The following is a 72,089-nucleotide window of genomic DNA, read 5'->3' on the forward strand; positions in this document are numbered from 1 at the left end:
GACTTCAAAGAAGTAAAGATTTTGTATTAGTTTCTTCAATGTTTCTTTCTTTTTTACCTCAATTTTGCAAAGTATATTGGAACAACTAAAGTGTTTGCCTTTAACAGACACTCACCTGTGCATACTGCTTTGTATTAGCTGCATTGTATTAGCTGAGAAAATATTGTCTTCTTGAAAGAACAGTACCAGTTTGAAAGTATTCATTCATACCTGCAAACTGAAAACCTGTGGAATGAGTAAGTATATGTATGTGTGTATCCACCACAAAAACCATGTAACCTTATATATAAATATTTTTAAAAGCCTTTCTTTTTAAATTTCATGTGGGAAATTAAAAATGGAACCCAGAGAACTTTCAGCTTTTAGGTTTTGTATAGATATAGGCACAATGTCATTATGTGCTGAAATATTTTTCCCAGTTGTATTTTTCTACTTTTATCATATTAGTAAGTCTATTTGCCTAGGTACATTTAGAAGAATTCAAATTGTCTATAAGCATATAGAAGAGAAGACACAACATTTTTAAAAATGTGGGAAAGACCATATATATCTAATTTAAGCACTTGGATCTGTGCTTTTAAATCACAGGTAAATTGCTAAGTCCAGTACAGTAAATGAAAAGAAAAAGGAGTGTTTGAAGGTCTCCAGGGAGAATTTCTGAGCCTTAACTTAGAATGTCTTCAAAGGTTAAATGTGGTCTTTGTGGTGCTTTGATTCTGTGTGTGTATGTGTGAGTGTTTTAACTCTAGTAGAGGTAAGGTCAATTTACTTCTATTCATACTGACTGTGGTCAAGCAGTTCTCTTGATAAAAGTGAAACTTAACTGTAGTCCACTCGTTAGTATGAGAAAGAATATCAACAGGGGGCCACTTGTGCTGGAGTTTCCCTTCATGACAGTGGGACTGGGTTTTGGCATTTATTGTGTGATTTTGACTTCCACATATTTTCAGAAAAAAAGCCATAAGAACGATAAATTAAACGTGATAGTCTTAACAATCACAGCATCATCTGATTGCTACCAGGCTATCAGGATTTGCAAAATAAGATTTCAGTTCTTTTTGACATAAACAGAAAAAAATCTGTCGAATGAAAGATATGAGAAAAAACGGTGATAAATATTTAGATAAGTATTTTGAAAATAATTCCAGGAGAAGGAAAGAATAATGCTTGCTTATGGTCAAATAACAAAACCTTTTATTCTCAGGATGTGAAAAGCAAGGGTTGAAGCCAAACCAAATACTAAAAATGCATGTGTTGACTGTCATCCTTGAAATCCATTTGTCTGATATCCCTTCACTTGCTGTGCTAGAGACAAGATTGCATTATTTGGAAAGAAAAAAAAAAAACTAACAACAGCAATGAAAAACATCACACAAACTTCCACTGACCTTTAGGGATCAGTCTGAGTTTTGACTTTTTCAGGAAGCAGTCTGTATTCTGAGAAACTGAAAAATTAAACAAATGTCCATTCAATGGAATGTAAATTTTTCAATATGGCACAAGTGCCTCATGGAGGGATAATATGACTTTGGAAAGTAAATTTCCTGCTGTTTATATGCCTGCTGAATTGGGAAGAAATGTTTTCCATGAGACTGTTTCTAACAGGCAGGGTACATGTAACAGCCATGTGCCAGTCAGATGAAATTCAGAAGTTAATTAAATCAGTTTTCAAGTGTTCATGATAAGAATGGCAGGGCTCCTATAATAGAAATAGGTTATAGGACAAGCCTTTGAAAAGTGGCCTTCTCTTTTATTGCACCAATTCCTTAGTGTGTAGAAGTCATTTAATCTTTCTTTTTTTTTTTTCTTTCTTGGTAGAATTGCTCTTATTCAATTAGCTACAAAATCAGATGCACTAATAAAGCTGGGTACAAAATCTGTAGAGGACACTAATCTTGGATACTATGATACACTTCATTATATTCTACTGTTTTATTTCCCTTGCAAAGGCAAAAAAGTGTTTCAGATCATTAGATAACTGCAATAATTTAGAATTAAATAGAAAGATAAACAGTCATGGAAAATCTTTTCAAGTGACCTGCTCAATCAAAGAACTTGTACTTATTAAAGATAAGAGACACAACAGCAAATGTGCCAGAAATCCCATTCTTTAAATTTTTGTACTTTAAAAACTTTTTATTGGTGAATACTTTTATATTAGTGGCTGCAAAACAGAAAAAAAACCACCTCACTTCCTGCTCACACAAGATGAGAGTGGGAAATTTTTACCTGTTATTTTGGTATGCATGAGCTGTAGGAATTTTGGTGGGAGTACTGAAGAATAGCAGTGCTACTTTCTCAGTCAAGCAATGTGTATGTTGTGTCTATACTGTATCCTTCAGGGTCTTTTGGGGTGGATAATTGTCTAGGGAAGCCCTGGAAGGAAAATATTTCTGGATTGTAGCAGCTTGATCAGAAGAAGAGCATAATTAATTTTCTGTTTCACAGAGGTAAAAAGGAACCCTAAATGCCCTAAAAGATTGAAAACAGTGTAAATGCTACCTATCCTATCCTGTTATCTAACTTTCTCCTGTCCCTCCTGGCATTTTCTGCACCTGTATTTTTGCTTACATGTGAACAGAAAATGGAAAATTTAAAAGCAATCCACCAGTTTATTAGGGAGAAAATTTAATTATAAATATCTCAAATAAAGCAAGAATTGTACCCAAGGAAAAAAAAAAATTACCATTATTATTAAATACTTTATAATTACTTTCACTATTTTATTACTGACTGTATTTTATCTGTCTTAAAATCTCCCAGTGTGTTCAGCTGGTATCAGAGACAAATCCCCATGGAAAAAGGATGTTTTCCAGATGTTTCAAAAATAGCTAATAATGTGACAATGAGAAGAAAATTTAAAATGCAACAGCTTTAAAGCCAAGAGGTAGATGCAGGATGCTAATTTTAATAGCACTGTATATAGAAAGCAGAGAAAAGGGGGGGAGGCACATGATAGCAGAAGAAAACCTCTTCTTGCTACTTGACATATCATTCACTTTTCCTTCAGGGAGTGAGAAGTCAAATGAAAATGTAGCTATGAGAATTTTGCTTTCAATATTTCTTATTTAATTACATGAAGATACATGATTTTTTGAAATTTAAGGTATCTCAGTTATGCTGACTCAGACAGAGTTTTTAGGAGTACTCAATGAAACCTTAATTGACTTTTGTTTGAAGTAAAGGATAAAACTCCTATCAAATTTGAAAGAAGCTGAGCTAGGTCAAGGGTGAATAATTAAAATAATTTGCTTATTTTTATAATATTTTGTAGGACCTACAAAAATCTTCAAAAAGTACTTAAGATTGATTATAATTCAAATATTTTTTCATTTTTTGAGAGAAACCATGTAGTGGCTGCATGGCACAGTTGTACTTGCTTAAAATAAGCATCTCGATGTATATTTCTTCTAGGCTATTGATATAAATCAGAGTTTAAATCAAATAGATTTTTATATAATGGCATAGCTCTTAATTTCTTAAGCCCAGAACATAGATTCTCTTAAGATCAGCACTGACCCTCGGTCAGTAATAAGACATTTTGTGTCTGACAGCCTCACAACCTTGCTGTCCTGTAACTGATTGAGCACAGTGACCACCATGGTCAGCTTCAATGTCAATGTCTCCTGGTAGTTAAGGTGAGTTAAGGAAACCTACAAAAAGTAATTAGAAAATGTCAAGGGTAAGTGTCCCTGACACACACATAGTCTAATTCTCCTGCTGTGAAAGATATTGTTGTAGAATCCAATGAGTAGCCTCATTAATGCTACTAATTATCTCCTGCTGTTTTGAAATGTGCATTAATTTTTTTTAAAGTTTGTTTAGCTAGGAATGTGTCAAAAGTCACCAGCAGCATAACAAGGTCTCTAAGTACATAAAAGAAGCCTATGATAACATGAAGTCACAATCAGACCATTATGCTCTTCCGTTCCCATTTAAATCCAGGTAAAATTCCACCTAAACCAGCAGTAGGGTGTTTATACTTTTATTTTTTCATGTGTACCAAAGACATGGAATCCAAGCAAAGCAAAATTTTCAATTATTTGAGATCTGTCTGTTTTAGTTAAGATGTTGATGGCTCAGATGAAAAAAAGGCAAACAAGCCTAGAACAAGAAAAGGTACAGATATTATGAATCTGATTGTTTAGCATTGATCTCAATTAAACTGAAAAATATTTTAAAAAAGATTCAAAGTGTGCTCAAGGATCTATGCTTTTGTTCCCAGAAAACTGATAAAAACAGGAGCAAGAAGGTTTTCAGTGATTCTCAAATGTTCAATGACTGTTGATGGTTTTGATACCTTTACTTATTATACAGCTTATTTTTAGAATGAGAGTTTATATTTATATATGTAAAAAGTAGATTTATTGTCATTTGTCATTATCAAAGACATATGGAGGGTACAGTCACCAGAGTTACTATATGCTGAGATACAGCAAATATATGGAGAGCAAAATCACAAATGCTACAAAACAAAGTGAAAAATATTTTTGCTTTCATTTGAATGCACAGTGACTCCTTGTGAAAGGAGCCAGTGTGGTTTGGCAGAGAAAGACATGGCTTGCAGGATGCTCTGCAGAGGTTGGTGGGGTCTGATTTTTTTTTCATGGCAGAGAAATGCATGGTTCTGCTCACAGGAGTATTTCTTTGGGGAGTTTAAATTTATGTATGTGTGGGGCATGGTATGTCCAAGCTTTCCTAAAGATGGAGTTTTGCCTATGTCTTAGGCTGTGGAGTTGAGGAAAGGTACAAGTTGAAAGTCTGGCAGATTATATAATGTTATTTAGAACAGTACCCTGACTGTCTAACAGAGTGTATGCAAGCGTAGCTTTGAGAAATTAGGGGCCTTGTCCAAAATCAGTGCAGTCTGTGTCTGACATATGAGTTACATATGTACACAGGCAGGAGATTAATTACATTTTCTCTTACCAATCAGTATTTTCCTAGTTGCCATGTTTCAATTTATGTCCAAAATTTGAAATAGAAATGCTGTTTTTTCATATTCTAAATATTTTCTAAGTTATGGAGGCAAAGAAGCATGTTTCAAAAGGCTTTGTCTATGTGTAACAAGAATGAGCACTAAACTTTCTCCCTTCTTGGTGAATGTCCCTTTCCAGGTGAATTCCAAATGTCACTGTTATGTCAACAAGTTCTACCAAGAAGATCAGGGATTTAGCATAAGACCAAAGTTTTACCCATCTTCTGTTCATTATATAGACCACTATATATATTTTTCCAAGGCATTACATGGGTTTCAAGCTTTCTGCCAAATCTACTCTTCATGATGCATGGGAGAGCTTGAAATACAACAGAAATTTATGTGACTTTTACAAAATATTCTCACAGCCTCCAACAGTTTACTATTAAGGACCATCTTGCACCAGAGAAAAGTATAAGAAAAGTATTTTTCTGGGACCACAAAGAGAGAGAAGAGGATGACAAGAATTAGCAATTATGTCTGAAGCAGCCTTGATGTTCATTTACTTTGATAGTGAACGAAGTGTACCAGTTATACTCTGTATATGAAAGTATAAATCACCCAAAGAACTTGAGTGGTGAGCATATTTGTAGCAGCAGCTGTTTTTCTGTATTAAATATTGTAGCTGTAATGGTTATTAGACATAGATATCCCCACATCATAATCTATCATGTATGATTTTTCATTAATAAAATTAAGAACATCTATTTCCTAATTTCTTATATTGAGATAGCAATTATTGCTTTTTAAAAATAGGAAATGGAAAATGCCATTACATTCTGTAACAGTTTGAAAGGATGAAAATAAAATGATCCTCTCTTTACTCTGTATAGTGTACTGTCATGCTTTATAAATCAGTCGAATTTTAATATAGATGTGTATTTTAAACATGATGCAAATTCATTTTCAAGTTTCTTTAGGCTATACTGGAATGTAAGATACAGTTGAATTGAGGTTTTCTTAGATGTGGGCCTACTTCAAAGAGCCCACACTGCACTGCTGTTTTAAACAAAAATTGAATCTGACAATTGCCTGAAACATTCAGAGACATTCCGGCAGGAGACACAGAATTTGAAAAAATACCTTACTCTCTGCCAAAGCCCAAAGAGAGATGAGTGAGTGTAGTCTGAATGACGAATTGACATGAAAAATTGAGCCTACTGATTAGGACAAGATACTTATTAACTTTGCCCTTCTTTGGTGCATTTTGTTTTGATACCACCTGTATGAAGTATGCATGACCAAGGGAAAAGTAATGTCCCTCTCCAAATTCTTATTCCCACTTACTAGATTAGAATATTGATGTAATATCTTCATCTCACCATTATGATAATGAAATGTGTAGATTTCTGGTGTTCTTTTGTGTCTTTTAGTGACATGTCCTATAGACCTATTAGGTATTGCGTTTGGCCAAAATTATAATAAAATAGTTAGACAAAATAATTTCTTGAAACTTCAAGCTGTTAATGAGACTAGTGAAATTAACTATGAACTGTGTCCAGTAAACTTTTTAGAACTACACCTGGCAGTTTACTCACATGCCAAATACAAAACTTCTACAAAGTACTGATGAATGGTCATTTAAAATTGTGACATTCTTTTTTCCTTTATTTTTTTTCCCTCAGTCTTTTGGAATGGAAGATTGAAAAGTACTTATCTGACATAACTTTTCTTCTTCCCTAATTAACATATGAAGAAGTGTACTTAAGATAGAGATTCAGCTACTCTGAGGCACCATGTTTTACAGTCCCACTGACAAAAGCTTCACATATTGAGGGTTCTTGCTATTTAAGTCTTAGTTCTATTGGACTGAAATAAAAGAAATAACTAAGAGATTCTGATATGATCCTTTATTAATAGTTTACATTTGTATTATTAATTATCTCCATATTTAAAACTATTTGTAATCCTTCTCTGTTTTGTCCTAACCTTTTCTTCCTGATTCCTACTAGTTTTCTTCTTTATCCTGTACTAAGTAGTTGGTCAGAACTAAAATTTCCTGAATTTAAATTGAAAAATGATCCTAAGTCAGTAATGTAACATTCATCCTGAAATAAGTAGTCAGCTCAGGTATTGTGGTCTTAAGGACCCACAAGCAGGTGGCATTAATCTCAAGGTTTCTTTTAATATGAAACTACAGAAAATGCCAACTAACGGTAGCAGACAGATGGCTATTGTTGAATTCTGCCATCATTAATGCTAGCTTTTTATTTTTTTGTGTTCTAAATCTTGAACTTATGCATCTAGTAATCCCATGTAACTATGACTTCTCAAAGTTTTAAGTTTAATTTTTCAGCTTTCATTTCCTCTCTGTACTGCATCTTATGTTAGGTTTACATAAAGAGAGAACCTTTTAAGTCCATTGTTTCTCACTATCAGAGCTATACTGTCCTGAAGAAACTGCTAACAACTGGGAACTCTGCCATAATGAGAAAGTTGATGCTAGGATATGTCAGATTACCAGACAGACATATGTTGGTGATGTTGTTGAATTCTACATAAGCTGTTTTCTTGTCCAGTTTTTCACTGGTATGCTGCTTTTATATTTTTATATGCAATTTAAATATACTCTACGTTCTCATATAGGGCAATACCTTTAATTCAAATTATCTTGGTATATATTTTGGATTTATTAAAGCCAATCTATGCAACACTCTCTGCATGGAATTGAGTCAGGGATTTGAATTCTGCTCCTAATTTCAGCTGTTTGACTCAGCCAGGTTTCTAGATCTGACTTTTTCTTGTAATTATCATCCATCTTAACCAGCCTACTCAGGACTTTGCTCTTAGAATTTATCTGCAAAACCAAATTCTCTATCAACACAGATGTTATGATTCATTTCTTTGTTAAGATAAGGTAAATGAGAAGTAAAAAATATGAAGAATATTTGGAATAGGTGGAAATCTATCAATAGCCACTGGAAAAGCTCTAAACACTCAGAAAAACCTGGATTACTAATTCTTTCTATGCCACTGCTCACTATGTCTATTCTGACTAGTGACTTTCTTAAATTGTCCAAAAACCCTATTTTTTTCTCAAGATACATGTATTCTATTACAACAATTTTCCTTTTTCTCTCAATACTTTGAATCAGAGTAGGGAAAAAAATGTCATCCTGAAGCAAGATTATCACCAGAAACATAATTTCTATACCCCTTTTAAGCATTGCTCTGTGACTGTACTGGTTTTTTAGTCATCACGTAGGCCTGTCTCTCAGTTCCTCAAATATTTCTGAGTAAATTATCTCTTGAAAGCACAATGTTAAGACAATTCTAAAAGGTTAAAGCTGTTTCTACAAAAGTAGAGCATGCAGCTTTGGAGAGCAGCTTTTTCAGTTGTGTTTTACCATTAGAGTAGAGTAAAATTACTATGTGTTCCACAATGATTCCTGGTAGTGATTGAGTAGAGATCTTTTCTAGGAACTGGGTGCTAAAGAAATGCTGCAAATGCAGATGATGTAGATGGAAGAGTGACAAGTAGCCTTATAATTGGGTAACATCATGAATCAAAATGCATCTGTCACCAATTTTCTACGTGAAATTTTTGGACAGATCCAAAGCTGGCACTAATCACAGATTATTAATTATTTTTAAGGCATTAAAAAATGATGAGAGGAATTCAGGAACCCAAATGTGAGGATGGCAGGAGAATTAAATAAATTATTTTATATCTGTCTTATCAGTCAACCTGTCCTATAAGTCTCAAGGACAGAAAGATATCAAATGATATAATAAAATGAAATTGAAATTGAAGATGCAATGAAAAATTAATTTTGAGAACTTTAAATGAACTCTGTACTTTAGAACATCATGTGTGCCTGTAGATTAATAATGAATTTTTCACATGTTCACATCATAAAGTTTTTCTAAAAATAAAAAGTCTAAGTGGTGACTAGAATTTGCTGCTGTTGCATGTGCAGAGAAAACAGAAAAGGACTCTTGATGGATGTACATTTATACAAGGGAATGTACACTGTAATGACCTTCAAAGTATAATGTAATTTCTATATAAAAGATTTTTTTGGATGGATCTGTTAAAAATTATGTTATGCTAATAGATTCCTTTATGGGTATGACACAAGACTGTAGGATGATAGAAAGAATGCCAGGTGAACAGAATTAAAAAATGGGAAATTGGACAGTATGAAAATCAGGCAGTCAAAACTTTCAGTATTAGTTGAATTAGTTATACCTATCTCAGAGTGATGACAGTTTCTGTTCATAATTAGTGATGGTTTTATAGTGATGGTGCAACAAATATCCAGAGTGCATTCATTATCTTTGTAGAATTATGTGAAGTCATGAAACAAACAGGACAATCATAAAAAATTTCTGTGGGAATCCTAAGGATTTCTTTGTGAAATTTTATTTGAATGATTACTTTGTTCAAGGTCTTTCTAAATGTAGCAGGTTGTCTCTTTTCAACAATCTTTTCTGTAACTGACAGTAAGAGAGTTGAAGCATTTCTGATAAGAAAACTAATCAATAGCTCCTGAAAATATGTTATTATTCTAAAAAGGGTCAGTACAAAGATTGGGTGTACAAAATTGCTAAACATTTCAGTCTCACTGTCCATGATTTTTAGTAGTAAGCAATATGGTTACACTGTGCCTATTAGGAAAAGAAATAGTCTAAATTATCTAAAGGAAAGTTGTTCAAGTATTAAGAGTATTAAATATTAAGTAATGCCTACATTACTTTGGAAAAAGGCATGAGGTTAAATAAACACCATGATTTGAAAATATGTGCTGGCTAGGTGTTAGGGAATTTGCAAATGTTTTGGATAAAATTGAAAACTTAAAACAAATTTTATTTGGTTAATTCTGTAAGAAAGTGCATCCTTATACCTGGTGCTTTCTAGGACAGCAAAATTTTAGCTTTATATCTAGATCTATACAAAATAGTTTTGAAGATTTTAGGAAGTTTAATAAATCATAAGCCGTATTTTTATGCTGTTTCTGGTCTGTTTCAGTGAAGTCCATACATTTCTTAATAAGTTACTGGGCTTCTGTAACTTTGGGTGAAAAAAATGAGAATATAATTCACTTTAAAATTTCTTGAAACATATTCAGAATTGATAGGGGAGCCTCTTTCTGAGTCCTAGCATAGAAACCATGCTTGAACCTGAAGCTATGATTCATATTTTTTTCTGATGATCACTTGTAACCACTAAATATTGCTTGTAAAGCTAATGCATTATGAAAAAGCTCTCTTAATTAATTAATCTTGATGGAAATTGACAGTCTATAGTCCTTCAAGGAAATACTGAATGAAAAAAATAAAATAATACTGGAATATAGAGTTTGTAGACTGCTAGTGCACCAGGATCTCTACAAATGCAGATTTCAATCACTTGGGTAATTAAACATCAGACACCAGTCTCTCTCATAAAGAACTTATTTCTCAAGTACTGTAAATAAATACTTGAGCAAGCAGCTATTCCCAATTTCTAATTAGTCAGGCCTTTTGGCAGAGGCGCTTCAGCCAACGGCTGTTTAGATGTCATTTCTCCTTAGTGCATTTTGCTGCTCAGGGGCACTTTTGCTGTGGTCAGCATCTTGGCTTGCATGCAATCTTGATATTCTGAACCTTGAAGTCAGCTAAACTCAAATGATGTCAGGCCATCATATTCATTAGTTAGATCTTATAACCATGGTTTACAGCCATGATCCATTATTAAAGGCCTGTCCATGAAACCTACTCATTAATTAAAATTGTATGATCCAGAGTAAACACTAGTGCATTGAAATTTGATTTATCCAAATGTTTGTTGGATCCAGTGCTTGAAACAGATTAACCCTTTTGGTTTAATTATATTGGTCAGATGTTCAGGAAGTTTCCAGACAAAAGTAATGACACTAATATCTCACTGCTCAGTCTAGTGATATTTAAGTACAGTTCTTTCAAATATATGTGGCTATTTTGCTGTTTCCACTTCAAGCAGAAGAGTTGCTTGTTATACATAATAAGATGGAATCTAAATTTGGCTTACATTCTGAATTACTTTATTGCATTCAGTGCTGAGCAATGTCTCAGTTCTAAGGTCATCAGGCTAGATCTGAGTAGGTATGTGTAAAAAAGGTCCTATATGTGTCTGAAAAGATTTTTCTTTTTAAATACTGTGATCTGCAACTAAGAAGAATAAACAGAAGTAGGGTAAAAATTATACCAAGTAAAATAGAAAATCAAAAAGACTGAGCATGGGTTAACCAAAAGGCATGTGCAGGAACATTAGAATTGATTCACCACCTAAACTATCAAAATCTAACTTAGAACTTTCAGTTTCTTCCAGAAAGTATACTAGGGAGGAATTTTTGTCATGTCCCAGTAGACACTTTCTTGCTTCTTTCTTTGAAAGTAGTACTTCTCATTGATGTCTTGACTGCCACTATCCTCTCCTCCACAGAGCCCTCCATCCTTGCTGTTTGATGAGTGTACTTTCTTCTGTGAAATTGCATGTTTCATATAGTCTGTATTTTTTTTCCTGCAGAAGTCCTTCAAAATTACTGCTGGCTTACTTCTAAACTGTTGGAAATAATGGAAGTGATTATAAGTTCTAGTTTTAATTTAGTGTGAAAAGTGTTACTTTCATTTTGACATAGACATGTCCAATGCCTAGCATGCTCCATTTACTTCCAATATGACACGTGACTATGTGTGGTTTTGTGTCAGTGTCTATTTAGTAATTTATGAACAATTATGTTGGTTAACTTGTTTAATTAATTTTATAAGTTTCATTTAAGTTAAACAAATAATCACCTGATTATTTTAAAGTTAACTTTTAACAAAAGTTCAAAATTTTTCCCGGTAGAAATAAAATTTTACCTAAAAATAAGGGGTCTAAAATTAATCAGAAAATTTGAAAAATTTGGTGTCCTTTTTCCTCACCCTTCTCCACAGTCAGGTTCTGGCATCAAAGTACAAATACTAGACAAAATTAAAAATACAGAAGTTTATGTTCTAGAGAGCTGTTGCATAGTCCGTGTATTTAATAAATGGAGATAAGATATTTTAAAGCACTGTATCTCTCAACCCACTACACAAATTTCTCATCATGTGAACTGTTGACTCGAGATGTCTGTTGGTTTTGGTTTTTTGTTTGTGGGTTTTTTTTTTTTTCTGAGACAAATCAAATCCTTATGCTTTGATCATTCATTTATACTGCAAGCTTATCCTCCTTATATTAAATGTAATTTTATTGGGTTTTGTCTTCTTTGTCTGGTCTATGAATGCACGTATTTGTTTTTCATTGTGCACTTTTTTTGTCATATTTACAGAGCTTATATTTACGCTTGATCTGACTCCAGCTCAGGACAACTGATATTGATGGTTGTCAGTTCATGTTGATTTCACAGTGCAAATATCTTTAGACAAAAGAAATTACTACATAGAATAAGATTTGTGTTTGGGTTTTTTTTACTAAGAAAAGAATGGAGGTACCGGAACGTGCTTCTTATTAGAGAAAAATCAAATAGAATGGTGAAGATGATAAGTATTTTTGTGTTCAGGGCAGAGCTACATGAGACAGAGCTGCATTGATGATGATGCATGTGACTTTTACAGAATTTAGTGCATGCACTGCTACCACCAACCCATTGTGGTGGTAGGATATCCCACATTCCTTACCTGGGGGCTCAAAGCTTCAGCTCCCAGGACATCATCAATGCACCATGACAGATGAAGGTAGAGATGAAAGTGAATTTTAACTGGAACTAGAAAACACTGAAACACTGGACAGGGTTCTTTTCCCTCTAAAAGCCACAGGTTTGCATTCAAACAATGGTTATCACCTTTCTGGTAGCTGGCACCCAGATGGCACCCAGATCAGAGCCAAAATATGCCTTTAATTTGCCAGAGAACATACTGATTTTTAGACTCCCAGACACCTAACACACACTTGTGGAATCCATCTGGAACAAATGGCTGAAAGTTAGCTTTTGCACAACCTAAATTGTAGCTGCCAGATTCCCTTTTTTTAAAATCTAACTCATTAATTGATAGGAAGAAGTATTTTAATCATATTATAAAAAAAGAAGATAAGTACCATTCTGAAGTACAATTCTATAAGTCATTGTCTCTGGGGAGCAATTTAAATTTTAACTGCAGCAAAGTGTAAAGATCCTCTTTACTGACTTTCTCCTCTCTGGACTTCTGTGTGATCAAATAAAAGTAGCAGCAGTCCTTTCCAGGTAGCAATAAAACTTAAATGCTTAAAATTTAGGAAACAAGTTCAAGGACTAAAGTCTAGTAAGTACTATAAAGATGAAGAAGTTAACTGTTTTAGAGGTAGTATTGCAGTAAGACAAGTAGCTTGTAAAACTTCTAATGAAGAAAGTCAGCATGGATTAGGATGAAGACAGGAATGGGGTAAGAATATGATGGGACTCTGCAAATACTACTGCCTTGAAACATCTAAAAAATGAAAAGTGGTGGCTTTAGTCTCTGCTCCAGTGTTTTCAGTTCTCTCTCTTTTAAATATGAGTACCTTGTCCTGGGTTTGAAATCTTCCTCCTTCCAATCTAAATCTGCCTCCAAAGTCCAAGGGTTGAAGCAAGAATAAAGCAAGCATAACCAGAAGGCTGAAGTCTCAACTTTTAGTAAGATAGTAGAAATGTTAATTGTAAGAGCTTCAAAAATGGTTGTACATTAAAAATATTGTGAAATGTTGGTCTTGTTCTTTTATGAGAACTTTTGTGCTTACGTGGATCTTAAAGAAAATCTTATCCATTTTGTGACATATTTTCTCTGAAACCTACATCTCAGCCATGAATATGCATGCTTAATTACAAGTTCAAGAAAGGTTTCACATACCCAAAATAGTGTTCAAATACTCAGCAATATGGGTACAGCATAACAGTTTTGTGTGATGCAGACTTGAAAAACATGTTAAAAGCAGAGAAAAAAAAAAACCCAACTAAACAAAAAACACTCCTGATTTTTATATTCATAAAATCGGGATAATTTATATATTCCCCATATTTTTAATACATATTTTGCTCCTTACTCTATGAAATTAAATTAAACTTAAATGGAGTATCAATACCTTTATTGATTTTTTTCTAAACCCATAAAATAAATTGGAGGTAGAGGATGGGTGAAAAGTAGTGTAAGATCAGGGAGGGAGGAGAGGGGTCTGTAGATCAATCACGAGGAAAATCCCAGACTCCTCAACTTTTAACTTATGCTAAAAATTTTCTCAACTGCTCTTTATCTTTTCCTGATATCCATTTCCGTCTGTAATTATTAGGTCTTTAAAACACCTTTTCTTTGTATCTTAAAATGATTTGTAGCAACTTTGGGACAGTATAAACATATTTAGAGAATACATTTCTTAAAAGAAAATAAATATACATATATACTTACTTTGGAAAAAATGGAAATTATTTTTTCATATAATGTGCCATAAATATACCATTTGAAGTAGGCATTGAAAATGAAAGTACAACGTATTTTTGCTTTGCAATATTCCAATTTTCAATTAAAAATGCAGTATTTTTATTTGCCTTGTTATATAGTTGAAACTTGAGTTAGAAGGGTTCATAAAACTTCCACAGTACAATATTTCCCTGCATTTTCATAAAGAGGAGAATAATATCAAGTTATAGGTAATAATGTACTAAAAAAGTATTTTTAACACACTCCTGGGCTGCCTACATCTTCAAATATATTTTCTGTTATATTTTGTTGAGTTTAACTGGAATTTGAGATGGACTTACAAATGCTCAGGGATTTATTTTGTCCAAAGAATTTTCATAGACTAACATTGGCTTGGTTGAGTGTGTTGAAGGGAAAGTCGTGAGATGTCTTTCCTTTATACCTGGTCAACTGAGATAATCACTTGTAATTATGTTCTGGTTTGAAAGCAAAACCAGTAAGAGATCCCAAGTCAGAAATAAAATTTATTAGGAGAAGTGGAAAGGAAAACCAAAATACAAGCAATAATACAAAAGAAAAACCCCTGACAAAGTCTGAATACAACCTGACGTTCTGTTGGTCAGGGTGTTGGTAGCAGTTCAGTTGGATTGGTGACTGCAGTTCAAATGTGGTTCTGTTGGAGCAGTGATCCTGTAGAAAGGATGTAGTCATACTTTGCAGATCCAGGGGAAAAGACAGCCATTCCTCTGGGCATCTAGTGGAAAGACTGACTGCTCTGCCCCAAAACCCAGATTACATCTAGGTGGGCATGCTTAGCTCCTCTCCCCTGGGCAGAGCATCTCACAATGGGCTGAAATCATTCTGTGAGTCATGTGGTGGGTCCTTGATTGCCTATTAAACAGAAATGGCTCCTGAAGGGAGTTATCTTTGAGTCATGTGGTAAGGCATTGATGGGCCCATTAACAGGAGACAAGGAAGAGACAATGCCTCTCCTGGTTTCAGCAGTTCTTGAGGATGGGAGTAGAATACATCTTTATATTGTAACCCAGGACAAATTATAATGCTCAACCAAAAGCAAAAACAAGCTTCACTGACTCACCTAGGTAAATATGGCTACATATTATTGGTTCTTTTACGGCCTGATAGAAAAATAATCGCACTGTGGATATATCTCACTGTAAGTCAAAAATGTCATTTTTTTTTTCCTTTTTTGGTTTATATAATTTTGTGGGTCCAAGGTTTCAGGGAGATCACAAAGTTCCTTCTATCAGTTAGGATTCTGCTGGACTAGGAACGCCCATTTAAAAGATACTAATTGGTTGCACAGCATTTATTGTCCAGTTGCCATGTAGGCTCACTTCTCAAAACCACAGGACATTCATTTAGTTTTGGAGGCTTTGTCTAATCGAGTAATCAATACCTACTTTTGTATGAGGGCATCAGGCTTCGTTCTTTAACTGAATTATGTCCGGCTGATAAAAGAGGTTTTGAGCCTCTGTTTTTTTTAGATAATCAATTTGCCCAGCACGTAGGGTGGATACACAGAGCACCCCAAAGAAATATGTGAACATAATGGAGCACTGACAAAACTTCTCACTTATTTTCTATGTTTTGTACTTCAATATTTTGTACAAACTATTTTATTGCCGATCATGATTTCATATGATTGTAAATAATGGAGATGTAGTCCTGTGAATTTTTTTAATAAATATTTGCAATGTGAAGGTTAGGGATAGATTTGCTGTCCCTAGTAGTTAATAAGAGCTATGGTTGATATAAGTGAGCATTACATTACAGCCTGAGAAGTCCCCACTGATTAGTCAGGCTGTCACAGTTCAGGGAAGAGACCCAGATGCATTTAGGGGCTCCTCAGGGATGAAGTGAGAACTGAAAGCACATGACACATGGTTAGTAAAAAGTTTTAATTCTCTATATTGTGAATAGGAAAAAAAATGCAGAAAGGATAAAGGAAATTAAAGTATTGCCATCAACTTTTTGTCCAGAATATATCTGTTTTTTTTTATGAACTGGAGTATTTTGATTTTTAACTCATAGAAATACTATACAATGGAAAGTGTTATTAAATTCAAATAAAAATAAGGCAGTGTTTAAAGTATTTCAATAAAATTCCTGATTTTAATTAAAAAAATATTTTAGACTAATATTAACTGAAATGGGCTAAACTAATGTATTAGAATTTGAGTGAAAGTGGGTAGGAGACAATGAGACTATGCCTAATTTCTTTGAATAATTAATATACTTTATATAAATTGAAATACATTTCCTGATAAGTTACAAACAGAAAAAAAAAGCTAACTTATTCATTGTTTTGTATGTCTAGTAACCATTCAGCTGTTCAGTAAATAAACACAGTATGAACTTGCTGCTTTTGCAATATATTGGTAAATATTGTTTTTTAGTTATGTATATAATAAAATAAATTATGAACATCAAAATAACATGCTTACAAATATATTTTATTATGACTCACATACATAATTACTTAAATAAGTGAGGGATTTCTGAGATGTAATTTTTAAAATCGTAGTATTTAAATTATATGAATAGGCTGATAACCAAAAGAAATTAACAAGTGGATTCAGAATGTTTTGGTGGGAAGGGAGGCAAAGAACCTGCAACACAGAACCTCCAGATCTAGATTTTTGCAATTTGGAGCCAAAAGTTACATGGGATTTTCTCTGAGAATTTCAAAGCGCATTAGCAGCATTCATGATATAAAAAAGAAAAGCTTAATAAATGTTTATTACACAGAGTAAGCACAAGTGGGTAAAACTACAGACTGATTATTAATTAAGACGGTTTGCTAAATATGTCTTCTTAATTTAGTCAAGTGGGTTTCACTTTCAAAACATTTACTATGAGAAAAGGAAGATTGAAGTTCAGCATAAGTGGGGCCGTAATTCTGCAGGCAGTGAATGGCTGCTTGCAAGCTGAATAGAGCCGCAGATAACAGCTTCTGCAATTAGATCAGTGCGTGTCTCGAGTATCTAGAGCCATGCATTGCTCTGAAATTGTTATTAAAATGTCTTCTATTGAATTGCAGGTTATATGAAATCAATGGGTACTTAACTGTATGATAAGCTTTACCTGCAGAGTTTATTTCCTTTAAAAGCAGTGTGAGTGCTTTTTAAAAATAATTTATTTAAAATATATTTAAAATGCACAGATCTCATTACTCACTTACCAGGTTGTTTGAGTGAACCAGATCGACCAGATGGAAAAGAAGGGACCAAGGAAGTTAATACAGACAGGCTCTGAAATCAAAAGAGATTTGGAGAAGGGTGAAAGAAAACAGTAATTCATCTTTCCAAATTAAGAGACAGTGGTCATTCAATAATTTTAGAAAAATGTGGTTAAAGCAAGCACTTATTTTTTTGTGCTGTGTAATCTGGATTGCTTAGAGAGCAATGCAGGGTACAGATGAATGATCTAAGGGAGGACAGATTCATAATTGCTTGTAAAATATGACACCAAATATGAGAATTTGGAGAGAAAAGAGTGAGGGAAGGAAAACTCCAAGGAGATGGTCCAGCTAGACATATGTTATTATCTTTTCCTTCAGTCATCCATCCCTTGATAGTCATTGCAAGGGACCTATTATTTTCATGGATAGACCACAGCTGTAGACAAGCAGTGGTAATAGCAAATTCTGAGATATACATGAATGCCAAGAATGCTATCACTTTGGATAAATCTGGGTGTTACTTGGCATGCTGTGAAGTGATGGGCCTCTGAGCATGCAAAAAATATTACGATCTATGCAAGTAATTTAATTGCACATGGAGAATGTCTGGGATTACAAAATATCTCAGAAATGTTTACTCTTGCAACTACAACGAATGTTGACTATTCAGGTTGTAAAAAACCCACTCCTTAAATGATCTAATCATGCAAATTTTTCTAAAAAATCTTTCTGTGTCTTAATAGATTAGCAGGAGCCACCACCACTATGTTTTATGATAAATGCACCAAAGCAGAACTTACTGCGGTGTCTTCCCTGTTGGTAGTCAGTGTGTGCCAGGCACTATTCCAGTGCTCAGAGTATATGTGTAATTTCAATTGATTATTCCTTGGCAACTGCAGTGTGATGCTCATGTGGGGTGTTGCTGATGAGAACCATAACATATGTTTCATGGAAGAAGCAGGTTGTGTTCTGACACTTAACCAGAGAGATGCAAGTGAGCATATTTTATACTACAATTATAGAACACATGATTTTGATTTATTTTAGTACTGGACCTTTAACCAAAAGAGTTAAATATTAATGGTTTCATAAAATACATTCTGAAAAGCTGTGCAATTGATAATGCATACTTTAGGCTTTCAGTGCTAATTTTTTTACCCATACTATTTTATTTAAATAGTGGTTTTTTTATTTCTTCTTTAACTCCCTCAGCATTTCTACATTTTCTAAGCTGTAAAATCAGAACAAGATCTTTAGAAACATTCTTGGTGTGAAAAGGAAACAAAAAAAGATATACTCAGAAAGTTGCTTGCTTATTTTATCTCTTATGTTTCCAACAAGGAAAGGGAAAAGAGGTGGTCCCAATTTATTGCAGTTGAGGAAGTCTCACTGGGTTCATTCTTTTATTCTTTCAGTTTTTCAAATAAGACAATTTTTAAAATTTATTTATTTTTTTCCATGGAGAGTGAGAGCAGAAGTGGAAAGAACAGCAAACAGCAGTACTTGAACAGTGAAAGAATGAAGGAGCTAGTGACATATTCAGGATTTATGATTTATTCAGCCAGAACTTCTGAAGAGTTCAGATATTATTGGAGCATCAAATTTAATGGTTTCAAGAGCTTGGCTTTTTGAGTGCTGAGTCTCTGTGAAAAACATGGTCTTTGGAGGCATACTGGAGGTGCTAAGCTGTGAGTGTTTGTGAATGCATGGACAGTTACTGTGGTGCCCATGAAGAAACTAAGCTGTCTTGACAGTCCTGTCCCTGGTGTGAAAGGGCACACAACCTGGCTGGTGCTGGTGTCAGGAACTCTATGGAGAAGAGATAGTGGAAAAAAATTCCATGAGGCTTGGAAAATATATGCATTGCTACAATAAAAACTTTTGGTTTTGTGTTATTAATTAATGACTCCTTATAAAACTTAAGTTTTGTTTAGAATAAAAAAAAATAAGCAAATAATCTTTTCCAGAGAAAATGAGCAGTCTGTTCTTCTTGATTAGCAAAATAATATTAACATCCAGACACCCAGGAGCTGGTTTTGTTCAGCTCTTTGCAGGCAGAAAAAACCCTCAAAAAATAATAGTATAAAGTTGTCAAAACAAAAGAAAACTGAACAAACCCCCCCCCCCCCCCCCCTTGAATCAACAAGAGTTATTAGAAGTAGAGCAGAAACTGCTGACATTATTCCAGCCTCCCAACACTACAGCATGGTGCACCTTGTCCTGTGGTTTGTGGGTGGGACTCTCCTGTCAGTGTGGCAGGAAGGACAAGGGAAAGGTGTTTGTTTAGCATCTTACATAATTTTAAATAGAATATATAAATTAGGAAATGAAAGTGCCTTAGGAAAAATAGGTTCATAAAACAGATTTCGCTTCAAAAATTATTGTTCTGTAATGCATCTTGGTGGCAGTGCTTCACAGCCAGCTATGGATGAATGCCCAACATGAATCTAGCAAAGAACTTCTCTCTTTACCACCCTCATTTACAATGCCTTAAAACAGTGCTTTCAGCTCTTTGCAGAAATGGCTGCAGACTAAGGAATATATTCATCAGGAAGTTACATGATTTTCCTTTCAACCTGACAATCATTTTCTTAGAACATCTGTTTGGTTTTATTGTACTTCTGACATTTTTGGCTGACATTTTCTTGGTTTTCTGTAATTTAAATGTGAAAATTAGTTAGCAAGTGAAAAACTAAGTATAACAATTCTTATTGATTCAAAACATATAATATATTTTCTGTTTTTTATTTTCTACCAAGTGATTAGATTTTATAGATTTTGTGCAACCACATATTTAAACTCTGCTATAGTTTCTAAGAAAACTATTACAAAATTAAGGTTGAGAAATGTATTACACTTCTGCTTTGGATAAGTATTATTGCAGTAGAAGCTGTTGCCATAGTAGCTTAAGAGGTTAATATTGGAATGGAATAGTGGCATTCTTTTATTAGTCTAATTTTTATAGGTGAAAAAGTTGGAAAAGCTTTCAGATTTACAGAAATCTTCCTATGTGACTGAATTTATATTTATTCTAACAAATTATCTAATGTAATGTAGAAAAACAGTGTCTTTCTGGACAGATCCTGTCTATAGTCTACTAAGGTACATTAGTTATTTTCCTTTACATGCTGTTTCTTACCAAAGGACACCGAGCTGCTATGTATCTGTTATGGATTAATAAATGTTTAACAGGTAGATAAAGAAGGTAGGAGTACATGATAATTTTTAAATTGTAGGAATAAGAAAGTTACCAATTTTGACAGCCAAACTGTTGTTATTTTTCTCATGAAATGAAAAGGAATGAATGTTGACTTGACAAGAGTTTTAAATACTACAATATTATTTGGGATAATCAAATCTGATCCTAACTCTGGAGAGTTACATAAGGGTCTATCCAGAGTGACTGAGTGATTAAAATGAGAGATGAAATTAAATGACAGTAAAAGCAAAATAATGTATATGAAGGAAGCAAAATATTTAAATATTGAGAGATTCAGTGATTTTTTTTCAGGAAAATAATTTTTACTAACTGTAATCTCTGAAAATATCGTGTTAGTATTCAACAATAATTCAACATGTGCACTAGGATACTTTCAGGAAAACAACAACGAATAAACAGAAAATGTACTTGTATGTATTGCAATACAGATCAGGAAATACCAGAACCTCCTAGTAATAAAAAACAGCTCAAATTTCTGTCTAAATGTGGAGGTTTTTGTTGTTTTTCTGGGCATCCTCCATTCACTACTGCAAGAGATAGGCCAAATATTTCTTTATCCTAAAATGTTATCTCATTGTAGAATTTCTTACATTATTTCAAATTAATTATTTTAAAAAGAGATTATTAAAAAAAAAGTTGGACCAGATTCTTGCATGATAATGGACATGGTTCATCTCAAGCATGCAGAAGCAAGGTGATTTAGATCAGTTGAAAACTCTCATCCTCCACCTTTTTTTTACCTTGGAAATTCCAAACATTTGCCAGCTATTGTACCTTTATTTGCTCATTTTGAATTCTGGATTATGGATTTACTAAATTCACTCCTTTATTTCCCCCATGGTTATAGCTATTCTATTCTCAAATAAGGAAGAACTGTTTTCTTTGTAAACTTTCCAGTAAAGTCTTCTCAAATGTATCAAAGAAATATCTCAGACAAAAATTTCTTTAATTCACAGACACTGAGAATTAAAGTACTTAAGAAACTCCAAAAGACAGTTCTGACACTGCCAGTCCTATTTATATAGTTAGCCTGCTTGGAAAAGACACACTGAAATCAGGAGATTTTTCTGAAGAATTAATTTAGGAGTTACTATTACTCATCATGTTTTTGGGGCTTTTTTCCTCACTAAATCATAAGACGTATATGTCTGACTAATTCTTTGGGGAGAAGGACTGTTTTTAAAACTAAAATGGGGAGGTTAAGCCAAAAAACCCCAAGTTCTGACTTATGAGGTCATGGAGTGTGAAGACCAGGACACAACTTTGAAAAGGCACAGATGTGCATTTATTGCATATACTCTATTTAATAGGTCACTCAGAACTTCCTGAAGAATTCTGCTCTTCATACTATCACTTCTTTTCTGACAATAAGATTTGTTAAGATGTGCTTCCATATTATACCTGCTGCTTTGATAAGTGTTAATCTTTACAGAGATTTTCCTAAAGCATTTTGTGTGTTATCAGAAGACCAGAATTTTTTATGTAACCTGATCCATAATTCTGACTCAGTCTCATAGAAAGAAGTTTCTGCTGAAACTGATGAAGAACAAGATTTTCCAGCTTCAGTTTCCAGCTATATAGATAGCATTCAACATTCTTCTTCAGCATATCCTGCTCTTTTTCTCCTCTCCATGCTGTGTTAGGTCTTCTTTGTAATTATTGTTTCTACTGTGCTAGAGCTGCCCAACACCCTGAGTGATACAGCTGGGTAAGGCAATGTGGCAAATTGAGTGAAAGCTGAGATTTAAGCACGGCTAGATCTTGTTCCCACCTTGTCATGTTTTCCATGACTTGGTGGGATCCCCTGCCTCCTTTCATCCTTTATGTGTTTGGGAGGTACAGCTGCTGCATGACTCCTACAGCTGAATGATGATAATTTTCTATCTCTTCATGCTCTCATGCAATCATCACTTTAAAACCACTTGAAAATGCATGTGAGATGAAAGTGTGTTATATTTTCAGGAACATTTCACTGGATAAACTGATTCTTGGAGAATTTAAGTGACACAGGTTCACCAACAGACAGGAAATATCAAAGCTGGTGTTTTTAAACTTGAAAAATACATTAAAGATTCAGATAGCTAAAAGACAGTCACCAATATTTATAATGTTACAAGGTCTGTATGTTCTTTCTAAAGTTTTTGAAAATACTGGTCAAGGAATCTTACTTTTCTTTTTTTTATTTTTTTTTTTTTAATCCTGTCTTTCATGCACCTCTTATCTGTTTGTACTGGACCTTAACACCAATAACATCAAGAACATTGTTTCTGCAATGCTTATGCATCAATGAAACCCAGGAATCCAGGAATTTTAATAAATACTAACACAGGTCAGGGATTTCAAGCAGAACCTATCTTGAGGATTGGTGTGTGATATAATTCTTATTTTGACTTTGAATGAACAGTGTAATGGCACAGCACTGTTGCCATTGTCTTTTCCTAATCTGCAGCAGGCAAATGCTACCACAAGATACTATTTCGCTCATTAAAGGGCAATTATTCAAATCAGAAAATCTGTCTCTTGTGCTTTTAGAATGCCCCAGAGTGGAAATTCCTGATGAGAATTGTACAGATGCTCAATGAGAGGAAAATCAGAAACATACTCCATATTTTTGGAACTAGGCCAAACTATTTATGTTCTTCTGAACTGGGACTGAGATTACTGGTGCTGTTATACAAGTATTCACTCAGAGGGTGGTTTATATATAATATACAGCATAATTTCTAGGCTATTGCTGCCAACTGGGGAGTCTTCCAAAGAATTATATCTCAAATACTGAATTACATTTGAATAGGATGCATTTCCCTGTTATTTCCCAATACATCCATATTCCATCTTGCCTTTTTAATTAGTGAATATATTGACTGTATATGTATTATTATAATTGCCTCTGCCAGTCTGCATGCTTTTAATTGTGGATGAATTATTTCCATCATCTCTCCCTAATTGTAGAAGTCTGTGTTTATTGCAATTACTACTGACTGCTGGAAAATCCTGAGTCTCAGCCTCTGTCATATATATGGTTGTGATATTGTTTGTTAGATACACCCTATTCTTTTCACTTTATCTCAGCCTCACTGAGATTTTGATATTTTTCTTAATGTCTGTTGTGACAGTAACAAGCTTTAAGATTCCTGTGTTTTTCTCCTATAAAAATACAAATATCCCTGGATAAAGCATTTTTAATTGTCCAGTTATCTAGATTGGCTTCTGATATAGCATGAAGTACAGAGGACATTATCAGTAATGGAGCATTTGTCTCGTCATCTAACATCATCAAGCTGTAATATGTTTAATAATAATTAATATTTATGGTCATAAAATAAAACACAAGAAGTTTCAACTCAAGATAAGGAGGAATTTCTTTACATTGTGTATGGCAGAGCACTGGAATAGGCTGCCTAGGGAGGTCATGGAGTGTCCCTCTCCAGAGACAGTCAAAACCCACCTGGATGTGTTCTTGTGTCACCTGTTCCAGGTGACTGCTATGGCAGGCGAGGCGGGTTGGATGATCTCCAGAGGTCCCTTCCAGCCCCAAAAGATCTGTGATTCAGTGAAAGCTTATACAGCATTTTCTGAAAAAAATATAATATAATTAAGCACTCGTTTTATAAATGATCATGCTAGGAAGGTGGTGTTTTTATTAATTTTGAAAATTGAAAAACTAAGGAAAGCTCTGATTTGGCTAAATGTAAGTTCCACAGTTGAAAATGACAAACCAGTGCTCATCAGGGTTCTATTACTGATCTGTGCTACTATGTGTTACTCCTACTTTTCAGGTACAGCCTGATTGTATTTTTGAAACTGTTTTCTTCTTGGCTCTACATTTAAATTGCCAGAATGCATCAAAAAAAGGCTTATTACTGTTTTCATACTGAGGTGATATTGTTCAGAGCTAGAAACTGGCTGTGCATCTGGTTAAAATGTCAGCATTCTGATTATCTTCCTGTTATTTCCCGTTACTTTTGTAAACATCTTTCCTATGAGTTTTTCCAGTCTATGGGGTAAGTTCTCATATAGAATGAATAACACTTTCTCTTTTTTATAAAAAATAAATTTTAATACTTTAGCTCCTTTGTGCTACAAAACAAATCTAAGTATAACATAAAAGCTCATTTTCCTCCTCTGTCACCATCATTCATGGCAGTTAATGTGGCAATTGGAAAAAATTATTGCTTACATACAGATCCAAATTGTAGCAGGCAATGATGCAACCAGTACCTAATTTTTATTTTGCAACATAATGAGCTCTTTATTTTCTTGGTCTGGACAATTCAAGCAAAGCTATTCTATGTTTCATAGTGGCTCGTAATGTAAGACCTGTAACCTTTTTTAAAAGTTTTAGCTTCAAATGGATTGCAATTACTCATGTAATTGTGGAATTAAGTAAAAATTGGATGACATATCAGTCCTGTTTCACAACCTAGCCTTCTTGGGGGAAGTGAGAGAGAGAAACAATATCAAATGTGTAACCTGTTGTTTTATTGAACTTGAATTATTCCTTGAAAGCTGTAAAAGTTGAAGAAACAACCACAGTCAGAGAAACGACTTGGGAAAAGATAAGATTTAAAAAAATTGGTAAAGAAGGTGAAGATGAAGCTGGCAGGGTTTTATTCTGGTCTTGAAAATTGTGTCCTTAGTGGATAAACAATGCAAATAAAAAAAATGAAACAAAAATTTATTTGTTTTTCTGTATATATTTTTTTAGTTTTGAAAAAAAAAACAACCAACCAACACTCTTTACAATATTTTAAGAATATTTGCTTTAAAAATACAATTTTCACTAACAATCACAAAAAATAATCTTCTTATGTGAAATAAATATTTAAAAAGTGAATCATATTATTTTGATTTATGTGTTAACATATTTAAATATCTTTGAAAGTTACAGAAAGGAATATTTAAGATATTATGTGACTTTTTACTACAACTGAGGAACTTTGATAATTAGAAATGGAAACAAGTCCAACATCTTGAAAAAGTAGCTTTAATAAAGAATAGAAATACTAAATCATTTGAGAAAGCAGAATAGTGTTTGGCATTAAAAAAAAAAAAAATCAACAATGGTTTCATTTTCCAGGGGCTATTCAGCCATATGAAGAGATTGAATTTTCTGAGAGTGTTATGGCCAGCCTTTAAGTGCTTCAGAATTTAGGGTAATTTCTCTCAGGAATCTTTCTTAGCCTTCAGCCTTCCACAAGTGTGTAAATCCACATAAAATATATGATTGAAGTAGTCAGCCTTATATAGTTAGAGGTAAGCAGAAAAACTTACATTAATGCTAAGTAGTTTTCTAATACTTTAGCTATTTCTCAACAAACCTCAATTTTTGTTTCTGTGAGCCCAGTATCTTCAGGGAGATATCACAGATCTATTGAGTGCTCCTATTATTTCCACTTGTTGTGTATATTTGTGTGATAATGTTACACAGAAAGGACTAAAATGTATTGCATTCTAAATTAGCTCTATAAGGCTCATATTGTCTCTGATAATGGTGGGTTTTCTACTGTAACGGGCTTTTTGATTAAAAAAATGACAGATTTAATACCGTTTCTTCTTAAAGAAGATCTGTAATTCATAAAATGAGAGAATTTCTGAATCATGTTTTATGTGAGATCTTGACTTTTTGAGTTGATCCTTCTCAGTTCTCTTCTTAAGGATGGATTTAGACTGGCAGTTATTTCCATTTTTCTCTCATTCTCCCTTTGTGATCTTCAATGTTTTATGCCTTGCTAGGACTTGTGCATTTGGTGGAAAGTTTCTTAATTAATCCCAAATCCACTTTTTTTTCCTTAATATAACAGTCTTTACTTAGTCATTGAAAGGAATCACAAAATGAGTAAAATACTCCAAAGCATTTCAGTGCATTTTATAAAAAAGTACCAAGGTTTTCAGATAGAGATCTGCAGTGGCAGATCCCAGTTTGAAGGAGGAAGCCTCCAGAAGATATACAGATCCAAGTTCTACAGGAAACTAAATAAGGTAATTTGTGTAGGATGTGCTGCTAAAAAATGCACAAAAAAGGTGCTCTTTGACAAGTTCATACTTGGAAGGAAAACTACATATAGGCAGACTTTCAGGGCTCATCCACTGATTTCTTTGTACTCGCTGTCAAAATTTCATAGAATGTAGTTCGACTGATTTGTATTTTGCCCATGAAACTGTAGCTATGAATGAAAGTACACTCTGCTTCTCTTCGGTATCCAGTTCAACCTTAATTTTTTTCAAAGTGATTGGGAGAAGGATTACAGAACTTTTTGACGGCAAACTTTCCCCTCAACATCCAGGCCTATTTATGGATTTGAATGCATACTATGACAATATTGTTCCTTTGCTTCTCTTTGATGAGCTTTAATTTTTGTGTCCTGGCTCTTGCTTCATTGCACTTTACAAGTGTGGTGGCAAACGTGCAGCAAAGCTTCAGAGCATTAAATTTGCTGAAATTCTCTCTTGCAGGAGTTCCAGTTCAGGTTTTGGTGTAGGCTCAGTTTCACCCTAAAACCATACATCTTCAATTGAAAGAAGAATTGAGCTTTTTTTTTTCTTTTTCTTTCCATGTGCTGCAGTTGTTGTATCAGCAGACAAAAAGCATTCTTGTTGATCAAGATGAATGTAAGACCAGACAACAAGATTTTTGTGGGTTAAGGTCACAGTGTTTTCACCATCTTAGCAATTCTGTGCATAAGGAGCCACTTCAAAAAGATTTTATCATTATTTAGAAGTAAAGAAAACTCAAAGAGCTTCACATTGCCTATGAGGGTCTCTCATAGATGTCACCTTAGTTGTCACCATCCCAAAGGGCAGGTGAACCTTGCAATTAAAAGTCACATAGTTCTGAAATGATTTTCTGGAGATCTTCTCTCAATTGACTGTTTTCTCCTGGAGAGCTACTCAACACCCAGGTTCTAAGATATTCTGGAGTCTCTTGAGATGCCTGTCAAAACTTTGTAAAGCTTTTCTTTATTCTTTTTTTCTTTTTTTCCCCACTTTTAATAGAAAGAAGGAAGACAGCCTTAGACAAAGGGTAAAGGATAAAGAATTGTCAACAGGACAAGACTACTTTGCTCTTACACCTTCTAACAGTAGGTGTAGGTAGGAGCCAAGTAACTGTGCTTTGCTAATTCTTCCTGTGCTTTCTCAACTATATAGAAAGCAAGCTCCTTACTCACAGTTCATCTATGACTTTCTTGCCATCCTGATGCTTTGAGTTCTCATGAGTTTTTCTAAGTCTAGAATCACTTGCAGAAGTCCTATCTTCAAGTTATGAATATTCTCCTTTACACTCAGCTGTCTGCTGATTGTTAGTATCTATTTTCTTCTGAAAATATCCTATACTTTTGCAAATAAAGCAAATCCTTATATTTTCTGTGTGTATATATATAATATATATTAATCTGGCTGCAAGTAAAACTGAGGAGAGAAATGCTGAAGGAGGAAAAATGAAGTGCCTATAATACCTATCCTCAAATAATTTTCTTCTAGAAAAAGTAAAGAGGAACAGAATAGTTCTTGAGGGCTCCTTCTTAGTGTAAAATCACTGGGAAATGGAAACTGAAAAAAAAATTTTGCATTCTGATTGTTGTATACAGTACATAACACATGAATTTTCTCACATCTATATGTATAAAAGGGATAAAACCTTCTATATTTTTAGTACTCTGATCCAGCCCAAAACATTACTACATTATAGGCTGATCTTGTCTGATTAATAAACATTATTTCCTTAATTTACAGTCCAAGATGGTTAATTCATTCGTGGTTTATCTATGTTCTGTTACATTTATCTATGTTCTTGTTACATTAAGAATTTAAACTGCAACCTATTCTGTGGTCTGAATTTACCCAAAGATTTGTTAATCTGAATAAAAATGTTGTTTGCAGACAAACCTGGATTAATTAGGTCAGAATGAATACAGTTTGGTGGTGCCCTCATTGTTACTGGGATGAATTTAAGTAGCTGTTCTCCCTCATTGCGCTTTCTCTTTTTTTAGTTGATCAGACCACAGCTGTAGCAAATGTTTCTCCCTGTGTCAGACATCTCTCACAGCACAATCAATACATTTCATGTTGTGCTTAGATCAGACAATGTTCAGTTATTAGAGTGAAAAGGAGAAAGTATTCATGAATCTGAAATGCATTTTATGTCTAAGAGAAGACTGGTGAGGACCAAAACCTTTTGCCTCACATAGTTCCCTTTACTGTGTCTCCTGCTTCTTTCTGGTTTAGTCTTTCTGTGTTTGTTTTCCTGTTGATTTCTCTGCTGAATAGCTATTTGTCTTCTCAGTGTTTAAAAAAATTAAATCTGAGATCTTTTTTTGTGGTGTGTTCGTATCCACTGAAGTCAACACTGTAATGTTATAGTGGTGCTTAAGATGAATGTAAGCAAGCACAATTGATCTGTGTTCAGCTGTACAGTGGGTAAAAACCTCTAAAGAAGGCCATAACTGGATGCAGTTAAGTTAAAAAAAAAAAAGGCGTGGTGAGTTTTCATAAATTGTCTCTCTTGGAGGCACAGTAATGATAGACAAGATTCAAGGGGTCAGTCATCAGATCTGTGCTAGGAAGTTTAATGAGAATAAGAAAGTGGTTACCATTTGAAGCAGTGGGGTGGTCCCTGGCTCTGAGCTGACACTGCAATTGAAAAAGAGACCAACATTTATCTTGTAAAGCAAATGGGGGCTTTATTGCTCCTTCTCAGAGCAAGGGTTTAGCAGATAACCATGAAAAATAGTTCTCGTGAGAACTCTATCTTTATGCCTATAAATTCTAGAATACTTTAAATGAGCAAGTGAACTAAAAATGTACTAGTTTGAATGGAAAGGAGCTAAGTTTGAAATGGCAAATTTTTTAATGTTTAGTTCTATTTTCCTTTTTTGGCTTTCAACTGTGTGACAAATCACCCCACAGTTCCAACATGTAAATCCAATCTTCAGGTATTTTGTATTCTATTCAGAATGTAATACATTGTTAGGAGCATGCAAGGGATGACTGCATATTTATATTTGTCGTCTCTACTTCAATGAGTGTATGCATTCCCTATAACTGAGATGTAGGGTAGGCTGCTCTCTGCTATTTTGAGGGTGTAAACTGTGGAAATAGTTTCTTTCCAACCATAAAAAAGGTTACAAAACAAACAGGAAAATATGGAAGCTTGGAAGAAACTATTTTTAGAGAACGATGTTACTCACTGTATTCTCAAAAAGCCTTTCTTCCTCCAGAGGAGAAAAAAAAGTGTTGAGAGATAAAACCACAACACGAAGAGTATCTGAAATGAAATATAGAAAAGAGAACATAGACCTTAATATTGGGCTTCAAATTAGTCACCATGGAAGTCAGCATCAGTATATAAGGAGAATTTAAATTTGTGTTAGCAGAGCAAATCTTCTGTGACGGAGGACATAAAAATTCTGCTTGTGTTTTCTATAGATCTTTACTTTTTTTTTTTTCTGTGAACTCATGGCAGAAACAGACATTCAATAAAGAATTCAATCTTATATTTTAGCAGTTTAAATTGACAAAAGATAAATGAAACCAATTTATTATGTATTGGATTCATTGAGCATAGTTACAACCAGTGGTGAGAGTCGTCAACTAGACTTGAACTGCTATTTCATTGCATAGGAAAAAAGGGATCTAGGGGACCTTGGTCATACTCTTTACTCCCAGCTATTACTGCCATTCACAGTTATACTTTCAAAAAATAAACTATCAAATATTTTATATTATTTTGTTTACTTTTTTTTTAAATCTAGAACGGTATTCCTGTTCCTTACCATGTTTATGACTAGAAAACTTCTAAGATTCAGCTGGAATGCATTCAGGTTCACTTCAAAACAATCTGTTCCTATCCTTCTCTTAATGACTTTCCTTACTTTTCCTTCCTTGGTGTTGCAGAAAGCCACTTCTTACCTGTTAGAACTTGTTTAGATAGGCCATAATTATTCAAATTCCAACCATAATTTCCTCCCCTGCCTGTTTCCCTGGCAGGTTTAGGAGGTTCAATATTTTAACATTGCACAGGCATCAGTGACACAGATGTGTGACAAGTGATGCATTCATCCTTCTCTGTGTGTCTGACTGGAAAGCATAAGTAGATGTTGGCCTTCAACACAGTGCACTACCAGTGGCAAAGAAAGCATGTGAGACAGAGGGTCTTGCAGGCTGGAGACCCCCTGAGACTTGAAAGATCCCAAGTCCTGGGCCGTGAAAAGCACTTTGGAGCTCACCTGGAGCAGGAGAGCTCAATCTTTCATGTTTTGAGTGTCTTGTTGCTCCTTTGATATAGTATTTGTACTTGAAAAAATCACCTGAACATTTTGCAAAAGTAGTGAGAGTTGCATACAAACTGTATTATCATCTTAGTGTGAATTTATTGCATTGATTTTTTCGTATTAATAGTACATATGAAATAGTGCCCCCTGAATAACATCAAAAACAATACAATAGCTCAATGACTTAAAGAGCAACTGAGTACTTGTTTAAATGCTTAGTTTATGCTGAATAGTTCAATCTAATGTAAAAATCGCTTCCTTTTTTTTTTCTGCAGGGATTAAATTAAGTTCATTTTGTCTGTAAAGATCAATTGCTACGCTTTTATTCATTCTATTCCATACAAAAACTGTGTACCTATACTGCATGCACGCCTAAAAGACTGATGAATATATACTTTTAATAAAAGAAAGTTTGAAGTACATGCATTTGCTCAGAAGTCTGGACATGACCGTAGGAAGATGAAAGGGCATGGCAGAATCCACACAGTTTTATGAGCAACAAACTGTACAGAGAAGTGTACCTTGAAATACTGTTCTAAGTAACTTGTCACTGTCCTTTAATGTAGGTAAAAAAGAGCATCTCTAAAAAATAACTATGTCTTTTCTAAAATGACATCTTTTCTGTCTGACACTTTGACATGCTGGTGCAGTTATCCTTCCTTTACCCTTTAAGTGTCCTTAGCATAATTTAACCTTGAAAGTAGTATTGGCATAGCAACACTTTTAAAGAAAGCATCAAAGTTTCCAGTCTTTCTGCAGTTTAAAGGTTAATTATGCACACTGCCCATGCCTGCAAGCAGCCAGGCTTTGTACACTATTCTGGTGTAAAGCTGAAAAGTACAGTTGAAAGAGGATACACATTTTAAAATAAAACCTGTGAAGTCCCCCTTTTCCATTCAAACAGCCTGCACTGTCAGTTTAGCTAACCTTTGTTTGCCTGTCACTGTGTTCCCATGATTAAATGTGAGGATTATAATCATTAACCATGCTGGGGGTTCACTGTGGGTGGAATTTTGATGGGTGGATGACATTCTGTTTATACGACGAAGTCAAAATCAGACTTCATCTCTTCCAGCTCAACACCCGGAGGTCTCTAGGTTAGCTACCACAGCCTAGATGCAGTCCTGTCACCTGACTTTAATATTAAACACTGCATCCATGGCAGATTGGAAGGTATTTTACTATACTCTTTAATCTTTGTCTTTCCTTTTAACTGGAATAATCTAGTGGACATAGATGAACTTGATTTGACCTAGAGATGAAATGGTATTAAAAAAAAAAAAAGAATAATAATAAGGGGGGAGACAGAGAGCCAAAGAAGAAGCTCTTGTTTAATGTACAGAAAACCAGAAATTTTTTAGGTCTTCCATTATTTTTTTCCTTTTTTCTTTTTTTTTTTCCTTTAGGTTAGCAAATGTTTTACATTTTAATTTTCCTTTTGAGATCAGTCCTTACATTTTTTTCTTTAATAATCCTATTGGTGGCAAAAGAAAGGAATGAGGTTGGAAAGCTTTATTAGCATAAGAGATCTTCAAAGCATAAATCTGAAAATAACATTTCTGAAAATGCTGTTGTTATTTTAATTACAATTACACTTCATTAATGTTAGTTTACTTTCAAACATGTTGAGTATTCCTAATATTTGAATTAGCATCACACAGAAGGAACACTGAAATCCTTTCTACATAGTAATAAGAGAAAAAAAGCCATACTAATGACTTGTTAGATGTACCTGTTTATTATATGAAGTGACATCAATTGTGTGTTCACTTTTAAGTATTTTATTTTATCTCTGATGATGTAGCCAGTTAGCTGGTAGAGATTTCACAGAAAGTCATTAAAATTTAACTGCATGCAAGTGATCAGCAAACTCTCCTAAACTTTATGAGATCCACTAGCTTAGCCAATTAACATTATGGGAAAAAAAATTATGTAAAAAAGAAGTTTATTTATTGGGCAGTTCCTTGAATTTCTCATTAGCTTGGATCATCTTTTTCTAATTTCCTGTCAGGCTTCACTATCAGATAAACACATTTCTGAATGATATTTCACCTAGGTCTCAGTGGCTTTCACATGTGTGCTCCAATCTCAGTTTTCCTAGCTTCAGTGTGAAAATATTAAAGCAAATAGAATTTGGAAGGAAATTCTGGCAGGTATTACAGGTGTAGCTCAAATGTCAGGTGACTTTTTCTGGCTTTAACAAGTGAATCTTAGAGGGCTATAGGGCTTGTTCATCAGCATTTGAACCTCTGATGAACTCTGATCTTGCCTTTAGCCATGCAGACTCCTTCTCATCACCTTTAAACTCATGTTTAAACTTGGTCAGAAAGGGGCTGTGCAGAAATAGCTTCAACGATCCTTTCCTGCTGTTTTCCAAGAAATTTAGGCAATCTTATACTTCATAATATTATTTAACTGTCTCAGAGAAGTGAATAATCTTAGAAAACCTAAACTACAAATTTCAGTTTGTCCTTTCTCTAAGTTGATTTGAAATCTTTAATTCTAAATGCCTTCAGACATCTTTCACAGTTTCTCACACTTGAAATACTGTCTGTGTTGGTCAAGTCACTACCCTTACCTTGCATATTGAAGTGCATATTTAAATTGCACTTCTATCTCAACTTTTTAATAAAATAATTCAATGTATTATAAAAGTCACATCTTTTACAGATTTTTTTTGCCTTTTGGGGGGCATCTTAGAATATCCTCTATTTGCAGTCAAACCACTGTGGAAGGATTAATTCCATTGTGCAGTATCATTTCAAATATGAAGGCGTAATTGTGCTAAATGCAGAGAAATGGATCTCTCAAAAGGAACAGAGTACCTTTTTGTATGTGTGTGCTGTTAGATTCTAATATGGAGGACATGAGTAGCAAACACATATGAAGTTTTGTTTCCTAAAATCCCATGCTGTTCCCAGCACAGCAAGGTATCCCATTTTCTAATAAGTGCATATAATGTAGAATGAATACTGAAAACAGCAAAAAATGAAAATTAATCTGAAGATTTCATTAGGACGATTAAATATTTTTATGATGATGCATTACATTAAACCTGTGTGTTTGTGTAGAGAACTTCTAATATAAATGTCATCCAAAGGAAAAATAGAAGAAACCTGGTCAACATTTTCCATTCAATTAAAGGTAATGTTGTAATTATTTCTTCCATTAATTGGACATGATTCAAAATATAGTGATTTCTAATGTGTATAATGGTTGTAAAATGTTGACAGTTGGAGAATATCTCATTGACATAAAAAAGATTAAGGTAACAGTTTGGAGGCTGTTAAGCTATTAATGATAATGAGTATAAGAAATGTGTAACTAGCAAAGGTGGAATCCCATTTAGCAGTCTTCACAATGAGTTTCCATAAAGTAGATTGAAGGTAAAGAGGTTGCTCTGAATTTGACTGCATGAATTTAGTATCAAGGATAGATAAGTCTCAGTTGGTACTTAATTATTTAAAAGCTTCATATAAATAATTACTGTTGAAATTGAAAACATGTGCACATGGGACCAGAATATAAATATATTTAACATATCAGAACATATTTTTAATCCAGCAGTTCAGAGATAAGCTCTTTACCTTTTTCCGTTCTCCCCATCCCTTCTCCCTGAAGTCTTTTTAATGCATTGATGCTGAAATAAAATAAAAACTGTACTATGAACTTCATTCCATCATAGTATTTGGAGCCTGATCCTGCTTCAGTAGGATCAGATTCTACTGATCTCCTGTAACTGACATTAGATACAAAATCCTAAAGGAATTCCAGAACTCCTCTGTACTTCCAGACTGCTGAAAGATCAGATTATCAGTCAACATTGTGACTCCATATATCCATGTGACTTTCCTTTCCTGTTTATCTTGAAATCCAATAATTATTTTGACTCTTTGATCACCTGCACTGTTATAGCATAATGAAACTGCTACACAATATTGCAACATATAATGAAGCTGCCAAAATGTATGTAACTAATTATCCTGCCACTTGCACGCGCATTGAACTTATAGGAACTGCAACTGCAGCTCAAAGCTAATCTGTTTTATGGCTTAAAATAGATGCTTAATACAATGGGCCCGTTGAATAAAGTAAATTAAAATATTACCTAATAGCATTTTTCAGAGTAATATGACTTTTTTGCACTTGCTTGTCATAATAAATACTTGACCACATGGTAAGAGTTTATTTGGAACTTAACTTAAACCTTGGAATAAGAGGTATACACAAAGACTAGTTTTACTAGGGGAGTCAAAGAATTCCAGAACAAAATTGATTTTCAGCAAATTAAATTCAGTGTTTCTATCCAGCACAAGGGTTCATAATGTTAAAATTATTCAATCTGTTGCAGAAGAGCAAGCAAAGTCTCATAATTCAAATATATGGCTAAAGCCTTTCTCCTACACATAGACTTCAGTAAAAACTTTATATTGAATATATGAAAACTGGATTTCTAAACTCAGTATGGATTATTTAAGAATTATTAACTTGTGAAAACTTACATAATTCATCTGTTGCCCACACTATTTATGAAGAGAGAACACTAGTCTTCTTTGCTACCAGTATATATTTTTGTAAGAATAAGTTCTTAAAATAAAAAAGAAAAAAGTTCCTCCTGTGCAAGTCAAGAGATGAAATGAGTATTTTCCTTGTGGAGGTTTTCTTTGACCAGTCTCTTGACTCAACTGAGAAGCAATTTACTTATTTACTGGAAAAATCCACTACACTTGAAACTATATTAGAGAGACAAGACTAGTTTTCTTTGCTTGATGAGAAGCTTTGAACAAATTGGCTTCACTCTGGCTTTCAGTAATGCAGAATTTTCATGCTGCCAACAGGAGATTCCTGCCAAGCCAAGTAAGCAGCTGTTTGTTGGTAAGGTAGCCCTCATAGAACATAGACACAGCAAATGAATAGCAGGAAAAAATGTAAAGAGAGAATAGAAAAGCTTGCAGATGATATAGAACAATATAATGCAGTCAAGATAAAATAAATAAAAGCTAAGAATAAAAGATTAAATAAAGAGAAATAAACTCCAGAAGTTCTGTCAATTTCTCTATAATTTCATTTGCATTTATTGAATAGTGGATCTTTATTGTATTGATCCTTCTTTTTCTTGTGGAAGGGCTTATATCTCCATGCTTAATGCTGTTTCCATTTTCTTATTAAAAAAAGCTCGCTTCATTCTGGATTAAATTAAAAAAAAATAAAATTGGAGTCTCTTTTCACAGATACCATGGAAATGGTACCAAAGGGACAGCATGTAGGAATCTACTTCACTCAGTGCCATTAAGCTGTGGGGACTGTCACAGTGTGCATCAAATCTATATTCACTCTGGCTTTGAGCACATCCCACCTTCCCTGCCTCCACTGCTGTGGAGTCAGAACCTTCCGTCAGGTGAATGGGATACATTTGAATAGTGCAGCAACTTTTGATCCATCAGTATGAGCTGTTAACTCTACACTGGCCCCAGTCTTATCTTCTGTATAGGACTAAAAGCCTACCAGTCTCTTCTAGAAAGAGAAAACTTTTTTTCACCTCTTTCATTATTTTCATTATTTTGCACCATTTTAAGATAATTTACTCATACTTTTGAGCAGTGTTTAAGTTGAGGTGAACAGCCTGTGCAAGCTTTATAAGATGTGAATCCTACATAAACAGGCAATGACTAGAAATAAATTTCTGGTTTGCATGTAGGAAAAATACCAAAAATTTGGTCTACTCAAAGCTTCTTTTGAAACCTGAAGAGTTTACAAAACTGTGTACACCATAAATTATTATTCAGTACTCAAAATCTGAACTGATTTAAGCATAGGTTCTTCTTATACCAGATATGCATTGACAATGAAATTATGGAGGGAGCTGAAATGTCTGAATGCCTATGACTAGCTCAGTAAAAACATTGCCATAATGCATTGTGGTGAGTATGGCAGTCAATACACCTAAATCTGCAAATGTGTATAGAAACAAAGAATTACATATATTTTAGGTATTAAACCTCACTGTAGGTCTGTGGTGTTATCTGCATCTTCACTATAACAGTAGTGACTGCAATAGATCACAGATATATTCAAGATAGGTTTAAACTAGTTAACTTGACTACTAACATCAATTAGTCATGGCAGCCAAAGGAAATAAATTTTTTATCTTGGATGAGTCTTGCAGTGACTCAGTGCCTGCAGCCTTGGCATGCAATTCTCTCATTTCAGAGACTGAGCAGTCCTGGGCATCTTATACAAAAAACTTTTCCTAGAAGGGTTAAGAGGATTTTAGATGAAATGTACTGGGAGTGATAAAAACTAAGCAAATAACAAACAACTGATGTTTCTAAGGTGTATGGAGACACAGAAGGTGGGATATTTTTCATAAATTAATAAACTGGCTATTTATATTGGTTATAAATTAATAAAATTAATAATATTGGTTATAAATTAATAAATTGTTATAAATTAATAAATTCTTTATTTTTAAAATTACTCTGTTATTTATTCTTTTTCATGGTCCAACTGGAACAGTAGAGAAAGAGTAGCCAACAGATTCAAACACAGGAAATAAATCAAGGAATTCATTACCAAGTTCAATCAAGACCAATGGCTTAAAAGATGGAAAATTAAGTAGAAAGCTTAAGTGTTTCATGTTTCTTCAGAATAAGAGGAGATGTTCAGTAACATGAGGTCTTGGAACTCAGTATATCTTGGCCTCTGATTGTTGGCACGTGGTAGTAGATGTTGCTAGCCAGTGACCTTAATTAGCCAACACTTATACTTTTTATAAGTGAAATTAAAGGTGATTATATGTCATTGTGATATTTTTATAATGCAATATGTCCTTGAGAATAGTGATAGAGAAATGTGTGATACTCTTACCCTAAGGTATTCATCACTAAACTTCTTATTAAGTAGATCTTTTAAATTACATTCTACTGTGGAGTCAGTTGCAAACAGTAAATAGAGTAAAAGAAAGATTTTAAAGCTAAGGGAAAAAGAAACGTGCACGGCTCGAGAGAGAAGGAAAGGCTCAGGCAGACCAATAGGACCCTGAAACAAGAGAATCATCAGCACTGCTTTACACAACAGTCTAATTCAATGTGTCAGGCCATAATCAGCTCCGTTTCACAGTGCTTTGCTCCATAAAAGCAGATTTGTTTAACCACAGCCTCTATTTCAGCTTGACTGAGAATGGAGAATAACCAATGAAGCCAGGCATATCTCATGGGTTATGTTATGGGCATATAGTGAATCCATCATTTGCTGAAGAGGCAGAGAAAAAGTGACAGGCTCATTCATGCCTTAGAGTCATTTTTAGGCCTATTGCAAATTTTAATCTGTGCACTTTGGATGAACTTCCCCACTTCTTAATTTAGTACATGTAGCCATGTGATAAAGTCTGTCTGCCTCAGATAGGGCAGACTTACTTCTCTAGGACATCAGCCCCTCCAAGCAGTTTTCTTGTATGGATTCAGCCTGGCTGCCTTGAACTTTACACAGACACATAAGTCCCATTTACAGGATGACTCCAGAGTTAAGTGAATGCTGAAATCACATATGCCCAAAGGTTACTATAACACTATTCCAGCAATATTTTTAATTTAGCGTTAAAGTTAGTGTACATTTTAAAGATATATTTTCTTTAAAAAATACATACCTATACTTTACAACATGGTTCTTCTCTCCCCTGTCTCTATGTAATATAAAAGGTGTTAAAAAAATGAAAAGGAAAACAAAATTAAAAAAAAAACCCACAATTTTAAAAAGTGTTGCAAATCAGCAAATTCAAGGAAATTACTTATTTAGAAAGTGTATGCAGCTGTCAAATAAATGAAATTGTGATTAAAAATGGTGTCAGGTCAAATAAATGAGGTAAAAGCAACAGCTCAGATAAATGAGGTAAAAGCATTGGCTCATTTCTGCTAAAAGATTTCATGTTTGCCTCTCAGTGCCACGGATTGTGCTGCACTGTGCATTTGCTGTGCATGACAGATATGTTTGAAACACTGGAAGTACTGAGGCACAATGTGTATAAACGCTTGACCTAAACTTGACAGTCCCGATTAATAATATCAAATTTGGAAAATGGCAGCACTTACAGCACTCACGCACACCCCGACATTAGATTTTACTCTTTGCAAAAAACCTAAAATGGCATGTGAGTTAATTTCGTAATGCCCAAAGTGAACGAAGAACCATTCTTCTGAAATAGATTTGTTTTTAAAACATTTTCACATGAAATAGAGTAAATGCAGTGTCTTACATTCATTTTATTGACATCCCTGGGCTACAATATATTCAAGATGGCTGCACTTCTAGAAATATGCAATTTGATGGCTTGCGGGTTTATTGTGAGCCTTTGGAAAGAACAAATAACTCTGATGTTAAAATTCAAGAAGAAACAAAAATACTTACATTTTGCAGATGGTAGAACCTTGAAAATTGTGGGTGGCTTTGTTTTCCTCTGTGTTTTTGTGGCCATATTTGAAGTGAACAGCTTGCCAAATGTTAGGTCTACATCACTTCACTTTCTTCCCTCTTCTGCCTAACCTCCCATTTCCAGACATTTGAATTGAAGATTAAGAGGTAAAGAGACAACTAACTCAATCTCAGGGCTATGTATGAAGAGAAACAATAATCAGCCTTGTTCCTTTCAAACTTCAGATTTAAATGTAGAACAAAGATGTAGAACAAAGAAATTTGAACATACTCTAAGCCAGCATTTGCCTGATTAAACGGTAAAAAGTTCAAGGGGTGAGGAAGACCAGAGACACCAGTGAATGAAATTACTATACTGAAACAAAACATTACAAAATTAGGGCAAATCATGTCCAGTCTCATAAATCTTGTTTATCAGAAGCTTTTTTAAAAAGCACTTGACCAGTGGAAAAATTTGAGTATTAGTTTTATTTATCCTTTTTTGTTTAAAAAAAATAAATGGGTATAATGGGAATATTAAGAGCACTGTCAACCAGCAGAATATACGCAACACATTAGTAACAGTATGAGACTTGTTTCTTTTGCACCCATTACCTATGTAATTTTTATCTATGTGTATTTTTATATTATGGAATTTAAATTTCATTTGGCGCCTTTAGAATTTAACACATTTAAACTTATTGATTTTACAACCGATTTTACAAGATTCCTGACAGAATTAATAAAATGCACTTGCTCTTATGCTCTGTCAATATTCTAAATTTTCATAAAGCAATTATATTTTTCTGAATATAATATTTGGAAAAGAAAACTCATAAGAAAAAGTCAACAACGTAATATGCATAGCAATATGAAGAAATGCATAATCTTAGAAGTATATTAAGTCAGATGAAAATGTTACAGCTGGATCTCCTCTTCTTAGATGAATGAGATAATTTTGGATAAAATCAAGAACAGACTTTCAGAAACCGATAGAAGCAACATTAACTTTTTTTGCGTTCTAAAAATATCACCTAAAATATGTATGCTGTCTGTTGGAGCTATGGATTTTTCTCATGTTCTGCCTTACATTATGAGGTAAGAGAATAGAATACATCCTGAATAATGCTTGAAATGGCAATGTCCTTCTATTTTCTATGATATAGATACAATGTTTCCCAGGATTCAAATACCTTTATTTTAAGAACCAAGGTGTCATTTCTGCATACAGAGGAAAACAAGGGAATGCAGAAAACCTATAGAAAAGCTTAATTGAAGTTACTGCAGTGTTTTGGTAAGTTTCTGAAATATCAACCTTTCAAACCAGCATGTAATACTATGCACATAAACATAGAAAATCACTTGTCTTTCATAGCTAATTAATCTGACAACATTCTTTATTAAGTACATATTTTTTTAAAAATGGATAATAAACTGTATTAAATCTCTGAAGTCACATATTTGTAGACAGATGGTAGCTGGCAATAGGAAAACTTGGATTAGACAGTTTTTTCTATGCCAGGTCTGCGCCATGACCACCACTCTTCAGATGAGAAGTAACTCTAAAGTCTGGCTCTCTGAAACTGTTCTCAAAACTCTGCTGGCTTGATATGTTCCTGCTGTGAATGTGTGTATCTCCAAGAGTTTCAAAGCTGAAAATAACTTGCCAAGTTGAATGCTTGCCCTCATGTCTTCCTGCTTGACTTGAATTCAGCTCTGAATAGCTATGTGTAACACAGATTAAAATAAGAAAAAGAAACTTAAAATGTCCTATATCTGTTAGCATTGTGCATTGTGTGTTAATAATTCTGCTTTCATAATTTATATTTTAAATATTATTCTGAAAACAGGAAATTACTCTAAAAATTATGATTATGTGAACAGTGAATATTGTTATATTGATAAACAGATGCTGTCTTATTTTTGTTCCAAAATATTATAAACATAGTATTTTTTACTATGTTTTATAATGTATTTGATTTATATTTTTCTGTCATAGATTTCTAATACTAAGATATTATTCAGTAATTTTTTCTGTTTGTGTAACTATTACCAGAAAGAACAATTTTTATGGTCTTAATGAATTTTACAGTCTAACGGATTTTTAGTATATTTCAATGAATCAGAATAATTTTGGGTTTTAGATTTACAAAATTACGCAGAGGTTTTTATTATATGATTATATTACTTGTTCTTTTTTTTTTTTTTATACTTATCTGATTTAGTGATCAAACTGAGGCTTTAGTTTTAACAAGAAATGGATTACTGAGAGGATTGCCAATACTTATACATCTGGAGATGAAATAGGGATTTCAAATGTGAATCTCTCAGATCAGACCAGTGCTGATTATAGTATTTTGACTTTTTGATTCTTGCACTAGGCTTCACAAACAAACAGTTATTCAAATTATTGATATTCTCAGATATAATTCACCAGTTCAGCTTGAATTCATTCTGGTCAGGTTTGAGTCCGAACCAAATTTCAGAAACATGAATAGACTATAAATTCAACTGTTATTAAAATAAATATCTTTCTGCATACTTGATCAAGCTTCCTTGCTTATTCGGAAATCAAATGATTCTTACAAATTTCAGTAAATGATGTTTGACTGACTGTGGTAAAGAACTTGAAAATTCAATTACACAGTCAGAGTTTCCACCTTTAATCTTTTAAATTCAGAATTCTGGTTGATTTTTGTGAAAGAAAGCAATTTTTTCCCTTTGGATTTCAAGAAAAAATGTGCTGTCTGAAAACAAATTAAAAATCAAATTTGGTTTAAATTGAAGCTATTGTTATATATGCACTGAACACGAGACACACTCCCGTTTCTTGGAACAAGATAGAGGAAATCAGCGGTCAGCAAAGCCACGTGCAGCTTTTACCCAGAAGGAAAACATTTCGCACTTTCATCAGTTTCTTTTTATCTGCCTCCCTCTGTCCGTACCACTCAGCTCAGCCTTCGATCTGATGAGAGGGCACTGGTGTCACGGCAGTGAACGTGAGCTAATGAAAGTGTAAAGCTTTGGTTCAACAGAGTAGAAAATTCCCATCTAGTCAGCAGAAACCGCAATCTGATACAATTGAGTTTTCAGTAGGTGTTGCTATTAAGCCCTTAGACGTCTGGGATGGTAAAACTTGTGATCCTCTAAACATTAAACATTAAATATTTGATTTTTTTTTTTCTTGAATTACTTTCAGGCCTTTTTTTGTCAGTTTGGGATTTTTTAGGGTATTTTTGTTGGTTGGTTTGGCTTTTTTTTTGTTTTAAATTTATGAAGGCTTTTAATACCAAAACCCAATGCGTTAATTTTATTATGTAGCATAGCTCATTAAATTACAAATACCTTAATTAACAATGCCAGAGAAGTGCAACATATCTCACTCTAGACTAAGAAGTAACGAAAACCAGAATCGGAATTCCTGAGAGTTTAATATAAGGTTCAAGTCCGTATAGGAAGTGTGTAACAAAGTTTTATCAATACAGTAAACACTGTTGTGGAATGCCAAATCTGGGCACACATAAAATTTGGATTCTCATTTGCCTTGTATTAGACTCTCTCATTCACAACCTACTATCCTACCTGATCACCTCATTAAATATTTCTGAGGGTAATGTGGTGATGTAACTATTTGCTATTGAGTTCCCTAGCATCTGTGTAAAAATACAGAAAATCTAAAGAACTTGAAGAGTCTGGGCCACAAGAAAAAATGGTTTTGTGCTTGTTACCTTACTAATAATCATAGATTTTTCCTAAAATAGTTTCTTCTGTGAACACCGTGAGAGGAATTGATCTGACTTGACTTAGTCCCATAAAATTTAGAATTCAGATTAATTATTCAAAGCTACATATTTTAGATTCTTACAGAGGTATCTCATTACCTCATCTTAGACAGTATAATTTGTTCACAAGAAAACTTGTTCCATTGACTACTTGAAGGAAGACCAAGCTGCCAATTTTCACTAACACGCAGGTTATGCTAAAGATCAATCCAATTAATCAAACATCTCTATTTCTTCAAGGATTGTTCTGACTGCTTATTTTTGCTAAACTGGCATTTTGCTGCCAGCTTGGAACTCAATTTATTTTGAGCACCCTGAAGAAAAGCGAAAAGTCTCCGTTGTGCACACACCAATATGGAGAGAGTGATACCTAATATACATCAACCTGAGAAAGACTCAGAAGCAAAGCTGGCATTTAAAGCACCTTCAGAGAGAGAGAAGAAAACAATCTCTTGAAAGCCTCAAAAAATAAAAATACAAATTATAGAAAATTTTATATTGGTCACTCATGGTTTTCTATTTTACCAATAAAAAGGGAACACTTAAGATAAATTATTCTCTTGGGATGTCTGCCATTCCATACATCATTACACAAGAAATGTGGGATTTTGAAAAACATTGATATTCTTGGCTAACTTGCTACGAATGCTAGTTCTGTGTGAAACTTTGACTGTCAGCATTCTTGTGAAGTTAGGAGGTATTTGGTGGTCTCCCAGCATATAAGATCTCTTCTGAGGATCTATCTTGCACTGCTATTTGTCAGATGCCTTATTTAGAGCAGAGCTATCTTTTAAAGAAAAAAAAGTAATTGTAGACTCTGAGCAATACTGTTTTGTTCAAGTTTTGCATAACAATTATCATTGTAGCACTAGATTATTATCAATAACACTTAGGGTTTCTCTTCCTTTTTAATCTTGGCATTTCTTTAGCAACTCTGCAATATTTCCCTAGAAACAAGTTACTAGGTTACAAAATTAGGATATATGCTTTAGCAGTTCACAGGACTTAAGAATATGAAGAGATGTTTTTATGTATATTTAAAATACTATTAACATGTTGCATTTTTTTCCTAGGGAAATAAGTATTCAGACATTCAGAACCTGAAAATTACGTTTTTAATTCTGCCATCAGTGATAATTTGTAAGCACTACATTTTCTGATAATGATTATAAGAATAAAAAATACCTGAAAACTGTCTTGATTGAAAGAGTTTCAGATATTCAAAATAACTTGTAATTAATCATTAAGCATTTCTAGGAAGTCTCAAGATTCAGAGAAGGTTAAAATGAATCACACAAGCTGCAGTGTCTCAGGAAAATTTTTGGTAATTATTTTAAATACTCATTTTCTTTGGCTACACAAATTTGGCAATAGGTCCAATTAACTATTTCAGCATAAAGGTCTGCTTTGCAATTTAAAAAAACCAAAATTATTAATTTAAAATATTCAAATGTGAACAGTGGCAAAAAACCCCCAATGATTTCAAGCTCTAGGTTATGTGCATCCTGTGATTCAAAGAATAATACATGCTACACAGCAGTGTCAACAATGTGTCACCCATTAACACTGATGCAAATGCATTTTGACTGGTGATAGTGCACTTGAACTTTATCACAATGTTTTCACAAATATGCCAAAGAACCGAGCAGACAAACAAATGCTATCCTTTCTATACTACCTTTAATATTCCTGTACATTGTATTCAACACCATATTCTGTTCTTTCACAGCTAATGTGAGGGATAGAAGATCACCAACAGGGCTACATTCTCAACGAGAATATTTTTTATTATTTATCTACTCTTCTTCCTGGTAGCTACTTGACCTATTGCAACTTTCTGTTGGATGATAAAAAAACATCCAACTACCTTCTTATTGTTATTTTTAAATTTATTTTTTATTTTAAATAGCTTACAAAAAAATAAAGGCAGATAAAATTCATTTTACACCAGTGACAAAGTGTTCATTTCCTTATCCCTGTAATAGTGTCAACAAACTTCTGTGGGTAGATAGACATTATCCACTTACAAATTTTTCACATAGTATTTCAGTTATGAATGAAATAAAAAATGTCATTAAAATTATCTAAACAAACCCCAAATGTCTGAAACAGCAGTGGACAGAACAGATTTGAGCTCCAGAGAACTAGAAAGGATTTTGTCTGAGACAAGCCATGGAGAGCAGGGCAAATATTATTTATACAATTCAATTCCATCTTGACACAGGAGAGTAGACAGAAAAGTATCTCTGAAAAACTGAAAGCAAAAGTTAGTTGGCTTTCCACTGAATATTTAAACTCCTCTTTTCCAACTTCAGCTCAGCTAAAAGGAAGTTACTGACTGAGATAATTCACTGCTGTGTCTTTCACTGGTGTCCTTTGAATGGATTGGTTAGGAATGATGCATTTTAAAATGTGTTTTCTCAAAATGTTATATGTTTCTGTGAGTACATGCATGACCTTTAGTCAGAGACACAACCATAATGCGTTAATTTGCAAATACTTGTTAGGTATACTGATGACAGCTGTTCATTGCTTACTTCAAGAAGGAGTAATAACAAGGATGCAAATACTGGGAGTGGAGTTTGTATCATGAATCATGTCCCTTATGTAGCCTTGTTTCCAAAGCAACTCCTCTAAAATCTGTGGTATTCATATTTGGTATTGAGGTGTTTTGCTGTTACTATGCCAGATCAGTCAATAATTATTGTACATTCAAAATGGAATATATAGTGAATAAATGATGTGTTATGTTGCATTGTTATGCAGTGTAAACTTAACATTTTTCCAAGAAAGCCCAACTTCAGTTTTTAAAAAGAGTGGTTATTTACAAGATTTTTACTGGGGACACTTTTAACTCACTGTAATTTGTTTTTTAAAAGTGCTTTTCATCTTAAAATCGTGTCTACTGTTTCTTCCCTTCCTACACTCACAATGTCTTACCTGATCCTTAGTCCTGCTCATACTAGTAAGGGTTTCATACAAGTAAATATTATTCAGAGTATGGCTGCAAAAACTTGTTTAAGTGTGACAAGTGTTGTGCAGTATAAGGATATGTTTTAATAGGCATTTAAACTGACAATGTCTTTTGTGGTGTGAAATTCTTTTTTATTCAGCTCAAAGACCAAAGACTATTGATTTGTATTGATAAAGTACAGGCTGTGGTGTTAATTCTCTCTTTGGTGTCTGTTTATAGCTTGTTCTCTGATTAACGGATGCTTTTAAAGTACATTAAAGCTGAAACTTATACTTCTCTGTAAAGTGTATCAGACTGTTGTGGACTCCTCACCACCTGTGTAATTGCTACTGAATACTGTGAACTGCTACTAAACTCAGCATAAAAAGTATTTCCCTGTTTAAAAGTGACAGAATTTCTTTTTATAATGGAAAATAGCTATCCGATGTCCTTGAATCCTAAATCAGAAATATTTTAAGGGAAATTTTGTATAATTTTTAAATGTCAAAAAAAAGGAGTTTTAATTCACAACATGTTTTAGTTTAGCCTAACTCTAACATTCCTTTCATATCTGATTTTTCTCTCAGACTTTTGTGGTCTTGCAAATTAAGTAGAAAATATTATATACTCCATGTACTGCCATTCTTCAAAATAAAAACTTTGACACTTGCAAAATTCTGCATATGTTCATTCTCACAGAAACAAAAAGAAATCTCCATTGTAAAATATCATCTGTTGGTTTGGTCTCTGTTCTCTTCCCTAGAACAGTTTCTTCTGGAACTTGTACACAATTCCTCCTTCAGAGTTAATTGTATCTTTTGCCAGAACTGAAATCAAAATGGTAGAATTTTGTCGTACCTGCCTTGAAATGAAAAAATACTTGCTATTGTAGAATATTATTCACAGTAGGTACCCGACACATTTCCACAAAAATTTCTAGACAGGAATACAGAAACTCACCAATTTTCTTGCAAAAAAATCCTAAGCATTGTATTTGAACACGTAGGATTTTTCCAAATGTTGTTTTATGTATGTTCCTGTAGATTGTTAGTCATTGAAATACCTAATAGCATTCTTTACTCTGCTGAATGGGTATAAACTCAAATGCATGAGAAATTGGTGAAGTGTAAGGGAGAAGTCCTCCTACTGCCTCAAAACTCTTATGACCTGCTGGTTGGTTTTGATTTGAAATGCATGTTTCTCTTGATATATCAGCAAAATTAAAGCAAAAAACTTACCACTCTTCTGCCTAATAGAGCAGGACAGTGTAGCAATTAGACAAAAAGACCAGTAATATCTCTTTTTCCACCCAATTCAATAGAACTGAAAATTTTTGGAAAAACATGACCTAGGGTTCAAGAAGCAATAGGAATGTTTTCATCATATTCCCCCCACCTCCCCCGCAGAAGCACAACTCACAATTAATCTATTTAAAAATATTGGGGAATAAGTATCAACATTATAAAAATCAGTCAGTTGCCACTGAATTTTCTGAAGTCTTGTAAAAATAAAAAAGCTTATTTTCCTGAATACAGACCCTGATTTATTGAAGATTATTGAGGTGGTATTCGAGCTGTTGCTGCCTGTTTGTACACTGAAGATACTAGATCTGTTTTGTCACAAATATTCTCAGAGCATGAAAGTACTGTATATCATTTTTTTTTGTTATAATTTCATCAGTAACCAAACAGCAGAGAATTTTTCAATTAACATATATTTTAAACTAGGTTCTTAAATGAATATGAAGCTGAGGGTGCTCTTAGGTAATTGGTAAAGTTTGAACTATTTTCATGTTCATATATAGAAAAAAAAGATGAAATCTAAGGTTCTGGAAAAAAAAAATAAAATTACATTTTTTCAGGAAACAGTCAGAGATAAAATGGTCAAGTCTAAACTCTGCCACTGAGAACTTGTCCCGTGTTGTGAATTTCAAGGAGATGATGTTTTAAAATACCAATTAAAAAAATACTTTTCTCTCTGAAAAAATATAATGACTGCAAAAAAAGAAAATGAAAAGTAATTTGTAGTTCTTGGGTGCACGATACTCTGTTCCTCTTTGGTGAACATCTACTACTACACTTGGTAATCTCTGCATCCACTGGGGATAGTAATATTTAGTAAAATAGGGAACACTGCCTGAAACAGGTTTACTATGTTAAAAAGTGTCCTTTGTATGCTCCATGTAACAGGATAGAGGCATTGCAGACTTCCCACCCCCAGTTCACAGCTATGCAAGAGGCAGAGAAACAGTCTGCCTCTGAACAAGCCCAGCCCCTTGTCTGTGAAAGTTTCATGCGTGCCTTTTCATGTTGTTTAGCATCTGACACACTCTATCAAAGTTACACTTCTCGTTGCATTACACTACGCATTGGCATGATGCAGAAGGCCGCCACACACACTGATACACAGACAAATTCATGACCAAAGTAAGGGCTGGGAGGGTATTTCTTCTTGTAATGACATCAGTAACAAATAAAAAATTTAAGACTCTTGGGAAGTATTAAGTTCATGTTACAACACAGTAGCCTGAATTGTGTCAAAAGGCTCTTAGAACACCCCAACCCCAAAAAGGGAAAATGTATCTTGTTATCTGAGCTAACAGATGCAAGTGCATTTTATTATGTCTCTTTGCATTAGGAAGCAGCCATTAAAAAAAAGCAAAGCTTTCTAAAGTGCCCTAGAGGGAATACACATGGAAGTGTGCTTCAAATGCCCTCTGTGCTGTAGGTACTACTGCAAAGCTTGTTTCATACACGGTAACTTTTCTGCTTTCTCTTCCCTGCAAGTGACACTGCAGTTGAAATGATTTAATGCTGAATTATTTGCTTCTGAAATAATAGACGCTATCTTTGTTCCCTAATGATAACATCATTGCTTGCAACAGATTCTTTATGACATATTAAACAGCAGAAATACCCTGCACAGCTGTCAACTACTATTTTCTGGATAGGTAACAATTATGGATTCTTAAGGTACATACAGTAGGAAAAAAAAAAAAAGAAAAGAAAAAGCTGAACCCTTCTTGTATTATCTTATTTTTCAGAGTAGGTCACTGAGCACTGAAAATAAAACCTAATTACTCCCAGTTGAAAAGTTCAATGTCACTATTATGGTATGACCTACTTTCTGAAGCTCTGAAATTTTTGGCCGGGTGGATAATGGTTGAATATATTTTTTCACTATATGGGCAGCCCTTTGCATCATTTTTAATATAACACAAAAATCTGAACATTCACTTAAATAAATTGATACTATAATTAGAGGAATATATGAAAAATGTAGGTGAAGCATAACAAGCAACAAAGTAGTATAATTATGTAGGGCTAGAATATGTATTTATGATTAGAATCAGATGCAAATTCTGCTGTATAATAGCATGAAAGAGAAATAATATCTTTAAGGAGTTATACTGATTATTAAAATTAAGTAAATATAGCGTCCACCATTAATTTCATAATAGGTATTTATGGACTCAGCATTTCAACATTTTTTATAATGACATTATTCATTTAAATTTTGGTCCATGCATGAATGTTTCCACTGCCCATTAGTTTTGTTTAGAAGGAAAGCCATGTCATTTTGTGAAAAATGGGAGTTATTAGGAGTTTGCTGGACTGCTCCTGATAGAAACTATGAAATTAAATCAAGCAACTGGCTGCTTTTCAATTTATTTTCCCCAGTATCTTGACTGAAAAAAAAATCTAAATGTCTTTAGTGTTTTTACACAGAGCTAGTATTTGACCTGCTAATCTTAGCACATTATCCTCAAACAGATATCCTAAAGAGCTGAAATATGAGCAAATGACAGACTGAAATGTTTTAAATAGATGGGCTTTTGACATGTACGATATGTATGACAAACTCAGTACTTACGTAAATAAATGAATGCTGAGTTGTTAAAATAGAAATATTTAAATTTATTTGTCTGCTGCAGAAAATAAATTTAAACTATCATGATTTGTGTCAGTGTAGAAGGGTGTGCTAATTGCTTTCAGAATCTCATGTACCAAAAAATCTTACCACAAATGTGGCTGAAGGAAGCAATGGGATGGAAGAGGCTCACAGTATATAGAGATTATTATTAAAACAATTTTTGTCATAAACTATAAAAATACATCTTTTTTGTTGAATGCATTTAAGTGGATTTCCTTTCAAATTTGATCAAACATCCTGCTTATGCCCATAGCAGACACTGAACTTGTTCAAGAGTAAGCAATTTGAAGGAAAAAAATAATTATCCAAGTGGTCACTTAAAAACTATTTATTTGTTTGTTTATTAATTGAGACAAAGAATCACATGGATCATATATGAAATATTTGTAATGAATATGTAACACTTGTGTTAAAAGAGTGACAATGTCATATTCATAAGGTAAGTCTTTCAAAAAATTAATTGTGGTGCCTAAAAACTTTGCTTTTTAGTTAATTATATTCTATGTTCAGTATTTTATTTCTCTTCCTAGAGGAGAAAAAGTTGTGCACTTGCAGCTGGGAAAGTCAATTGTATCTTAGGTTGCATAAAAAAGCTTGGCCAGCAGGTCAAGGGAGATGATTCTGCCCCTCTACTCTGATTTTATGAGACCATGTAGAGAACTGTGCCCAGCTCTGGGGTCCCCAGTGCAAGAAGGACATGGGCCTGTTAAAGTGGGTCCAGAGCCATGAAAATTATCAGATGTCTTGAGCATCTCTCCTCTGCAGTTAGGCTGAACATCAGAACAGGTTGCCCAGAGAAGCTGTGGATGCCCATTCCTGCGAGTGTTCAAGGCCAAGTGGGATGGGACTTTGAAAACTTGATCTAGTGAAAGGTGCCCACATCCATTGTCAGAGTGGTTGTACTAGATTATCTTTAAAGTTCCTCCCAGCCAAGCACATTTCATGATTCTATATTTTTTCTACTTATAACTTACCAGTGCTTTTTTTGTCAGAAAATATTAAAAGCAATGGGAAAGAGACACAAACCCAAAGCTAGGTAAAAAACAGGTTTGTGCTTCTCTTTGCAGGAAATGCTTATAAATGAGAAAATGAAGAATAACCAAGAAGCAATAAATAATGAACTCCTATATTTTCTGAAAAAAAGTTTAAAAACTATTTTGAATGCTTTCCCCAATGGAACTTTATTGGAATGACTCTATGATTATAGTGAATTATATAAGTATCAAAAAATATAGTCCAACAAAATAAAGCCTGTGCTGAGATGATTACTGAATTAATAAGATCATAAAATGGTTTGGGCTGGAAGGAATCTTCTTTTAAAGACCATCTACTCCAAACCCAAACTCCAAACTCCAAACATGGGCAAGAACCTTCCTTTAAAGACCATCTACTCCAAACTCCAAACTCCAAACTCCAAACTCCAAACATGGGCAAGGACACATTTTACTAGATCAGGTTATTCAATGCCCATCCCATCTGACTTTGTATATTTCTAGTGATGGGGAAAATACACTTTCTACCATTAAAAAGTTTGTTATAACCAGGAAAATTCATTTTGTCCAGGCTGAAGGACAGGAGTCCTTACAAATAAGCTAAGGGCAAATATTTCTATTTTGCAAAAACAAAAAATAATGCTTAACTGAGAATTAAGAAGAATATTTTAGCTTAGATCATAAGCTAAAGAATATTTTTGGAACTTTGGTCATAAGACATATTAAATTGAAAAAAAAAGGACTCCAAAGGATGATTTTGGTGTTATCAATTGCCTTTGGTTTTAATGTAAAATGTTATTATAATTTTTAAGCTGCTTCCCATGATCATCTAAATTGATCCTTGGTTGGAATTATATTATAATGAAGGGAGTAAAGGGCATGGGAAAAAATCTCTCACTGAACAATTAACTTCCATAAGTAGACAGATTTCACTCTTCAGATCTTATGTATCCAGTAATTTTCAAATAATAACATAAAAAATTATTTCAAATTCCATCTTTCCATATCCAAGTCTTAATACATATATAACTATAGAAATGCTGCAGCTATAGCCAAATAACTATTATGATGACTGTTCCAGTAATGGAATGGCAGCTTCTGTCCATTGAGATTAGTAAACATTCACAAATTAAAATTTACAGAAAAAAAATGACTTTGCATCTCAGTTCTGATATTTAAGATTTTCTTTTTTTTTTTTTTTTTAATTTAGGTACATAGTCTGTTTAGGTTTTTTTCTACATACGGGGAAAAAAAGACATTCTAGCCTAATACATGCTAGCCATATTTTCATCAGAATTTAATGAGTCTATACAGGTAATAAATAATGCTAAAAAAGCAAAAAAACAAGTATTAACTCTGGGATTTGAAAAAAAAGTTTGTTGTTGTATAAAAGATGAAAATTCTATTGAATATCTAATTAGCTCGGGGGATTTTACTGTTTGAAGTGAATGTGTTTATGTGTGTTGCTCCCTTTAACTGTGTTATGAGCCATGATGTTTCAGCCTGGAGCTGAAACCTGTCTTTGAATCATCTGAAATGATTCTACAGACAATCCCTTTAAACCACAGAAATAACCAAAATAACATCTTGAAGCTGAACTGTGAGACCTGAAATGCATTTTTCATTCTCTTTGTAGAGAAGGTTGTCAATATTGCTATAATCAATAAATGACAACTTTGTACAATCAACTTTATCACAGCTACTTCTGGTGTCAGAACAAGTTGCATATACCTTTAGAAGTGAAGGGCACTATATTTTGGACTACTTTTATTCAAAACTTATTCTCCTGCATCAATTAGGCACTCTATTTCTGAAATTAGATACTTTCATTGCTAAATATTTTGCAATGAAATCAATTTTTAATTTACATTTTGTGGGACATAATTATGTAGAGACCATACATGTTCTGGTACCAAAATGTCCTTGCCCGTGGTTTAGGAATGGCAATTTAATACCTTCAATTTAGTACTCTCATCTCCTTTTTTCTGCCCCTCTCCCTTTCCCCCTGTGTCAGTCCAAAAACAGACTCTGATTACTCCTCCCGTTCTGACTCTGGGAATGGAGCTGAGAACTGAAGGAACAAAAAGGTGAAAATTGCAGGCTGAGATAAGAACAATTTTCTGGAAACAGTCATGAGATAAGAAATGAACAGTAACAGCAGCAATATAAATAACAAAAGTGTACAAAGAGAGGGTGATTTACATGTAAAATTGCTCACCCACAGAGCCAAGCCTGACACAGCAGGGCCCTGAGAAAATTAACAATGGCCAATGTTTTCTCCTCTTCTGTTTTTTGCAGATTTTAAGTTATTTCTATAGAGGTTTGCAAAGTGACATACTGCTACTGTTGTTGCAATAAATAAGCCTATTGTATCTTGTATTCTTGTATCTTGTTTATTTTAAATCTTCCTCAGAAACAAAACCATATCACTGTAGTCATATATTGCAATGCATCAAATTAATTTTTCTGTGAAAAATTTTGATTTGAGATTGATTCCGATTGATATAAGGTGTTTTTTTCTCTAAGATAAAGTGTGCATTTTAACAAAGAAGGTAACATTAGGAAAATTATATTTGTCTTTGAATTGATCTTTCAACTTAAAACATTGTGATGTCATCTAGAAAAACATTGGCTTTCAGTAGCCAGCATTTGTTATTTTGAATCTGTAAAAATGATAGGACTAAGTAGTATAGAACAATGTTAACCATTTCCCCTTGGATTATAGGGGGTTTATTCTTCTCTTTGTCCCTGTCTTCCAACTCAGAGGTCTGAGAACCTGAAGATCATGTTCTTACTCCAGAAAAATGAGGTAAGGCAGCAGTCAGTAGCTCAGCCTTTTCCTCATTCTTAGTCAGTGTTTCCCCTCTGCATCCAGTAAAGGATGGAGATTGTTCTTAGCCATCCTTTTGTTGCTAATGCATTTACAGAAACATTTTAATAGTCTTACGCACCAGTAGCCAGATTAAATTATTTTTGACAATTTGTTGTTTATTAAATGATCAGGAATTGCAATTTTTTTGGCAAAATAATAAAATTAATTCATGCACCAAGAAACTGTACTTGTTTCCTGAAAGTGATGGTAGGACAAGCTGACATGTGCAAATTCTGACCTTTTTTTTCCATAAGATCAAACTGACTCTGATGAGGATGTAGACCTGGAAAAAAAAATCTTATTTCCTGCGGTTATAATTATTAGCCTCTTTGTGTTTCTTGTCTCTTCAATTCAATAGTCATTGCCATATAAATAAGAACTGACTGTGTTTTATCACAGTACATAAGAATTATTTATCAAAAAAAAAAACTACCTAGCTAATTCAGAATGGGCTTCTGTTATGACCCATTTATTTGAATTGCATCAGCAATCGAGAAGCCCACCACATAATAAATTAACTGAGATGATTATCTACTGTATATTGAATACTTTTATATGGATATGTATTTATGCTTTTATATTAATATGCATTTACAGTTCATATTATTTATAAACCTACTTTTCTTTCATTTTAACACTAATTTGCTGCATCTCTGGTCCTGACCCAACTCCATCTTGACACAAGAATCATCATAATGTGCACTGAACCTTTTGTGCTGCTAGAAATTCTGACATGCATTTGCCACCTGACAGTCCAGTACTGTTAATCTGACAGTTTTACTGATCTTCTCTGTTTATTTCTTTGTTTTTCCATAAAGAATATATTATATTATTTAAACAGAGACCAATTTCATCAACTGGGAAAATAAAAGGATTTAGAAGTTGCTACATATATTTAGATATTGTGGATTAGTTAGTTCTTTCTTGCTCTTTCATCTGTTCTGTACTTTCCTTTTTAAGAATTTAAGGAATTATAATTTCAGGAGAGATCAGAGAAAATTATTGCAGAATACTACCCAAATAAATACCCTCTGCAATTACTAATGGAAAAAAAAAAAATTGGCGCTTAGATGAAATGCAGAAAATAAGGATCTTCAAACCTGATTTTACTGCAATATGAATGTTTTCTAAAATGAATCATAACTCAGTGTTCATAATAGTGGAAGATTTATTCACACTACAGAATTTTTCATGAGATGAAAAGCAGAGATAATTATATATAAAAAAAGGGCAACCTTAATTTTCTTCCCTAAAGAAACTGAATTTCAGGGATACATACTTATATGTAACTAATAAATGTTTCCTTAAAAAAATTATTTAGTGCTTCATGCCATAGCCAATTTGAAACAGGACACAAATTGGATTTGGATCATGAAAACCAGTGGGTTTCTCACCTAGGGGAAGGAAGAGGTGGTGGAAAAAAAGATGGTGAACTAGTTTCTTGAAAGTATGTGACTTTAGGAATCATTGTTATTGCATTGTATTTTTGTTAATAAAATTCTTTGTCTCTGTAATATAGAGTGCTGCCCTTCTTTTGGAAATATTCTTATTAGCCCAGAACATTAGTAGTCTGAGATTTTTAGAAAAGTTTATAATTTTTAGGAGTAGTCCAGTGCAGAATTGCAACTGAAACAATCCCTGCATCTCTCACAGGTTATTGAACATGCAGCAAACAGTGTTGCAATTTAACAGCGACTTTTGAAATTTTTTGATGAGAAATTAAAATCTTTTTTTTTCATTTATGCAAAAATCTATTCTTAAAGCTTCTTCTCCAGATCTTGAACAAATCACCTTAAGTCTTATGAGCTAAAACTCTTTAGGCTTCATTAGCTACATATGTACTCATGAGTGTGATAAAATGCCATTAGGAACTGGAACTCACCTGTTTACATTTTATTTGTTAAATATATTCCAAACATGATTCTATCAAGCTGATCAAGATGATTCTATTCATCAAGCTCCAAATTAATACCCTTGTATAATTTGAAAATTTGCATGAACTTGGTACCATTCCCAACAGGAATGTTGTACTGTCCTAAGACTTTCAATTTTGGATTGTAAAATTTTTTAAACATAAGGACCAAATCCATTCTGTGCTAGGTGTCAAATTTAATTCATGAAAATAGATGTAGCTACCTGGATTGTTCTATGAATTTTCCTGCATTTTGTAGCTATTTTTGAGTCCTTTTTTTTCTGATTATTGCAGTTCAGTTAAAGCATGGATGTCAGAATAGGATAGAATTTTGCATTATTTGTTTCAATAATACTATTTTGTTTAGGATTTTGAAGTGAAATGGAAAGTCAAGCAGAGAGGTGGCCTCATCCTATAGCTTCCTGCAATAATTTTCACCCAGTGCAGTGTATACAACTAAAGTCATGTGAAGCAATTACTGCTTTCCCACTCCATTAAGTTCAAAACACGTCGTTGATTGTATTTCATGGATTTCATTTGCTCCCTAAGTTATCACAGCATATTCTAAATTCTTTTTTCCGTTATCATTATCCAGTTCCTATCCTTACCCCTTCCAGTATTGTTTAATGTCAGTGTAATCTGTGATTTGTTCTTTGTCTTACTTCAAGATTGCAAGGATGTGTGAGCTACAGATGCAAAAAATGAGGTAATGTTCTGACAGACTAATGAGTTTTGAAGGCAGATGAGAATGAGAACATTTAATAGAAAAATTATGGGCAGAAAAAAAGGTAAAAAAATAATTCCCATAAATTGAAGCCTTGACTTGATCAAAGCAAGTATTAGAGCTTCCTCTGCCTTCATCAGGGCCACGATCTCACTTACCACGTCCATTTAACATTTTCTAAAACCAAAGAGCAACCTTGAGTTCAAGCCAGCAGGAAACATGCTGACATAAATATAAATGTGGTCTTAATTAGAGCCAAGAGAATAATGGACTTTTTTTTGTGAATAGATGAGTTGAAAATTCAGGAAAGCTTTTTATTAATTTGATTCAATTTAATTTAATTTTATTTTGATTTTCACACTGGCAGGAACAAATATTTTATTTATTCTCTCTTATTTTGTAATATTTTGCCTTAAAAAAATATGCTTTTTAAAATAAAAAGCAATGAAACCTTCCATAAGCTGTTGAATCAAAGTTCTAACCCTTCTCAAAAATAATAAGCTTTAAAATATGGAATAGGAGGTGTTTCTAAACTTTTTTTCCTCATTGTGTAGATAAAACCTTTTATTTAGCCTTTTGTGTCTGTTCCAAGGGGACATAAGGATGAGCCTGAGCTGTGCGCAGTGCACATTCAGAACAGTTTCATCTTCCTTGTACTCTAAGTCAGAACCATAAAACTATAGGTAAGAGAAAGAAATAGCATCAATTTTATCAGAAGGAACATGTTTATACATTTGTACTCCTACCATTTTGGGACAGCTGGCATTTGTTTGTGTATTATTTTGCTCTTTCCTCTTAACCATGAGGTATCATTGTTTTCATTTGGTATTGATTTCTCTTAGTGTATTGATTACACAATTTAAATGCTTCTTTGTCTCAGGGCTTTCGATGCTTCTCGTCTGCTAGACAAAAATGTTTCTGAGGAATGTCCTCATTTACCATACATCCCTGTGTGTCTGACATTTAAAGGTTTAGCAAATCATCCCACATGCAATGAAGAACTCATCATACTTTAAGGTAATGGAAGTATTTTGACTAGCTTCTTGAGGGGCCATTGCATCCAATGAACAATTCTAGATCTCTCACAGGGTGCTTGGGGTATGGAGAACTCTGAGGGTGTGCAAGGACAAAGAGGTGTCATGGAACCCTCAGGGTCAGGCACAAGGTACCACAGGACTGTTCACACTTGGCTCAGTTTCACTGAGGATATTTTTATTTTTTGAGAAATAAAAGTGGGGTAAATGTGAGGTCAATCAATGCAAGACAGCTAAGAACCCAAAAAGAAGCACACCCTCTTGTGTGGAAGGGAAAGCTGGACCAAAGATGGAGAAGCTCTGCATTGCAAAGTTATAAAGAAGATGGTAGACCAGAAATCTCAAAGGTCAGATACTCCAAGGATCAGTAGGGGCTGATCTGTCCCCACCAGACTGGAAAGTGGTTGGCTTGCAAAGATTTATGAAGTTATGGGTCTTCATCAGGTATGGGGAACATGTAATGTTAAACTTAGCATACCATTTGTCCTGGCTATTGGATATATTAACGAAAAAAAAATGCTTTGTATGCCTAAATGGTACAAATTTCAACCCAAACCATTCCATGATTCTATGATATCATGCTCATGGGGTCTAGAAGAAACTGGAACAAAAATGAACTGATATATTCTATGTACAAAATTCATTGCATATCATGCATGAAACTTCATTAGGATGTGACAATACTTTCACTAAATGGCTCTGAGAGCTTGTCTCTGATGTTAGATGCTGTGTGTTCTCTTTGTCAGAGAATACCTTAGTGGAGGATTCTGACAACTACTTTTCTAGGCAGAACTGTAAAGATAGGTAAATGTCAATAATAAGAAGTTAAATGTAGTGATAATTAGTTCTTCTGGGTAAACGAAAGACTTTTTAAATGGAAAATGGTGATTTTTGCCTGAGCAACATTTTTGTTTCCCTTTTCTTCCCTCTTTCTTACCCCTGTCTCTCAAACTACTCATGTACCTATCAAGAATATCAGAAAAATATCAGTACCATGTGCTATAACAGCCACTGTGAACACAATGGATGAATCATTAAAATTATCCATCACTTTTGTCTTGGATAGCATTCATAGGAAGGATTGGTCACATTAATATGAGAGAACAGAGAAGAGGGTTTCCTCCTCTTTGTAATACACGTGAACTGAGTATTAATAGGTGACATCACAGACTTCTGTTGACAGCACACCTGTCCTTGTAATCCAGCTGTGTTCAGACAAGTGTTTACTTTACACATCCAATTATCCATGACTGTGGGCAAACTGGTCATGTTTGAAAGCAATATCTCCCTTTTTACTGCATCTAGTAGCAAAATAGACCACTTTTTATGTAGTATCTGCCCTTCTAGGAGGAAATTTAATCAATAAAATGGCTTTATCATAACAGTTTTTTGAGAATTTAGTGATTAATTTTTGAAAATAGACATCTGGATCCTAGGAGAGGAAAAATTACAGGTGATATGTTTACTGCAGCTGCAGAAATTTGAGGACTGGAACTGTTAAAATGGTTTCTGGCTGATATTTATCAGGAAAATTAGGTAAGAAATACAGTAGTTTTCAACTGCAAAAAGATATGGGTGCTGCAGCAAAGAATAATATTTTTCTCCTTCTCTTTTTTTTTTTTTTAATCTGGCTGTGTATTTTGAGGCCTTTGGAATGCCATTGTTACCAAAAAAACAATTCATTTGCAATAAATGTCTTATCAGATAAGTCAGTTTAGAAGGTGAACACTATCTCTAGATATGTAATAGGGACTGAAAAGAAAGTGTAAAACCAGCCAATTGTTTGCCTGCTGTATTCAATTCTCCTAAAGCCACAGTGCAGAGTGGAATCCTGTGCTGACAGACACTAGAATGATAGTACAGATTTGATCTCTATAATGCTGGGATACATTTAACTAAGCATATTTTCATATGGAATCACTGTCATTAAAAAAGCCAAAAGATTTTAAAAAATGCTTGTTAAATCCAAACTGCTTGTTCATGCAAAATAGATAAAAAGGTTAGGCCTTCACTAGATTAAGGGTTAATATTACCTGATGTGGGCCAATCTACCAAATTCCTTCTGTGGCCAATAAAGATTTACAGCATCTAAACCTTTCATTGTAATGTGCCTCAAAAGGAGCCTCTATTGATGCTAAAGTGAAACTTGTCTTAACATTTGAAATACCACCTCAAAGTGTGTGTTTCATTCAATGTTTTAACTTATGTCCTCTTTGCTAAAGAGAGTTTTGAGAAAATCTAGAAGAAGATGGCCTATTAGAAATCTATTCAATAAGCTGAGCTCAGCTTTCATTTTGGTTCTATTCCAGGTTGTAAACTTTTATTCTATTGATATTTCTTAATTAGTTTTGGCTTTGTCTCATGCACATTGAAGGCCATGTCAGTATTAATACTTTACATCTTCCAGCACTGACAGTAGTCGTTCTGTTAGTGCAGACTGGGAAGGCACAGCTGCCAATGCTCACACAGCAGTGCATGCAAGTCCCATCTCACCTGGGCTCAACAGTGTGAGGATGGAACTTCCATCACCTACCAGTACTGCTCCTTTTGGGATGGCAGCAGCAGAATGAAATTGCTGTGTTAACTCTTGTTTAATGGCAATGAAATTTGCAACTCCAAGAGTAGTGTGAGAAAGAAACTAGTTGTATTTTACTAATAAAGTGTCAAAAAGTTGCAAATATCAATATCCCAGACTCAGAAGTCAGAAAGTATTGTTAATGATCTGAAAAAAAAAAAGAAAAAAAAAAAGTCAATCCAGTGGAACAGAAAAGATTTTCTCAAGCAACTGCTTTTTAAAAGGAAAGCTATGTGGAATGGAGAGTAGTTAATAACTACTGGCACACTGTTCTTTAATGCAGCATCAGAGAAGATAAGGTGGGTTGGGTTTTTTTGTTGGATTTCTTTGTTGGACTTCTTTTTCTTTTCTTTCTTTTTTTCCTTTGTTTCTGTTGGTCCTAGGAGGTTCTCCTATGTATTTAACAAATGTTAAATTTCAGTGGAATGGTTCAATGAATGAAAGGGCAATGAAAGGATCTCTCTGGCATTGTACCTGTCACCTAAGGGGCAAAGTAGATACCAGCTCTGAGATTTTTTATATGTATCTATATAATTATATATAGATATATTATACTATCATTGTTTATACCTCTGTATCCCTCTCACACATTTTCCCAAATTATATTAAGTACATCTGAATGTGTTCTAAAATATCTTAGTGATGTAGTTTAAGATTAAGAGCAATTTTCTTCCCTGTATGAAAAATTACTTGTTGAAATAAGCCTGACACATCCAAACAGCTTTATTTTTAACATGACCACTTCACATATTTTTGGTACATCTTCGTTTAGTGCAAATTTACCAACGAAGTGTGAAAACAGAGCAAATAACTGATATATATCTATGCTGGGAATAGATTTTTTTTTCTCCTTTTGAATATGGCAGTGCAGTGGAATACAACTTTCCATGAGCTGACACTTTTGTTTTCCTTGAGTGAATGTGTACATGACTGTAAGCATTAATGAATGATATGAGAGAACAAAGAGCTAAATTTCAAAAGGTGAAAATAAGAAGAATCCCATGGAGGTCAATAGCAAATTGCTGAAGCATACATCTGAGTCCTTCTGAGCAGAAAATTTCTAAATACTTTACATGTCTGATGAATCACACTACATATAATCAAGCCATGGCCAATACATTAATACATCCCTAAAGATATTATTATTGGTTTTAATAATTCACATGTTGATAACTATGGATTAATCACTACTTTAAAGTTCTAGAGATGGTTTTACAGAAAGGTAGACCAAAATTATCCAATAGATTAGTATTATATGAACTGTGAAAGAAAGCATTAATGGTTACAACAAAGTCATCAAAATACATTGGTAAATACATTATAAGCTAAATTTGGTTTTCAAAATGTCTCAGATTTTATAAGTTTGTTTTATTTAAAGTGCCATAAAACCACTTAATGGAAGTTGTGTGGTTTGATGAAACTCCTAGGAGGATTTTTTCTCAGAATAATTTTAGACAAATAAAAATAGTTTAGGGAACATTACAAGTAACATTAGAGGGCATTACTAGTGTGTAAAAATATTTTCTTTTTGAAACAGACCAGAACAAGATATTTTTACCACATGTTAATTGCTGTCTCTGATTTTCTAATATTGATAAATTGTATGTAAAGCTACAGAAATGTTCGTTCTACAAACATCATTGCATGCTAAGCAAAATAGTAAAGATATATACAGAGATATCCCCTGAGCAAAAAACATTGCCAAGCTCAGATAAAACAAAATATTTTCATTACTGGAAATAAAATCTCTTATATAGGGGTGAGTAGCAAATTCAAAGCTATCATCCATTGCATAGCTACATGACAATATGTGGCTTTTGGATATAGAAAAATATATAAGGATTCAGAAAGCTTAAGAAGAAAATACCTTTATTTGCATTGCTGATAACCATAGTGGTTCAGTAAATACTAGGGATGCCATGAGCTTTATGCTGAATGAAGACCGAGGCTGTGTAGAAATGGAAACTCAACTTTCCTGGATCATCCAAAGTTGTTGAAAAATTAGACCTGCATCTGCATATCATAAATCCTGAAGACACTGCAGAATAGTACATTTTACACCTTTTTTCCCGATCCTTTCTGTTCACATAAAATGTACCATGGTTAGAAAGAAAAGAGAGTTTATGGAACTCCATGTAAAAATAGCAAATTTCTGAAAAACATGTGAGAAATTAATTGGTAAAGGTTGCTGTGCTTAAAACACAACTATTAACATTCTTTTGCATGGAAATCAGTGACAGTACAATGTTGACAGAGACAATTTAGGCTTTTAATCCTCCCTTCCCAAAGGCCATCTGGCACATAGGAGTGCTCGAGTCATCTCTGAATGGAGACCACACCAAGCTGGTTGCTGCAGAATCATCAGGCAGCACTAGTGCCCTCCCTGGGGGCTGAAGATGGTGCTTCCTTATGGCAGCTTGGAGTCCCCAGGGAGGTGGCTGCTGGTCAAGTTGTGTTCAGTTCATGAACTCATGTACTGTGGAAAGTGAGATGGGAGCATATATGGAAAACGTGTTCATTCTCCACTCAAGTAAGGCATGTGTTGGGTAGTAGAATTTAGGATTTGCCTTTATAAAGTAATTAGTCCTGCACTGGTATGTTACAAGGTAACTTCATCTAATTGCTTCTTCAGGGAAAGTGTCAACATGGTAGTCGTTACAGCTGCATGTATTTTTTACCACCATGAGGAAGGCAAATAGCTTCTTCCTTTATACTTTTAGAAGTTCCTAAAGTGCTGTAAAATTGTGAAATCACAAAATCACTAATGATATGTACATTGTCCAAATGAAAAGGAACATTTCCTCATCACTCCCACAGAAACAATGTGCTCGCATGTGTTTAAATAGGGGTTTTGAGACGTTGACTTAACTTTTTTTTTCTTTCAATTTCGGTTACTTGTTATTCCTGGCTGCAGTCTGAAATAATAGAAATTATTCTTTTAAAAAATACAATTTACGACTCAGAGAAAAGAAACTGAAGAAAAGTGGCATATAATTACCCATACATAATTGGAGAATACAATAGACATATTGGTTGCAGGTGGCTGACAGTAAGATAGCTAAGACAAAGTAAACACTATTAGCAAAGTTTCAATTATTAAGTGTTGCATGCAAAATTAGTACGTGACAAAAGAATCACAAACTAAGGCATTAATATGAAGAAAACTAAACAAAGTAACCAAGTTTTTGTTGTGTTTTATATTATCAGAATCTTTTTGTGACAAAGCTTTCTCATGTTTGACCTGGCTGTGCAATTGATTCAGTGTGAGAGACCGCAGCCTCAGAGAGGCTTGCAGGGTCCAAAGGAGTCCTTTTGAGATTGAGGAAAAGCAAAAAAGTGGTCAGCACTGGTAAAAACTCACTTACACCCATGTGAAGGGTAGACATGTGGTGACTGTAATCTAAAATTAAAGTTTTGTCTTAATGGTTCTTGTTCACAGAAATGTATAAAGATGTTGATTTTGCTTTAGAATCACTTGGTGCCTTGCCATAATAATCACATTATAGAGATTCATACTTTATGGAGCCTACATCTTATTCTATGGAGTTTATGAGTCTTGATATCAACTGGCCAAACAGAAACCAATTTGGGGAGCACCAAAAATTCAGCTGCTAGGATGAAATTTTGGCTGGCAAGATGTTTTTGGCTTTTTTTCTCTTCCAGCTGACAGACCAAGGTGGATATTTGCAAAATTCATGGCATTATGTCCGTCAGCCTGGCTAAAGTACACTGTAACATGGAACCACCTCAGCTAGCTCATCTCATGCTGAGTTAGGAGGGGAATGAACAGAACACAGAGCTTAAAGACAAGTAGCCAGTGATGACAGGCAACAACACAGCCACCTCTTGCAGTACTTTTGCATGGACTTTGTGCTGATTACCCAGCTACCAGACCTGACCAGGAAAGGCTGAAAAGTACAGTGCTTCCTAGCTTGGATTTCTGTGTGGCCTTCTTAGAATGAGTAAGACTTTACTCTGTGTTAGTCTGAGTGTTAAATACCCCTGTTCTCCACTGTAGAGGACAAATGTGCCTCAAGGTACCTGTCGTTTTTCAGGACCACTGTTGACAAACAGTATTTGCTCTCCTTGTTGATACAATATCAGGCTGTTAGAAGAACTCACTTGACAGCACCAAATCATAGGGATCATTATAAACAGTCGTGTGAGGCTGTAGGAGAGTGTGGGGCTGACACAGTGTTCTCACACCACAGTCGTCAGGATAACTTTTATTAATTACTGTGAGATAACACAATTCTCAAGTGCTATTGAAAACCTCACATTTTCTATAAAATGTTATGATAAAAGAGAAGAAATTGGAATGTTCTTCCTTTTTACCAGTGAGATTATTTTCAATATCTTATTATTTCTCCTAGTTAGAAGACTTTAAACAGCTGTGATACATTTTGAATCAGCTGAAACATAACATTTGACCTTATCTCCTTAAAAGTTATTATAAAAATAAATTAAAATCTCTTTCCAATATTTAGAAGATAAAGGCCAATACCCAAAATATTTTGAAAAAGTAGATGGATGCACTTACTGTGGGCATATTTCCTGACATGAGATCTATATTTGTAATTTATTTGTCTGCTCCAAGGTTTACATAAAATAGAATAGATAATACATAACTGATTGTAAGATATAATGCATATATATGTATATTAATGCATAGCAGAATATTGACAATCACATTTGAAATTACTATCCATTTAGTTTGTTGTTGGGGTTTTCTTCAGTTAAGTTTGCAGCTTTCTTTATCAGTGAAGCAATATTAAGACAAAATATTATCTTAAGATGAGCTATGATTGAATCTACAGTGTTTTTGATGCTTTTTTCTTTCAGATTTGAGTCCTGTAAAATTTATTTGGCAGAAAAAGGATAGAGTAAATCAAGGTATGGTCAGGCTAACTGCTGAGTAAAATCTGAACTTGTTGATATTTGAGTTACTATGTAGAGAGAGTGAAGTTATCATACTTCATTCATTGGATAACATGAACCTTAAAGTCTAATAGAGAGCAATTAAAATTTTCATGTATCAAGAATCATAGACTTTAAAGTATTATTTTGTATGAATAAAGAATTTTAAAAAATCCCTTTTTTTCTGCAGAAGAGACATTGTACCATGAACTTAATGTTAATAATATTTTTTAAAAAAAGTAAATTAAAAAAACCGTACAGAATATTCATGTTCCTAAGTGTGATACATGCATTCGAGTTCCTTCATAACTTAAGAAGGTGTTGTTGGAAGCAGGTCAGAAGAAATATGCAGCCCACTCAGGGATTTACATGGAATGGCAGTTTCTGAGCACACCATTAGAATCCTTCTCATATTTTGCTGAGTCTTAATGCAACAGTCATTGAACACTTTCATGGGGCTTTAAATGTATTTCAGATATTCATTCTTCAATTGTGTGGCTTATGTTGTCCAGTAATAACTAGTGAGTACAGAAAATATTGTTAACTTTCCTGAAATTACATCCACTTTATAACTTGCTTTGAACTATCATTGTGTATTTAAACTGCACTTTTTTTTGTGTAACATCTCAGTATCTTGTTTGGGATATGTTTTAACTCAAAGGGAAAATAGAAACAGAATAGAAAAGTTATCTTCATTTAATACACAGACTACACTTTATCATTTGAAGAAAATGTTCATTATTTTGATACATGAAATTTAGTCTTCTTTGGGGACTTGGATGCTAGAACACAAAATGTTCTTAAAGTGAAAATTATTTAGAGTCTGTACTGTGACCGTTTTACACTCTGCATTTTGTGTTGGAGAGATGGATAAAGACTTTTCCCTGCTATAAAAAGCATCCACCAAAACCGATGGTGAGAAATGAAGGGTTAGGGGGTTAGGTCCTTATGGAAGAGGATGTATATTCCTTGTTTTAGTCCCAAGATAAATATAAGAATATATTTTGGAGACAGAAAAATCTGGTGCTCTCATCTCCTACTTATCTGCCCTTAAGTACTCTTATTAGATATTGATGAATACACTCACGGTCACTTCGTACAAATACAGAAAACATAAAATTATATATGTATACATACACACACATATTGCAAGAAATACATGTTTGTGCAGTCCTATATATTCCTATAGATACAGATATATTCCTTTCCTCAAAGAATTGCATGCTCTTGTAAGAAGTGCCACTTCATCTTTCCTATAGGCTCCCTTTAGGTACTGGAAGGCTGCTATTAGGTCACTCCGGAGCCTTCTCCTCTCCCAGCTGAAAAAACATAATTTTTGCTTCTCCTCACAGGAGAGGTGCTCCAGTCCTCTGATCATCGTGGTGCCTTTCCTCTGGACTTTCTCCAACTGGTCCATGTCATTCCTGTTCTAGGGACCCCAGAGCTGATGCAGCACTGCAGGTGGGGTCTCAGCACAACAGAGCAGAGGGGCAGAATCCCCTCCCTGGCCCTGCTGCCCACACTCCTTTGGATGCAGCCCAGGACATGTTTGTCTTTCTGGGCTGTGAGTGCCCATGGCCAGTTCATGTCCTGCCTCTCACCCATCAGCACCCTCAAGTCCTTCTTGGCAGGGCTGCTTTTGATCTGTTGATTCCCAGTCTTGCTGCAGGGGAAAGCCCCAACCCAGGTACAGCACCTTGTACTTGGTCTTGTTAAATCTCATGGGATTCCCAAGGGCCCACTCCTTGAGCTTGTCCAGGTCCCTCTGGATGGCATCCTGTCCTTCAGGCGTGTCAGCTGCACCACTCAGCTTGGTGTCATCTGCAAATTTGCTGAGGGCCCAATCAATTCCTTCATCTACATAATTAATGAAGGCAACAAATAATACTGGTCCCAATACAGGCCCCTGAGGGACACCACTTGTCTATCTGGACTCTGAGACATTGACCATTTCTCTCTGGATATGGCCATCCAACCACTTTCTTATCCATCTAATAGTCCCCTTATCAAATCTCTCCAGTTTAGGGAGAAGGATGTAGGATGTGGGTAACAGGAAAATATTTGGATAAGAGTCAATTAAGTAAATAAAATCCAAGACTAAAAATAAAATGAGAAGAGAGAGAGATCACAGATAAAATGAGAAGGGATATAGCCCACTGCAGTGCTGTGGCCTATGCCCATATCAGCAGGTAGCACAGGGAATTACTTGTTGATCTGTTGAGACAAATAAGCAGTGCTGAGGACCTGACAACTCCCTGTCTATATGTGTTGTTTTTTTTTTTACTTTAGAATACTTCTGGGCTGATGGTCAAAATTTCCTTTAGCAATTGTTTTGAGCATACCAGGCAAGATCCCAAATTACACTTTGCAGAAGATTTGCTGTTGAAAGGCCTCCAGGTAATATAGTCTAAGACCACACCATAATGTGAATGAAAACTCAACAGATCACACCTACATCTTCCTTCAGATCAGGTATAAATTTGCATGAATATTCCCCTGCTCTTTCCCTCATTGCTCTTTTCTTCTTATTGCAGGGAAATCTTAGAAAGCAGAAAATGTATCCTTTTAGATGAAACTAAATTGAAAAGTGCTTTACAGATAGCAACTTCAGAACAGACTAGAGCTATTTCAAGGTCACTTTGTACTGTGTTGGGTCCTCAGCAACCTATTTCACAGAATGGCTCCTGTTCCACCGTGCTCTTTGCTCTGTGTGGATGTGTGGAACTTTCTTCTGGCATGCATTACTGGCGCAGGCTGCTAATGTCAATGTATCCGTAGAAAATAAAGTCTGGTTTGAATGGCAATAAATATCAACAAAATATTATTAAAATAACTTAAAAAATCCTAGAAAAAGGAGACAGAACAGATTTTGATACCAATGCTGTCCTTGAATTTATAGGCAAAAAAACCCCACTTCTGCTGTTTGTTATCATGTTTTTTATGATGACAATAAGTCATCAAGTGTTGCTGACAATATTATTTGCACTGGTTCTAAAGATGAACTAGTTTGTAATTAGTTCAAGAACAGAATTTGACCTTAGGCTGTAGAAGAATAAAGGAAATATGTCAGCAGCATGCCTAAAAATAAGAAAGGAAATAGAACACTGAATTTTCAAGTGACAATGATTGATATATATATATATACATCTCTATGAAAATGAATGAGCAAGAGTTTTCTAAACACTGGCAAAAATGAATTAATAATAAATAATGAGGAAAAATTAATTGACTAAATATTTGATAATGAGAAAATTTAATGTAATAATTGTTCAGAAAGAGAAATGTGAGGCAAAACCAAAGTAGCTTTGAATGGAGTCCAGAATTTGATCTAAAGCCTTTGAAGTCAGCAGGAAGCCACTGGCTTCCACACACTTTTTGGCAGCCTTGTACTATACTCTCTGTGGGAGAAATCTGGCACATCTCTCAGTTGCTCCATAACTCAGTCCCAGTCTTATAGTACTGTTTCATCAGTTCATTCCTTTACTCATCTTCCTAAATTAATCTCATGACAATCCATTTTATAGACTCTTTCTGACCTCTCTAATAATGATGGTGCATGTAACCTAAATGGTGATTTGAATAAGATTCTCCTGTATTTGTCTTTCCACCCCAGAGTAGAGAACTTTTACCAGAGTCTGCAATAAAAAGGAGTAACTTACCAGGAAAAGTGATTTCCATGATATCGCAGGTGTATCAATGAATCAATTAACTTTTTTTAACTAAATCTTCTTGGTTATAAATTGTTACATTTCTGTCCATCTTACTTTTTGCTTCACACCCTGTCTGACAAGTTAAATGTTTATCTCCTCTGTGGCATTCCTACCCTTAACTAAATCATGCCCTTAATTTTTTTCCAGGAATGTCAGGTCCTCAAGGGACATGTAAACCAAAGGGAGTATGAGAATATACAACGGGAATATGCAAACTAATATCTTCAGGTAGTCAGAGAAAGAGCTGGGGCTGTTCAGCAGGGGTGAGTGTTGCCACACTGTGAGATGCACAGCTGAGAGATCACAGCTCTCTGTACCGGGATATCCTGGCAGCTGCATTAGCTCTACAGGGGTAGCTTGTGCTCCCATAGGATCTGGGCAAAGCTGGACAGCCCTTCAGCTGACTGGGCCTCCATCCACATCATCATTTCTGGCTGCAAAACAGCTGCACAACAGCACAGCAACCCACACAGTTTTCATAATCTGATAATTCTAAAGCAATGGAGGCTTTGCTAAAGTGGACAGTGCCAGTCGGGTGCTGGTCCACTGGTAAAACAACAAACCTGAGAAATGCAAAAGATTTAAAACAAACCAAACAAACACAACCCACAGAAAAACAAATCCTACATGAAACAAAACAAACAAAACAAAACAAAGCCCAGAATTCTAGCCATTTTTTATTTAATATTGTTTAATATATTTAAGGTATAGGAAGCTTTTCACAGTAACTCGTTTGTCCTCAGTACTTTTTAAAATTAAATGTTTTTAAAATGAATGTTTATAAAAGGGGAAATATATATTAGAATTTTAAAAAGTGAATTGGAGGGAAATAAGATTCATTTAATTTACAAAATGGGTTATATTATTTTTGGCATAGAATTTTGAATGTGCATGTTCAGTACTTCATTACAGAGTTGCTTCCACCTGATGGTACTGTTTTTTTTCTGTTCTGACTGACTTTTAGGACTAAAATAGTTTTTTTCTGTTTCATGTATTATCTCGGGATCTAACTAGTTCAATTCACAAAAGAAGGCAAAAGAAATGACCGAAAAAAAGGAAAGGATATATTTTTAAGTCTCTTAGAGGGGTTTTATTATGTGCATTGGGTTTTTTTGGTGGGTTTTTTTTTTTCCCTTTAATAAACTGGAAGAGTTGGAAGATTTGTTGACATTCACATGACAACACTGTATGGTTCTGTGTTCTTATAGAGTATTCTGCACACATGCAAAATTAGACAAATTAGTGCAAATCAATGGCTGCTAAGTGAATCATCCTGTCCAAATAACTTGTACTGATGGACAATGACCCTAACAAAAAATTTTAGGTGAAGGAACGAGCAAGTAGGATTACAAAAATGCAACTCTCGTTGTGGTTAAAAATTAGTTAGATAGAGAGATTTCAAATTTGATAGGTCAACACAGGGGGAAAATACAAGTAATCAAAATTAATGAACAAATGAAGTTGTAAGTACATGGATGCTGACAGGTAAAAAATCTGTGTATATATCAAAGAAGAGCAGTCATAAACTAATAAATAGGTATATGACACATAGGTAATATAAATTTTTTTAAAAAACATTTCTTTTTAGGCTTTCATGTGTCAGAGAAGATTTTGACATCACTGATATCACTATTTCTATTTTAATGAATATAATTTGAGATACTTTACCCTTTTCTTCTTTCTCCCATTGTCCTGATTCACTTTTTTAACAGAAATCACACAAAATTTAGTACTACTACTTGTTTGCATGAAGTGAATAAAATTACATGGGTTTTCTAAATTTCTGGAAAATATAACCTCATCTTACCTTAAAATATACTTTATACATAGAGGCAAAGTAAATTACTTCCTTTTTTAAATTTTTTTTTCTGTCATTTGAAAGGAAAAATCCCAAAGAGCTTGTGGTTTATTGCTCACAGAGATAAATTTATTTGGATTTTCAAATGTCGGATTATTGCAAAACAGATTTGTATCAGCTCATGTTTAGAAGCAGTCAGGCTTATACAAACAGAAAAAATGCACCCTGCAGAGGTCACTGAGAATGCAAACACAAGTTTCTCTAGAACGGCTCCTCTTAATTGTCTTCGATGTCTTTGTAACCCAAAGTAAGGTAAAAGAAGAACTAATTGTGAAATTTATGTTAAGTTGAAACAGTCAGTTGTTTTCCTTGTCAGAATCAAAAATAAGAAACTGAGACAGTAGAAAAATGCAGTAAGATCCTGAAGACTTGTATTTCTATTTTCTCCTAGCTGGTTTAATCTACATTATAGCTTCACAGGTGATACCTAAAGTAAAACAAACACAGAAATACAACCCCCCCCACACACACACCACAGAAAAAAAGGATAATAGTAGTTCAATTACTGATAGTTCCTCTCAATCTTTGTTACTTTTTTCTGGTGAAAAAAAGCATGGGAGAAAGTGAACAGAAATCTAGTGTTTCAGAAATAAAACTAGATGCACTTTGAGGCATACTTTCTTGGAGTCCATTACCTCTCTGTGAAAAGGTGGAAAAAGCAGACTTCTGGAAACCCTACAGATCCTGAGGACTATAATGGAGGAAGTTGTTTTTAAGTAAGTCTTCACTAGAAAATCGATAGTCTGGTAGCATGTAAATTTGAGTAGCTAAATTAGTAATAAAGAAAATAATAATTGGAGACATTCTGCCAAATAAATACATCAGATATATTTCAGTATGTTATGGACTAAACAGTCATATGACTTGTTTGGTCAGTTACAAGTTAATTGTAGGAATGAGACATGCTATCAAATAATATTAGCACTGGTCTGTTAGCCATATCCTAATCAAAACAAAAGGACTCAATTAGTTGCCACTGTGATTTTCAACAGCATTATAGGTCTATTTATTCCATTCTTGGGATGAACATCACAATTCTGATTTGATATATATCCTTTAGCAAATCACCAAATAATAAGACTTTTTCATATTAATGTTTTAAAGTCTTAAAATTTTGTTTGAAGTTTTGCTCCACTAATTGATGATAATTGATTTTAACAAGACTTCAGTAAATGAGGGTTTTTCAGCATGCAGAAAAGAAAGAGTTAATTTCCTGACCAAGTCCTGAAGTAGATGTAAAACTTGTAGAAGGGTACATGGAGTGTGAGCACCATCTTACATTATTCTCTATAATACTTGTATCTGAGGATTTGGAAGCATTTATTCCATATTTATCATATTTGAATTTACTTCCCTACGATTGTGCCTTGCA

Source organism: Agelaius tricolor, unplaced genomic scaffold (genome assembly GCF_023055355.1).
Source record: "Agelaius tricolor isolate 1412-34295 unplaced genomic scaffold, bAgeTri1.0.p SCAF_45, whole genome shotgun sequence".
Taxonomy (NCBI): Eukaryota; Metazoa; Chordata; class Aves; order Passeriformes; family Icteridae; genus Agelaius; species Agelaius tricolor.